The sequence below is a fragment of the Chenopodium quinoa genome, unplaced genomic scaffold (assembly GCF_001683475.1).
Source record: "Chenopodium quinoa cultivar QQ74 unplaced genomic scaffold, ASM168347v1, whole genome shotgun sequence".
Classification (NCBI taxonomy): Eukaryota; Viridiplantae; Streptophyta; class Magnoliopsida; order Caryophyllales; family Amaranthaceae; genus Chenopodium; species Chenopodium quinoa.
Window position 1 is genome coordinate 7297588 of NW_018744502.1, and position 72089 is coordinate 7369676.

At 34.2% G+C, this 72089-nt stretch overlaps 1 protein-coding gene and 1 pseudogene across 4 annotated transcripts; both read right to left on the bottom strand.

Annotated features, from left to right (window-relative positions):
- Positions 1-372: 372 nt before the first annotated feature.
- Positions 373-24146, bottom strand: LOC110698119 (annotated as a pseudogene).
- Positions 24147-65289: 41143 nt separating this feature from the next.
- LOC110698120 (myb family transcription factor APL-like) lies at positions 65290-68642 on the bottom strand. Of its 4 annotated transcripts, none has more exons than XM_021875529.1 (6): positions 67929-68642; positions 67652-67728; positions 67202-67274; positions 66955-67021; positions 66567-66636; positions 65290-66254 (listed from the first exon to the last, which is right to left on the bottom strand). In XM_021875529.1, exons 1-6 carry the CDS (start codon positions 68104-68106, stop codon positions 65538-65540), a joined length of 1182 nt encoding a protein of 393 aa, XP_021731221.1. In that variant the 5' UTR covers positions 68107-68642; the 3' UTR covers positions 65290-65537. The 4 variants fall into 4 exon arrangements, with proteins under 4 accessions (XP_021731221.1, XP_021731220.1, XP_021731223.1 ...); XM_021875528.1 differs by having other exon boundaries at positions 66567-66639; XM_021875531.1 differs by having other exon boundaries at positions 67211-67274; positions 67929-68639.
- Between the last annotated feature and the right edge of the window lie 3447 nt (positions 68643-72089).

Below are 72089 nucleotides of genomic sequence, written 5' to 3' on the forward strand. Positions count from 1 at the left end.
TTAGGAACAAACAAACGAACCAACCCTTGAAATTAAGGGAGTTTCCTTATTTAATTTTTGAAAAAAAATTTAGGAATTTGAAGAAGAGTAGAAATAGGAAGGTAGAACCATTCCTATTTTGGTTCTTGTACATCCCACAATGGGAGTTTGTATAGGATAATAGGAGATAATTCGAGAACGGAAAGGGCCCGGATAAAGGGTAGAAATAGAAGTATTTAGGTAGATAGAATTCCGAGGTGGACAGGGATAGTATAATGTAAACAATTCATGATGTTAATGCAGAAACCAGGATAAAAAAAAAAAAAAAAAAAAAAAAAAAAAAAAAAAAAAAAAGAGAGAGAGAGAGAGAAGATCATAGTTGTGAAGCATGAATCATGTTGGCATAATGCCATTACTTTTCGTTTATATACCTTAATCAGAAGTCCAGGGACGTAGACAATATTGTGAATATTAGTCCCAGAAAACTCAGTTTCTCACTATACCGGTTTTGAGAACATCAATACAGTATAACAGCAGCAAATCAATATGAAATTTACGCCTTATGATGGCTAATTTTACATGCATGAAGCAAAATTCTGTTCACAACTGAGCACAATAATGTAAATAGATCAAGTACACAATGTTAAAAGGTAGATGTAGAACTATTACATGGATCTCTGCGATGCAAAATTCAGTAGCCTCCGGAAAAATTGGTGAGGATACAAGGGAGGCTGCTCTGCTAGCGCCTGCAACACATTACACTTATTTTAATTTATTAAACAAGTAATTGAGAATTACAGATGTATCCAAAAGACAACCAGCATTATCAAGAGGTTTTATTTTTTTTCAAGTGATAGATAGTCGCAGGACAGCCAGATCAATATTACCAGGTCTGTTTGCATCTAACATGCCCATGAAGTAGATTCTCATCAGTGATGAGTTATATGGGTTTAAATGATTTCAATTTGATTTTACGTTTTCCTCACCCCCAAGCCCATACCAATATAGATACGGAGCAGCAACAAAAGGATTTTAACAATAACACCTTCAATTTGCTTGTTATATCTTGCAAATTTTTTTATGGAAAAACAAGTTTAACAGTGGAAAGAACTTAAATAGGTTTACATTTAGAACTCTACAGCCTAAATTGTTTCATGTTTATACACAATATAAAACCAATGATAATTAGGCACTTAATTTGTCATTTCTCTACCTGATGGATCAAAACAGTGGAAGGTGTCATTCCAGGAACTGTATTAACTTCTATGACAAGCACCTGTAGAATCAATTAATATGGTTAGCATAAAAATTAACAGAAAAAAATAATAAATACAAAGTATAAAAAAGAGGCAGCTTAGCAAACAGCAAAAACAAGCAGCATAATCATAATAATCAGTCGTTTATCCTCGCAAATTCGTAATTGCATAAAGGTTTGGTTCGTGTTCAAACTAGCAAAAAGAACTGTTTTGACTTCAACCTAGTCTTTAATAGGTAGTATATGTAATAAACAAATAGGTATAATCTTGTCTGCTGGTCACACTGATACAAGGAATTGCTCAGTAGCGATCTAGTCAATAATATAAGTAGTTGATCATATAAAAAAAGCATACCTCTCCAGTGTCAACATTAACAAAGGCGTCGATTCGTGAAAATCCTTCCAGTTGAAGAGCATTTGCTACGAGTTCAACACGTTGTTTGCATTTCTCCAAAGCGTTTTCACTGATTCAAGACCAGATCAAAAACAAGCAATGAGGTTACAATGTTGTTGAGATGAAAAAAGATGTTATAACTAATAAGAAATAATGGTGATAGAATAAATAAATAAATAAATCTGAAGCTTTTATTTATAAAACCCAAAAAACTGTACAGTGTCATGGTGGCAAATTCTGTCTTTGTTGATGTGTGCTTCGACCCTAAAGCCTCCCTACCCCCACCCACATTCCCAGCTAGGGCAATCCTTACCAGTTAAGAAAAATTGGTAAGAAATTACAACTGAAGACAAGAAAAGTAAAAACAAACAAAACCAAAACTGGAGCTCGGATATTCTGTGTAGTTTATTGCTTCCATGCCAATGTTGTGATGGACTCAAGGATTTAAATTTGACCTTTTTAGGTTTTCTTGAAAAGTTTTACTCAACCATCAATAGTCTTACTTTTGTTTGTTCCTTCAGTTAATGGTCATACTTAGCTTTATTAGGCATTATATATACAGTTACATACTATACAAAATTGGGTGATTTAAAGAAAAAAAAAAAATGGTTGTGGTTAGACCCTAGACCTCACTTGTACCATATTAGATCCTATGGGTGCAGGTAGGGTATGACTCAATATAGATAACTCAAGAAATCATTTTAACCCAGAAAAAAGGACCAAAAAAAAAGAAAAAGAAAAACCTTCAAAATACTCTTGACAGTTAATTCCATAGAATACACACTTTTTACTTATTCAATTAAAGCATGGATAACCAAGAAAGCAAGTCATCAATCCATCATGTTCATCAACTACATAGATTCTTATTTAAATAAGTTCCAACAAGGAACTAAAAGGATTCACAAATGAAAGTCACTCCTAAGTTGGTACCAATGACATAGTGTCACTCACAGGTATGTATGTTAATGGGAGATGGACTACAAATATGTTAAATTATCAGCTTAACCTATGTGTATAACCTTGAATGGGTATGGGTAGCCTAAACTTGGAAATTATATGATATCAAGCAATTAAAACCACATTTCAAGACAAACAGGCAATGGTGTGTTCATACTTTTCCATATCCATTCCAAAATCTTTCCAATATCTCCCAGCTATTGTCTCTACAAAAAATTTGGAATTTATGTTCACTTCTACTTCTTCAAAGAGTGACTGGGAACATGGGAAACAAGCAGAGAATTTCTTCTCAAGTCTTGACCTTTGTGCGTCTGTTTGTGCACACATATGTGCATGTCTGTGTGTGACTGTAAGTGCCCACACCTGTGTCAATACATACATATGTATGCATGTATTGAAGTATACACATTATGTATGCATGTATTGAAGTATACACATTATGTATGCATGTGTCGGAGAGGGGAGGAGGGAGATATTATGTATGCATATATCTAAATGTAGATTTGTGTGTAGTTACATAAGAACATGATGAATGTTTATCATGTGTTTGTTTACTTGGTTGGTCAATAATACAGTGCAACAGATCAGAATCCCAATGGGTTCACTAAGCACAGCTCTAAAAAGATTGATGATTGATGTGGGGGGAGGAGTAATATTGATGCCAGTCCCACCTAACAAAATAACTAGAGGTGTCAAATCGGGTACCCAGATGAAGTTTGGGTTGACCCACGACGGGTCAGGATGTTTGGATCGGGTAATGATGGGTCATTTTAACTTAACAAACCAAATCAAATCAGGTTGAGCTTAATCAGATTCGGGTTAAAGTTGAGTTCAAGCATGGTAGGATACAAATCAAACTTGGCCCAAATCAAATTCGGGTCGAGTCATATCGAGTTCAGAAGAACTCGGGTCTGGATTTTATCGGGTTTATTTGGGTTAAAATGGATTTATTTAACTTTGGGTCGGGTCATTTCGTATTCGATTAGATCTCGGTTCAAATCAATTCAGTTCCGGCAAAAAATTGAATCTCGTTACTTCGATAGTTAGCTCATTCTTTTGGGTCGAATAATTTGAATTCGGGTCAATCTCGGTTCAACTCGGCTTTTAGCTATATTAGAATAGTCATGTCTTTTTTGTTGTTGGAGATTTTATTCATATATAGTTCAGATCATTTTTTGGGTTTCGTTTAAGTTTTTGTATTGGCTTATCAGAATTGATATAAGATTGACAACTCAAGTTATTAAAGAAATTAAAATGATTATTTATCTCCTTGATCAGGTTATTATCACATATTATAAAATGTTTCCTTACGTTTTGGTTTATCATCGTCTTTGTGGCTATTTATCATTGCCAATTCATTGGCTACTCGATTATTAGAAGTATCAAGATTGTCTATTGTATATTAGCAACTAACTCGTGATTAAGAATACAAGATTTTTCATATTTTAGTAACGTTTGATTTTGTTATTGTTAATGAAGTTATACCCCTCCATTTTGTAATAATCGCAACACATATTTACTTTACGTTGGTTTCATAATAATTGTAACATCTTATTTAGTAAGGACACGTTACTACGAATATTTTATTACTCTCCTCATTAATCCTACCAACAAAAATATTTTATTATTTCTTACTCATAATTATATTTCCACTAACTACACTTTATATTATAAAATTCTCAATTTGGACCATACCTTGTAATTTTCTTACAACTTTATGCAATGCAAACCCTAAACTAGGCCAATACGGCAATAAGATAAGATTAGTGACAATGAGGTGAAATAAACACACTGTCTAATATCCAAATTCAAATAAATTATAACTAAAATAAGCTAAATAAGCCTTAATATGTTATAGTCCGTTCAGATAAGGGTTTGTTCAACTCGCCTTATTATTTTCTCTTATTACAAGACTATAAGTTCAGCAGCCCGTCTTGTGTGTGGCCAGCCACACCAAGTAACCACTTATTTAATAAAAAGTAACCCATATAAAACGAACTGACCAAGTAACCCCTGTAATACAAACTTAGTAACCCCTATAACACTGAGTAACCCTATAGCACTGATCAAGTAACCCCTTTAACACTGATCAAGTAACCCCTTTAACGCTGATCAAGTAACCGCGATTACACTAATAAAGTAACCCCAGCCACACGATGTGATCAGCCACATATAAGACTGTGTAATAAGTTCAAATAATATCATATAAGTTTAGATAAGTTTTGATATATTAAGATTAGTTAAGATAAATTCAAATAATTAAATTCAGATTATTTCAGATACATTCAGATAAATCCATATATGTAACATATGTTGAAATAAATTCAGATAAGTTCAATTAAGTTGAAATAAATTCAGATAAATTCAGATTCATCAAAATCATGAATATAATACACCTAATCACATTAATATAACATATATACATATTTAATGTCATAAACTTCAAATTTTATACATTTTAGGAAGTATATTTCATGGTATAATGATAATATTGGATTGTTTGACTTTAGAGTGCAAAATCATAGACTAATTGTCTAAATATATCAATCAATGATCATTGTACCGTCCCTAATCCATGCACTAATATCATTCAATGACAATTTGTACATTTGTATTGTCCCTAATATGTTGACTCCATTCAACATTGCCATTTCTTTGCGGCACGGTTTTCCTTATATTAACAATATATCAATTTATTTCCACTCTATATTTCTTTAGTATCTATGTATTTCACTATTTCCTATAAATTAAAGTTTTCCTTATACCATTTTATTACCAATTTTTAATCCCTTCTCTGCCTAATTTCTTTGTTCATTGTTCATCTTGATATTGAAAGGGAGACCAACCCTAATGATATCGATTATGAATCTATTCCCTAATAAGGTAGGTCTATGCACTTGTTTTTTTGGTTCAAAAATCATTCTTTTAATTTCTTTTAATCTGATTTTTTTTTTCTTAATGTACAGGGTTGCTGCCATGCTGAAGTGTTGATGCAGCTGCGTGATGAATTAGATTACATTCCCAGATTTTTAGTTTTTGTTATTGTGTGCGATGGTTTTTATAACTCTAAATAAATGTAATTTGATTTCGGTAGCGGTTAGTGGACATCAGAAATAAAATTACATAATAATTTTTACTCCATGTTTTTCAATGCATTATTAATTTTATTTTTGTTTATCAAATTTTAAATTCTAGCTTTTCAATACAATAATTTATTGATCATTTAGATGAAAGCAGATGATAAGTATTAGATTTATTTAGATGAATGCACAGGATAAGTATAGTATTAGTATTAGATGAATGCAGAGGATATATTCTAACTTTTTTTTTTTGGATTAGTATTAGATTTATTTAACTTATACTTCCTCCGTTTTCTTTTACTTGCAACACTTCCCTAAAAAGGAAATGTCACAATACTTGCAACATACTATAAAAGGAAAGTTACTTTAGGGAAAAACTATATTATTTCTCTTATTTAAAGCACATGGCCTACTAAATTACACTCCTAATAACCACTCATCCTATTTTAAAGTTTATTATATCATGTAAACCCCGCATTTCTTAATTACCGCGCTAAAGGGTGTGTTGCATCTAAAAGAAAACGGAGGAAGTATAAAATATGTTAACACAAGGTCCATATCTCACTCTAACAAATGATTGGATTGATTTTGGCATTGGTGTTGACAAGAATAATGAATTAATAATGTACATGCGTTGAATTTTTGGTCATCCATGAGCTTTTAGTTTGCAATGTTGTAGAAATGTAGAATATTTAGATGTGTGAAATCATGGACTCTTGGATGTAATTATAGTTCCTTAGCTTAGTTAGACGAATGCAAAGGATATTTAAGTAAATGTGATAGTGTATGTCTCACTTTTCCTAATTATAACTAAGCTTGAACCCCACAACTTAAAATGGTTGGAGAGGATAGTCATGAAAATTTTTGGATTAAGTTAATTAAAAGGGTCGGGTAAAAATTAATCATGAGTAGTTTTGGGTCGGGTTAAGTTGGGTCAAAGGATGTTTCAAGTCGGGTAAATAGAGGTCGGGTAATACATTGATCAGGTAAAAAGAGATACTTTTAGTGTCAAAATGGTTTCGGGTAGATTTTGTTTCGGATTAGATCGAATTCGGATCTTGAATTATCGGGTCTTAATAGTTTCGGATTAACTATGAGTCGATTCCAAGTTGGGTTTGGACCATATATTACCAGGTGAAGTCGGTTATGAGTTAACTTCGGTTTGACTCCACATCGAATTCGGATAAAAAATTCGCGGGTTAAACCAGTTCGAAAACAGTTCGGTTTTAGATGAACCTTTCGGGTCGGGTGAGTTTTTGACACCCCTAAAAATAACAAGGTTCAAGAAATAAGTACATTCCTCGCACACTAAAAATTACTTCAATTAGCCAAATGTTATCCTCCAGCACACCCACCCCCAAAAAAATACCCCTTTTATTTTTCTCTCCGTGTGTGTTGGTTTTTTATTTTTATTTTATTTTATTTTATTTTTATTTTTAGGGTGAGGGGGGAGAGAGAGAACACAGACCTTGAAATTTCTCTTCTAAAGATGATATATCGCCAGTTTCCTTCACAGTCACGCTTGGACTTAGAGAATGCATTGATCCTTTTGTTCCAATCACACCAACAGTTACCTCAACCCATCTACTTCATCCTTCCCAAGTAAAGCAATGTGATACGGATGAAACTTTAATCCCATCAGTCTCAATGAAAGGCTCAAATATTAACAGCTCTGGAGGAGGGTTTGGCATCTCAATCATCCCATGTGCCTGCAAGCAGTAAAATTAGAAGCATCCACTATAATTTGGAGAGATAAAATCCTAATTAAGTATCCATAATTTGCTTGTTCCATGCATAACTTTGTATCATTTTACTAAATGACCTTTGTAAATCTGCACTATATATTTCAATTTTTTTTTAAAAACTGGGTTATCCTGAAGAATCAAACCTGGCCTAATAATATTTCCTGAAATTTGATGGCCAATTCCAAAGAACCCAATAGCGTAAGAGCCTAAGAGGTTCATCAGTCTCTCCAAATGACTCATATTACACACTTTTCCCTGGGTGAATTTCAAGGTAGCCAATAGGATAGTCCATGCTTCATTAGAAACTTGAAGTGGTTACTCTACTTCCTAAGTTAAGATGTTAACGATGTCTCGAGTTGTAAACAACAAACTTGAAGTTATCATTGTCCTACCTTTGAGAAACTGTTAGGAGGTATACGTTGAAGACAGTTATCCAGAGCTTTTATGTAAATGGCCAAGTCTTCTACGCAGCTTCAAGATTTGTAATACAAGAAGTTAGATGGAAAAAAAAAGTATATTGTTAAACAAACAACTGTAAGAGTAGTCAAAGACTCAACATTTCCAATTTCCATCAGCATAAGAGCTAAACAACAGATATCAAATGACATTCGCAGACCTACCGCAGCCTTGCAACACCTGTAGAGCATCCATCTCTAGCAGGTTTGACACAAAGACTTTCACACTTAAGTTTCATGGTCAGCTCTTGCCAAATATCATCAACAGGCAACTGTAGAAGATCCTGGTTTCTCCTCACCTCCTTGTCTATGGTTAGAAGTCTTAGAACGCCATATTCTGCAAGCTGATAGAAAAAATCTTACATTAATCAACTTTTTCTAAAAAACCTAAAACCATAGAGAATCTACTGAAGAAACTGCATGTATATTTTCTTTCTACATATTAATATAATAGTGAGATATTAAAAATACACGATCCAATATCATACTATCTACAAACTAAAAGAACATTCTCTTGTCTATCTCATTCTATTAGCTGGATTATCTTGATAAGATCTTTAGAAACATTTGTTTAGGGAAAATTCTTTTTAATTAATATCCCAAAGAGCAGGACACAGCAGCTATATGTGCTCTAGAGTCCCACACCCCCCCCCCCCACCCCCAAAAAAAAGGTGGTGTTTGGAGCCTCAAAGAGCACACACAAGCAATAGCACAAAAGAGATGTCAGCATCTATGATGACTTTCAGCAAAACTTCACAAAACCAGAATGCTCCATCTTATATTTACCATACATGCTTAAGAGCAAGCGAAGTAGCAACTTTATCCATGCATATTTTGGAGGCCATCACACCAGGACCTTGCATATCATCAGCAATTAAAAGCAAAATGATAAGCCCAATGAAATTGAGTTCAACATTTAAATCCCAAATACCAATGTTCATCATACCCGTGTATGGAATTGTCTCAACCTCCAGCAAAGATTGAAGAGTACCATCTTCGCCAATCCCTCCATGCACTATATTCAAAAAGTGAGATAAATAAATTAATTTGAAAGCAAAACAAAATTCATTTCATACTTTCTAAGTTTGTACCAACCAATGCATATGAAAGTTCTATTTTTTTTTCGCAAAACCCACTTGAATTATTACGAAGTTAGCATCCCACCCTTTGTGGGACTGAATGCCAAAATAAAATAATTATTACAATAGCAAGGGTGTGCATGTTCTTACCACTATAAGCATAACACTCTCATTGTTACTTAGAGTAACAAGAGGCTTGATTTTCTTTTTGTAAATAAAATTTTTAACTAGTGCAGACAATACAGTTTAAGTCAGGGTACCAGGATACTATGCCCAATTCTACATATGCGCCTACAGTCACACTAAATAAATAAGATAATGAAAGAGACCATAGCAAGACTGATGTAAGTCTAAATACACCTACCCCAATATAAGTTGATGGATTCAAACTTTTTAGAACGGGTTACTCATAAATCATACTAGAAAACTCACGAAACGAGATAGATAACCAAAACTCAAGAACACACTCAAAGTTCTGGGATCTTAGGCAAGAACTCAAGACACACTCAAAGTTCACCCTAATCTTATAACTCAAGAACAAACTTAAAGCTATAAGGAAACACTTTAGCTCGAGACAAACTCAAAGCAAAATGCTAAAACTCTCGTGTTTTTTTTTTTTTTTTTTTTTTTTTTTTTTTTTTTTTTTTTTTTTTTTAAATATCAATAATCAAAAGTTGTCATTCTCTTGTTATTAGCTCCCTATTTATAGGAAATATGGGCAGCAAGGAAATTTAAAGGTTATAACTTAACATCTCCCTAAAACCGTCACATTAATTCAACGGTTACAAAAACTAAATAAAACTCTCTTAATTCACTCCTTTGTAAAACTATTTAAATGGGTAGTTACAAATCAGCAATTAAGAGTTACAATTACTCCTAATAACACATTAACTTACGACTAAATAAGAGAGAAAGCTAGTAACTCCTCTAAGCCTTATGACAACCTAATAAAAGATAAAGCAAACTTAATTATATAGCCCAGAAATAGCAAATGGGCTATGCACACGTAAGTAACACTCCTCTGTGGGCTTCAAGTGATCTTCCAAATGAGCAAAGTGACAAATTTGGGTTTGAGAGCAAATGGACTAAATCCAAGAGTTTCTAATACAAGGGCAACCGGTTCTTGATCCATGGAGCTCCTAAGTGGGCTGCTTGATTTTGGATCAAGACCTCCCAAAAAATCGATCCCTTAAGAAATGAGCAACCAAAGAGTCTATAGGAAGCCAGTAATTTATCTAATCCTACAAGGTAATACAATTATTTAATCAGACTTAAAAAAAAAAAAAAAAAAAAAAAAAAAAAAAAAAAAAAAAAGAGAGAGATCACTATTTGTCTCTTTTCAAGCCAAAACTGCTAAAGGAGCAATCCTATCTCAAGATTTTTTATAAAAAGCAGGACAAAAAATACGCCAGTAGTAAGAGGATAAAGACAGGTTCCACCTTTCTCTCATAACATGGATATTTGGCAAAATGACTCTCCTTGGTCACTAAGTAGCAGGGGCAAAATAACTTTCCTTGGTCACTAAGTAGCAGGGACCGTCTCATGCCACATGTGACATGCCCTATGTGTGACAACTAGAACAATAAATATATGAACGCAAACATATACCACTTAGTTTTTCAATTAGACATCATTATTAGTTTAATCTGTATGGATACCCAGTGTCCTTGCAACCTAGGTTGGTAATGGTGTACCAGTCTGCAATTAGACAATGCTAGCTTGTCGATTCAGAGCCATAATCAGAACAGAAGCTTTCACCAACTACGAGAACCTGCCAATGCTCGTCGCAAAACCTTACCTTCTCTCCAATACTAATTCCCGTGACAGATGTAGGAGGTGTTTGTCTTTGTGCCCCTAATAAAGAACACAAGTAACTCTCTTAAAGCCACAATCACAACTAATAATTCTACACTAAGGTAGTTTGACTACAAAGAGAAACCCTAACGCATCATCCCACCAAGGGAATGTTCTTTCACGCAACATTGCCGAAACCCAAGCCTTCTTCTTATGTTCTTAGGTGTGTAGAGACACCCCCATTAGATGACCATTGATCTTCATTTCATATCCCATTGAAAGCACATTGTTACTTTCTCTTTGCTGCCACACCAGTAGGGATAATTCGGGATATATAAATATAGATAGGTAGAAAGAAAGAAAATAATTAAGAATGAAGAAGGGTGATGTACCCCTCACCCTCAGGGCATTAAATTAAGAAAAATAGAAGAATTTCTACTACCTATCTTCTCGATTTGTCCTATTGCAAAGATAACACTTACCAAAAAAAAAGGATATCCCAGCTAGAACTTAGCATTCTACTTTTTTCTCTCCACTTTATCTGAAAAGTTGAAATCTACTCTATCTACTTACTCTCCCAAAATCGCATGCCCCAGCTCAATGTTGAAGGCTGTACCTCTAAATAAACAGTTCACTGTCACAGGAACCTCAAGACAATAAAAGAACTGTACAACCTTCATAAAAATGATACAGCCCCAACACATAAGTGTATGACCAATCAACCATCAGAAGTTTGTAAACCCAACTCCCATAACATCCACTCTTAAAACTACCCTAAGACGCAGAATCGGTCACTCAGTGAAGGAAGGCGCTGATATTCCCATACATCTCTAAATTTAATTGATGAGAGTGGAAACCAAAAAAGAAAAGAAAACCTCTCCTCCACTATAAAATGCATCAAGATAATCATACCCCTCTCAAATAAAGATCAAGTGACATGACATATTTGCTTCAATATGTAATGGAAAGGGCAAACATAACTTGCCTGTTTTAATGAACACACTAAACCAGCTCCTAAACTCCTACGGACCGTTTACAAATACAAACTAAAGATATCGTATTTATAGTGTCCATCTAGTCAAAAGTATTCTGGTTCTAGATCAAACAGATCCAACTGAGTTTGACACATACACATCCTTCGTAAAATTTAACTTTGAAACAAATACTTACTACTACAATCTTCTCCCCTTCTGAAAATATATACAAACTCATTGACAACCAAACGTTAATTCCAAATCGTTCAGAACTACACAAAATCTGTTTACTCCGTAGTAGAAGTTTTGGAGGAAACACGTCTATTTGAAAAGTTAGAGCAAGGTTAACTGGCCAAAAATCTTTAACCCTTACAGGAACTTTTACTGACATACTAAGATGATAGAAGTAGAAATCTTTATCTTTCTTATTGGTCTCTTAAAAATCTGAAAAGACCTCAACAAGGTCATCCTTGACAGAATCAACAAGGCTGTTTTGAAATAGCTAGAACTTAGTAATTCATCTATCTGATGTCAGAAACATATTTCTAAACCTCATCTGTCAAAATGCCTAAGTACCTAAGAGCAACTCCCATGGTTATAGTTAGGGACTTGCTTGCAATTTTCAGAAGTCACTAGTGACTAGCTTGACCATTGGAGCTAAAAAATAAATTAGCTTGGGCAAGCTAATTTGCTTGAGAAAAAAAATCCAAAATATGGGATATCAACATATTATTAAAATTAAGTTTTATAAGGTAATTGAGGAGAAAGTAAGACTCATTCAAATAGCAAGCTAATTAAAAGTTTAAAACAAAAAACAGAAAGCTAATAACTAATCATAGGGGCACAAACTAGCTACAAAAGGGGTTAGCTTGAAATCCTATGTGGCATGGAAAGCTAATTTCGCAATTAGTTTACCATTGGAGATGCTCTAATAATCTATTCACTGTCCCCAAAAGACATGGTATGGTACTCAAGCCCAAACCTCCCAAAATAGGAAGCAATATTACTTAAAGAGAGAATAATCTCACGATTCTCATCAACAACAGCCTCTTGCTCCTAGAACACTTAACAGTTAGCACATTCAACCTTTTAGTCCTTGATGAAATAACTCCTATAATTTTTTCAAAGAACATCGTGAATAAGTCTCATAAATGTAGCTAATTAGTCAAACCACTATTGCATAAAATTTTTAAGCTCCCACTTCTTACAGCTTATCCTTCAAGAAGGCATCGCTTCCTCTGAAGATCATCATTAAGCACTTCCATACTCTGCTTTCTTTTTTTTTTTTTTTATTGGGCTTCGTGCATACTTTAATTTCTCCGTGAACCCTACACCCTTCCAGCCTCCATCTCATACCTTAAATTTGATCCAGCATGCTTAAAACAGGAGAGCTATTTTTTTGGACATGGCTTTCCTACTTCCAAGGTTATTAAAAGCAAGAACCAACTGGAAATAAAACCTCAATCTATAATTACACTGTACCAGCTTGAGGTCCGGTATCACCCTCCTAGTTGCTAGCTAGAGCCATCCATCACTTCTCTGGCAAACACCTGAAGGAAAAACCTTTATCAGGGGAATGAATCCACTGAGTTAGTGGTGTTACTCTTCAGTAGGATGACAAAAGCACTATTTCTAACCATAGTAAACTAGTAAACTTTACCATGCAGCATGACCCTCAGAATATACGGATCCCTTCATCTCTTCCACCATCAACTTTACTACTGTAATTCACAACAGTGTTTCGACATCAACTAAACTCTACAATCTGAGAGACAAAACCGTGAAAGGTGAGTATTAAGTACCTGGAATCAGTTAATGTTTGTCTAAATATCCTTCAACTTGCAGCTACTAGAATTGAATTTGTCCATCTCCCAGCTTTGTATGAATTGTATAACCTAACCTATCCTGTACAACTCATCTTGCAGTTCTAACCTAAGCTATTGAGTGGAAGAAACAAAATACTGAGGACTTGTTTGGCATCATTTTTGGTTTTCTGTTTCCTATTTTTTTGAAAACTAAACCAAAAACAGGAAACAAGAAAAAGATGTTTTCACTTTTTTGTTGTCATTTTTCATATTTGTTATGATTCTAATAAGTTTAAATAATTTTTTATTCATTATGTGACATATATCATATACTTTTATACAACAAAAAACCAAAAAACAGAAAACCACAGCAATGCCAAATGAACCCTGAGCTCCCAATTACAGTATAGTCGCATAGTTTAACCAAGTTTCTGTATTATTCAATCCTAATGCAAGAGAAGGATGAACTTTGCCGGAATTGGATTAATTTGAAAATTAGCTGTTTTTTCATAAGGATATATCTTGGCCTTCAAAATACAACTGATGCATCATACATCACAGTCTCTGAACTAAGAGCACTATATGTAAAGTAACTAGCATAGCCCTTCCAGTCCATTGACAAATTCAGCTTTGGTATTTTTTTGGGGCCATTTAGTACACAGTTCACACCTTCATGTCACCTACTCATCTTGCCAACCATGATCCAACCACCTCTTAAGTGGAAGACTTAAAGAGCGTGTGCTTCCCACAACACAGCAATGTTGAACAACTTACCAGCATTTCATTGTTAGTAGAACCAAGACGAGCTTTATCTTCAGAGATATGATAAATTTCAAGAGTAACAATTATTTTCAAAATGTAAACATCTTGTAACTCAAGTATATAGCTGGTGTGGTGTCACAAAATCTCCAAGGTTTGAGTTCCATATGCAGAAAAATCATCCAGCAATAAGTAATATATCTAGACAGTTGATATAGGGTTGGATTTTACAATACCTCATAGATATTTTCAATAGAGCTACGCAAACACACCTGTGTTACAATCAATGAAACATGATAAAAACCATGTAAAAGTGCACCTCAAACATTTCAGTACTTAAGTTTGAGAAATAAAAGTAATAGAAAAGGGCGTTGTGGAATGATTTTGTTAGAATATGCCTTAAATCACTATGGCCCCTAATAACCAACCCAGCACGTAGCTAAAACATTGTTAGTAAACAACATAAAGTTGCATGTTCTTACTTCTTAGTATTTGTTCTTTGATAATTTTTCTTACGTCTATTATACCAGACATTATTTTGATGTTCTACGGTTATGCAGCAGGGGGTTATATAAAAAGTAAAACAGATAGTAGACAACAAGGTACAACCTGCAATAAAAACAGTCGCCAGAAGATCCTTGGCCAGCCTGACCCAATCCAACAAAGAATACATAACAGGCACTTCATCAGATATATCAAACCCTGTAAACCAGCTGTGCTTCTTCAAACCTATCATAAGATCATCCATCACCTTTTTACGTAAACGAGATGTCAAGGCAGCTCGATCCCGGTTCATTGCCTCAATGCAAGCAGCTAAAACTTCCTCCGTAGTGTGTCTGAGGAGAAGAGAATAACTGTGACAAAGAGACAATTAATGCAAAATCCTCGAAATGGAAGAAGTATATCAAAATGCAATAAAGAGAGAACATATCCAAATATTCCATGTCGTTTCTACAACATTGCATCTACATGTTCCTGGGCCTTTCCTAGCTTCTACATTTCGGCAAATTACTCTAGCAAGCGTGATGTCATTTATGGCACCTCTCAAAATCCCCAATCATATAAGACATAACAGAAAGCATAAATTCCTCACAAAGTCACAAAACGGTGACTTAGCTTACATGACCACTTAACTTAAATGAGGTTGATTTTCCTTGAAGTCTCAAATGGAACATAGACTATAAGCAATAACATTTAAAAAAAAAAAAAGGCATAACAGGCTGATTAAATGCTTAGATATTATAGGAAAACTTGGCATTTAATTGATTGATAAAAAACCATATAACGTCAAGGTTCACTAGAATTATTTAGTCCTAACAAATTCATAACCATGCACTATTAAACAATGAGCAGGAAAAATCATTCAGAACGAAATACTAGAATTTCTAAGTAAGATGCTGCAAAGGCTGGAAATTGGCTTAGATTAAACAAGAATATATACAAGTATATTACAGAAGCTGCACCATTATCAAAATATCGCTAACAAGGCTGCTACCTATGGAAGAAGTGAGGATATAGATGCAAGCAGTATTACCCAAAAACTTGAAGAGTTACTCTTTCAGCTTTATCCCCAATTGCAAAGAGGTCCTTAAGCTTCTTGAGTTAAAGGGCAACTTACTAGCATATTACTTCAAATTTAACAACAATAAGAAGCAAAAGACAGATTGAGGAGATGTTAGATTCAGCTCATCACAATATATAGTTAGAAATTGTTTATTAGATAGTTTTTTACAATTGCTGATGGAACAAAAATCCTAGACCAAGTAGTGCAACCGCAGACTTCTGTTTTGAAACGTAGTTCACAAACTCAGCCCATAGCTACAGTAAAACAATATAGGGGAGTTGGGGACAAATAACTTTTGCAAGGGATACTTTCAAAATCAACAATAAGAATCCTAGTCGGGGAGATGTAGCCTCTAATCACTCAAAGAGCTGTATGAAATAAGAAAAGAAAACAGAAAACAAAATTGCTGTATACACAATTCACAAAAAATTAACTAGCTATATTTACTTACGGCAAGAACCAGACAGATCTGGAGCGCAAATCGTCATCCTTCTCACTCTGTAGGTGAAATGAGCTTGTTGGCGCAAGAAAACATGGAGTAACCTCAAGCTGCATAATTCACATTTCATGCCTTTGGTTCTTAATCCTAAATTTATAAATTTTAATAACATGCTAAAAGTATTTATGCAGAAATATGCAGACAGCCAGACATGACAGAAGTTATTGAACGGCAATGTTACATTTTAGATTTTAAAATAACTTGAAATGACCAATAAACATTCAGGGATTCACCGTGATGAAAAATTAGAAATTGAGAACATATAAAGCAATTAATCTCTTGTTTTAGAAAAAGCAGACTGTGCTCATGCCTAGATTTAAATAGTTTGTGCAGTCGTGCTACAATTTTATGGTTTATTTTAAATAAGGGGTCATGCTTTGGTTTGCTGATTAGATAACTTACAAATTTATCTCCAAAATACAATAGGAGACATAAATAAGCAGCCTAAACAACATCAATAATACAAACTGAAATCCAGCCACATGAAACCTTCTTGTAATCATTTATAGGGGGTAACAGACAATGTCCATTGCTGAGCATCCTAACTCTAAACATATAAAATGAAGGCCACAAGAACAAAGAACCTAGCCTAAATCCATAAAAGAAACTAAAAATCCTAAGAAGGCAAAAGCTTCAGCCACACCTATGTTAGTCATTTCATATTCACTTGAGTGAGACTTACTTACATCATCAAATGCCTGCAAGTTGAGCCAGACGTTTGTTCCACTCATAAGAGACACTTGCCTCTCTGAAGTGTCACCTCCAAAAAGCACAGATACTCTTTTCCTTTCCGATTTTGACTCCTTTATTTGAGAGTGCTTCTGTCTTTCAAGTAATATTTGACCCGGTAGTGTACGATACTAAATTGGGGTACCGTGAACATGCGCGCTGCAGAATGCTCCGAAGGATTTTTGAATGGGAAAAGCCAACCTAGAGGCAGAAAGTCCACAATGGACATACAATAAATAATTAATGAGCCTCATGGAAAACAACTGTATCTATATTGACGCAAAATACATCACCCTACTGAAACAGGATTTTTCCAAAGATACTCCTCCATCTCACAATGTCATTAATTTTACACCTTGTAATTTGTGTCTATGTGACACGCAGCATTTTGAGTTGCAGAATACAAAGTGGGCAAACATTGTGGAAAAGAATCCATCTCACAAAATAGGAGGAGTACAAGAAAGATACCTTTGATGCTTGTTGGAAAAGGAAGCTTGTCTGTTCCATCCCACTGATCTAGATTTTATGAATTTTCATTAGCAATTTTAAACGTAGTACAACATGTATGATTAGAAGAAATATTTAGGAAAACCTCTAACCAGATTGATGTCCGTAAACAATACTAGGCCAGATTCACTTCTTCCAAACTTCGATCCCGGAGAAAGTTTCAGAGAAGAAGGAGGTAGATACCAACCATCAATCCGAGCAAAATCACATAACCCAAGACGTTGGAATAATAAAGAGGCTCCTTCCCGAATCATCTCAATTGCATCTAAGGGGAAATGAGGGGGAGTATGATAAGCAACCTATTGACACAAATAATTTAAATGAGGATGTGCAGAAAAAAAAAAAAAGAAAAGAAAAAAAAATGTTGATTATTTAAAACAATCCCCCTGATACGTGTGAATATGCACAGCAGAATAGCAGATACAACCTAGCGTGGCTGAAGTTCAAATTATGGAGGTTAACACAAATGGAAACTCTCGCCACCAATTATACCATTATTACTAACAGCTAAGAAACACATTAGAAAAAATTGTCGTCTAAAAGTAATTTACATCAGAAATCATGCCTACTACTGGAGGTATGGACAGGGTCAACAAATAAAAAAATAGAAAAAATTATTAACTTTTGCAGGCAAAAAAGCTGTTCTAGAAAAACATTGATGATTCTTATCAAACAATAATCATCTAAGAGTTCTTTTTCTGCATATTTAAAAATGTATCCATCTCCTTGTTATTAAGGTATAGTCATATACCTGCTGAGTAGGCAGATATTTCCTTCGATAATTGAATATTGCATCCTTTTCTCTCAGGTTTGCATCACCTTGGAATTGAAGCTCCACCTGATGATTATCACAGTAAATTAAACAACAAAAATATGAATACTATACACAGATTAACATAGTAAAATGATATACAGCGTCAAGTGAATGATAGAATACGAATAATTACTAAAGATTAAAGATGCTCAATGCTACCACTTTGCACTCTTAAGAGAGACAACATGGTATAAGACATCCTATTATGATCGCATCAGCATAATCAAGCACAACTAGTCAACTAGATCATTCAGGAAAATATAATAAAAGATATCCATCACCACAAATCAGCTATGTCCTGATTTAAATTATCTTTATAAAGGTGTGCATGCCATGCAACATAATCTTTCATAAAAATATAGACAGACAGAAACATGGTACTCTTACCATAATCAATTAGTATGAAATAGTTTATTATGTAGAACGAAGAACCCAATTAGCCATACACGGGATTTTAAATCAATTGATAGCTAGTTACTTTAAACGCGGTATCAAGTTCAGTACCTAAATCAATTAAAAAAAAAAAAGTTCAATACTTAAATCAGAAGAGCTGGTTCAGGAAAAGCAGCAAACAATATAGAGTTATGTAATACAACAATAGAGTAATATATACACTATACAGCACTAACTTCTGTAGGCAGTAACACAACAGGGCTTCTGTCAGAACCAATTCCCACATCAAGGACAATTGCAGTAAACTCCTTTCCTCCTTCGAGAAACGTTTCGACAAGAGCTTTATCATCAACTTTCTGTCATAAACAAACACAAAATAGAGTAAAAAAAAAGGTGCACTGCCAATTCTGGAAACACTTATTCTTCAGTTTCTTATCTTAGGTGTCACACAAGCATCCTGAAGTTCTGGAATCAAACAACACAAAAATATGAATTTGGAAAGGATGAATTGATAATGAAAACCTAATAATATTGGTGCAACAAAGCTGCTTAATTTGCTCAACATTCCATGCCATACTGAATTACTGAGCTTCATGCTGGAGCATAAATGTAGTACAAATACAGTTTAATAATTTAACACCACCTAAGAACCCCCCCCCCCTCTTTCTCCCTTTCTCCTTTATCTTTCTTTTACCCTTTATTTAGGGGGGATTACCTTCACAGTTTAATATCTATTGTCTAGTGAACATGTCACCAGCTGTACAATACATACATCTGTTATTATTTGGCAAGCCTTTGTAAAGGAATCAGCAACTCCATATGCAACAGTGACACCAATGCTTGATCCTCCTCTTGCTGGTTTTACCTGAAACAACAAATAAATAAGCACAAGAATAAAATGACATCAAACTTTCATGAAAAATGTTTCAAATGTGTAATTTATTTACCACAACTTTTCCTGTTTGAACGTCCAATTGATTTGTTTCAAACCACTTCTGTAGATCGGTTTCATCTGAATTGTTTCCCTTATAGCATGAAAAAACAAAAACATCAGTAGCAAAATAGCTAAGATTACATTCTTTGAAACAAAAGGAAAAAAACAAAGGAGCAAAAGTTGAGACACAGTATTTGATATTGTTTATAGTAAAGTAAGGACCCAACAAAGTTGAGGAACAAACTATAAGGATAAATATTTTACATTCAAATTTGTATAGTTCATTAGTTGAGCAAAAATTTGCCCAATTTTATAACCAGTATAGCTTATTGGTGAATACTTAGAGCCTTCTCCTTGAAATTGAAGAATTTTTTTGAATGAATCTTGTACACCAGCTGCTGACAATTTTCTAGATTTTCTATAGCTTTCAAAGCAACTGCTTCGCTTCAGAATCTCTTCAATATTCCCTTAGTCAATATATACAACCTTTCTAAGGAACAACAAAGATCCCCAACCATATATGATCTTAAAATAGTCTTGAAAAAATCATATAATCATATGGAAGAGCCATATCTGATAACATTGTTACCTTAATTTCTCTCACAGAGTTACCACCTATATACTATTACAGGATATAAGGGGATAATGAGTGTTGGAACAGAGGACTCCTAACTTTTTGCAACCATACCCCTAGAACTGCTAAGAGATTGTTTCTCAATTTCATATAAACTTGATCTAAAAGGAATAGAGCTGCCTATGACAGACGTAAATAGGTGTCATACAACATTTACTACCATCCAGAAATCACTAATTCAAACTGACAAAGAAATCCTGAAAGAAGAAAACGCTACAATAAACTGGCAAAAATTTTAACAGAAGCAACAAAAATGACTTATCTCAATACAAAATTACAAATACCTGAACCAGGAAACTAGGAACTGTCAAGAATCCTTGTCTGCTCAGCTCTAATGAGGCTTCATACTACACATGATTTGAAATACAGCAGTTAGCACCAAGGATAAGTAACCTTTTTTTTTTTGTTTGTTGTGTGTGTGTGGGGGGGGGGGGGGGTTGAGGTCATTTCACAAATGTTCTTACTCAAGAAGTCAAACCAGCAACAGGGGAAAATGTGTGATATGTAGAGGCAAATCCAACAAAGGCTAGTCATCAGAAGTAACAGAATAGAAGTATAGCAACAGATCGGTAATAAGCACTGTAATATAACCCAATTTAGAGTCAACCCAATTTCTAGGCACATAATATAACCCATATTCTCATTCCTTCATAGTTAACATATAACAGAGTTTATGTTAGGAAGCACTGTAAATAATATCTTTCATAGATAAGCTTATATACTCCCTCATTTATTATCATTTTGTTCCACCCACTAACTGTAGGTTCATAACCAAGGAAAGTTAGAAAATTATGGGTGGGGTCAAGAAAAGGTTGAATCTATTAGACAAAGGAGGATCAAGTAAGAGAGAGGGAGTAGAAAGTGGGTGTGTTTAAAGCCTAATTCTTTGAACTTTTTGTTTTTTTACATTAGACCAAGGAAAACAAAAACAAAGCATAAAACAATCAGCAATTACAATTTTTCTAAAGCATATTTCGTCTGTAGCACGAGTCTTTCCAATCGAAACTAGCTACTTGGTAATTTTCACATCTAATTAAAAAACAAAAAGAAAAGAAAAAAGAGGTACTATAGGGCCTGAAGTATTACTGATATGCTCTATAATTACTGGTCAAGCCTAGCCCCCCCCCCCCCCCCTTTTTTTTTTTGAATAAAATTGAGAAGTAGGACAGAATTAATCTTAGAAGTTCGATTGGCTTAGTAGACTTAATTCTCGTCCCTCTAGTGGGAAGATCCCAAATAACAAGTCTCAGATGCTATTTTCCCAGTTTAAACTCTATTGCTCCATCTTTATAGGGTACAATGTGCATTTGACATGCATACACAACATACAACAGAAGCAAGAAACTCCAGACAGAAGCCTCCCTATTAATCAGCATAAACCAAACAGTGCTATAATAGAATGATTTGACACACAATGCGCACTATCATATGAGTTAGTCATGGACTCAAAGCACAGCATTGATATACAGTAAGTTCTTACAAAAAAATGGTCCTGAAAGTAATAGAGGGCCCGTCAGTGCGATAAACTCACCTTGTCAAATGCCTTGCGAGATTCATTTGATTTTGAACAAAAGGAACATTTACTTGCTCCAACAACTCCTGGATGCCTAATTGCATGAGAGATTTCTGCGAAAAACTCTTCCTAGACAAAAGCATCGATTTTTTATACCTGAAGCGTACCATCTTCACCAAAAGGACCATGGATAACAGGAAACACAATATCAACTGAAGCAGCAAGGTGTTCCACAAATTCTGACAAGCAGCGAAAACCTTGAGCAAGGCTGACAATAACAGTCAAAACAAACAATTTATTTTATGGAATCACTGGTCATGATTCTCAGGAAAGATAATAAATAGAAAACAAAAGTTAGAAGTACACACCTTTCAAGCTTAAAATCAAAATCCGAAGGGGTGTTTGAATAGAGCTGCAAGTAGCAAGAGAGAAACAGATTAGCTCAATATGCTTGTTGGTGTTTGCAAGCTACAAAGACAATATCTTTCTGCCAAAATTATCAAAGACATTCCTTACACTATGTTTGGAAAGAGAGAAATGGAGTGAAAGGAAGAGAAGAGAAAAGGAGGGATGCATTATCCTTTGTTTGGATATTCAATGCACGGTGGGATTTGGAAGAATCCATTTTCCTTCCCCTTTTAACAAACCAAATTTCTCCATCCATTGTTGGAGAGATTTGGAAGAAAAATAGAAGCTCGCTTTCTCCGTCCCCTCACCTCCCTTTCCCTTCCTTCTTTTTCCTTCCCCTCCTTTTTGCTTCCCCTCCCTTTCCCTTCACTATTGTTATCTAAATACAGTGTTAATTCCAACCCCCAACTTCACAAGTGAGCATATTCTCCATAAAACAACATGATTTCCTTTCATTTCTTTGTAACTCAGATACGTAGTAAAAATCATATAAGCTCTTGACAGTAAACGCTCATTCTATAAAACAAATTAACATTAAAATAGTTCATCCAAACAGCTTAATATTGGTTTTTACCAAATGATTCATTTACACAGAGCAGTTACAACTTACAAGCACCGTAGCATGGTAGTAGTTTAAAGGTTTCTCAACTTTCCATGGAACCGAATCATCAAATGCACTCAACATAATTCCATACTTCCTTTGTTTATTCGTACAATAGTTGTATAAAAATAGACAAGTAAGCTAAGCAGTTATCCTGAGCAGAAGATATGGCATAAGCATTGAGCTCACTGTCAATGTAGTAGCAGCTAACACGCAAATCATCTCCCTGATAACATCATCAACAAAGCATATCACAACACTTACAGAATTGTACCACAATGTGCATTCCAAATCCAGTCATCATTTCGATTTATATCATGCTCTTTATGTCTCTCTAAACACCGAAAAATATTTAGATAAAAAATGAAAAACAATGTACAACAATGCAAACTAAAACATGTACTCCATTACTAATTCATCATGATTTCAACAAAGATTGTAGCATCTTTTAAACTATAGGTTATAATTCAGAAAATTAATATATACTACCCTAATTAATATTAGTGACACTAAGTGATTTTGACATAAATTTCTAAAATAATTCCATTTTAAGAAAAATATTTAAAATTCAATCCTAAGTAGAACTGCATATATCTGTATATCATAACGGTAAAGTTTATGACTCAATCATATACTCCGTATCAAATTAGTCAAATTCATTGAGAAAATTGCATAGGAAACAACATTAATCTTCTCATTAACAATCAAAATCACAAAAATCATACAAATTCCAAATGAAATAAATTAAATTGATTGAACAAAGGAAATTAAAATGTACTACTTGAATTTGAATATGATCAAGAACTGAACGAGCAGAATTGAGCGAAATTCCGCGCTCCATAGAAGGACCGCCGCAAATTAAACCAACACGAAGTATGCTTGCTTTCTCTCTCCTCTTTGAACTGCTGCTATCATCATCTTCATCAACAATAGCTTCTGTGCTTGATTTAATTCCAGAAAATTGAAAATTCGACATGAATGTTGGAAATCTTAGGTTTAATTTCGAAGAAGTGAGGATTGAATTTTGCGACGGTGGAATCGCCGGTGATGATGCGTCGGAGACGGTGAATTGTCGCCGGAAAATGATTGGAGTACGGTGGAGAGCGAGTGAGGAGAGAGAAAACATGAGAGTAATTACTAGAGTGGAAGTAAATTCAGGAAGGAGAACCTACAGTGTTCCCGTCCACTCCTTTGCGTTACTCATTCCGTTTCTTTTACTGCCAAAGTAAAGGTGTCAAAACTCAAAACCACGATCCGACCTGAATAGATTCGAAACTGATTAAAAATATATGCCATTAGGTTTTGACTTGTAAGAATAAAATAACTTATTATAAATCAACTCTAAAAATGTACATGAACATATCTGATCTCACCGTACTCAATTCGGACACCCGAATTGACACTCCTACTACCAAATGACAGTGCACTAGTTTCGGTGTCTAAATGCTTCCAAACAATTTGAGCTTCCAAGATTAAAGCCCAAAAAAGATTATCATGGGCATCTCAAAGTTGCATGTTTCATTTCACGAGGCCCAAAATAAATCATTTTGGTCTTTTAGGCTACTGGATCTAATGAAGATATATGTAATAGCTATCATGAGTGTAATATGGGTAGTATGGGTGTAATGCCTACTTTCTTGTTCTTTAGTGTCAGTTGTCCTGTAGTACAACTATAATAGCTGAGTCACTAGGTCAAATCTTTCTAGGGATATATATATGTACATAGGGTGTAATTGAAGGAACAACACAAAAAATAATATTCAGAGCCGCCATAAACTTTCTCCATTATTCTTGATGTTGCCTTCAATATCAAGACTATTTCTGTTTTCATGGTATTAGAGCCGAGGCTCGATTCAACAAGCAAAAAGTGAAAGTTCAAGCTCAAACCTCTTTCCTTTTATTTTCTCAGCATAAAGACTAAATCTTTCTGCCTATTTCACCTGTTTTTTTCTTTTTGCTCTCTTTTCTCAAAAGATTGAACCTTTACTCTCAAGATGTCAAAAATTTCTCTAGCTGATATGCTAAATCTCCTGTATCTTCACCATGGAGATGGGCAGCATTCTGTGACGATTGAGAAGCTGACTGGTGAAGGGAAATAACGAGAATGGAGAAGATCCATGGAGATAAACCTTGCCTCTAAGAGGAAGCTAGGATTTGAGACAGGTCTGATGAAGAAAGATGCATCTGATGATGCAAAAGCTGATCAATGGGATACATGTAACCACATGGTGATAGCATGGCTTACCAACAACATGACTGATTCTATCAAAAGATCTGTGATGTCAAAACCACTTTCGATTTGATCTGATTCGATTCGAAACCGATTTAAAAAATATGCGGTCAGATTTTAACTTATAAGAACACAATAACTTATTATGAATCAACTCTAAAAATTGACATGAACCGACCTGATCTCCCATACTCAATCTGGACACCCGAATTGACACTCCTACTACCAAATGACAATGCACTAGTTTGGGAGTCCAAATGACTTCCAAGCAATTTGAGCTTCCAAGATTAAAGCCTACAAAAGATTATCATGGGCATCTCATGTTCAGTTGCATGTTTAATTTCATGAGGTCCACAATAAACCATTTTGGTCTTAGGCAATTGGATCATATTTGTTGACCCCAAGTTTTGATGATGTCTCAAAGGAACCTAAGCAAATCCATGTTAGTTTAACCTTCGATTTTAGTTGTGATTGATCACAGGTTTATGCTACGAAATTCTAGAGTAAGAATGACGCATGGAGCAAGTTTAGATCTGCTAAGGAAGGAATAAAGAAGACTATCATAAGACAAGTTCCTTGAGTGAGGAATTGAAGCATCAGAGTTCCTTGAGTGGGGAACTGAAGCTCCAGAGTCGAAGCTTCAAGGAGTTATAAGAAGTCTATTTTATTTATTCTGTATTTTAGGCTTCTTATGTTCATACTAAGTACTTTGATTATTTATAGGATTAAATAGATTTTATTTTATATGATTAAGATTTTATTTTCCATATTTTAACTTGTTTATTTCGAAAAATATATTTTAGTTAAAATATCTTTTTGTTAAAAAGATTTTTTGTTTTTACTTAAGCCTATCTTTTGGAAAATGTGATTTTGGAAAATAATTATTTCAACGTGCGTTTTACTTTGTCAAAGAGGTTGAGAAATTTAGGGAACAGGGAAACCACTTCCTGTTAAATCGGTTTTGCTTGCTGCCCAAGCTCCAACTACTTGCACTTCCTAATTATAAGGAAGTTTTGGCTTAGTGGAGATTGAGGCAACGACATATTTAACTTCCTCTATTTTCTATAAATTGACTTGGTCTTCTGTTAAGCAAAATACACTTGAGCATTGCAATATTCTAACTTTCGGAAAGAGTCATAATCCACTTCAGTCTTTGAGTGTCTTTGTACTTAGCATTTAGAGTTAATCTTGAGTTGTATTGGGTTAGACTGTTAGAGTTTGGGTAAACTATAGAGTGTTTATTGCTTTGAATGAAGCAAGGAGAAAAATAGAGTGTTGAGAGTATTCAACTGGTTGAGGGATCAGTTGAAAGGGAACTTGAGTTCGTTGAGGAACTCGAGTTAGAGTCTTAATTTGTAATAGGTTGTTTTCCCTATTATTATTATTAAGAGTTGAGTTTAAAATCCCGTGTGGTCGTGGTTTTTCTTCTTGATTGGGGCCAAGAAGTTTTCCACGTAAAATCTCTCTTTGCACTTTTAGTTTTTATTTAAGTTTCTTTACTAATTCCACAAAAATTACCCTAGTTCCTCTATAATACAATTCACCCCCCTCTTGTATTGTTTATTCGAGTCAACAATGTTACATTGTACTCCCTCCGTTTTTATATACTTGCTCCATTTCTCCATGCGCGGAATTTTAAGAGAAATTGGAGAAAGTAATAAAATATGGACGTAGTGGGGTAGGTGGAAGAATAAAAAAATTGTAAAAAGCAAAAGTAGTGGAGAGAATTGGATGAGAGAAAATATGAAATTAATAGAATATGATTCATGATGGGTCCATTAGATGAGAGAATTTAATTAAATATTGTAAAAACTTTCCAAATAAGGAAATGGAGCAAGTATTTAAAAACGTCAGGAAAAAGAAATTAAAATGGAGCAAGTATTTAAAAACGGAGGGAGTAAGACTCATCCGGTCTTGTATTAGACTCTTAAGTTACATGTATGGTCACTATAAAAATAGCCGCCGCTATAAGGCCAGGCCAGGCATTCTAGATATATTCAATTTTTATACGCTTACAAAGTTATGAGTGTTACTGTAAGAGATTATATCACTCAATTAAATTGTACTTGTGTGCTGGTAATCGCTTAAGATCAAATTATTCATAACAAATTAAGGAACACACCCTTGATTGAACCATTGTTTTATACCTAAAAGCATCACTTATGGGTTATACGATTTTAAATACTCATACACACAACATATCAAAATCATACCCACATTCGCTCGCAAATGCGATAGTATAACCACATGCGTGCCATCATATCTACTCACGATCAAGAATTCATAAACAAGTTAAAATAATGGCCAGTTAGAGCCTTACACGTGGCAATCCAACTCGGCCCCCATGGCCAATTAGAGCCTTATACGTGGCAATTCAACTAGAAGTTCTTTCAAAATAATGGGGCTTGAAAGCTCATGAAATGAGTTTACCTTGGAAAACAACGACTTTCGTAACACGTATTACTCGAGTATTAGACATTCAATCAGAGTATTAATTCTTTTAGATTATAAAACCTAAGAGCACGATGTAGGGAATATTTCAAGCATTACCCCTAGCTTGAACCCCACTGTGATCATACACTAAAGTACGGTGGCTTCCAAAGGGAAAGAAGATAGAGCAAAAGAATCGCCAACAAGTTTTAGGAACTTGTAAACCGTTCACAGGGTGAAGGTTACACCCCTTAACGATCCAAAAGATCGTCAACTCCAATAGGTCTTGAACCATGACTGGTAGTTCGGGGATGAAGGTACAAATCCAACCTAAAAGAGATTGAACCTGCCCTAATAATAGGCCTCTACTTTATTCTGATCGTATTCATGTGCGCTTTCTGACTAACATGCAATCAATAGGATTAAACCTAAACCTGTTTATCTATGTTGGTTGAATATTAATGCACAAATAAATCTATTATTGGCGATCACTTGAATTATAATCAAATTAACCCAAAACAAGATTATTAATTATCTTATTAAGCGTGATTACAAGTACCAATTCCCTTTAAACATGCATAAAAGGCGTGATCAAGCAATAAATATAAATATATCAAGCAACATAATAATAATCATAATAATAATAATCATAATTAAAATAATCATCATAATTAAAATAATCATCATAATTAAAATAATAAAATTAATCATAATTAACATAATCATGTTCATAAATTATAACAATTAAAATCATAATTAAAATAATAAAATTAATCATAACTAACATAATCATGTTCATGTTAAAAATAAAGTATAATAATAGCAAAATCCTAGGCATGATACTAACAAGATTAATAACAAACCCTAGCATGTCACTAAACAATAAAGATCAAAATTTTAACCCTAACATGATACTAACATGAATAAATATTAGGAAGAACATAGAAATCATCATACTTTTAATCATACTTAATATTAAAGTTACCCTAAACATGATACTAGGAATTTATTGTTGTCACCCTAAACATCAAATTAAGGAAGACATCCTAACATGATACTAGGAATCATAATAACAATCTAAGCATGATTTCTATATAATAACATCAATAAAAACCATTAAAGTACTTATTTGGATGCCTCGTACCTCTTTCTAATAACAAAATACACGCGTTAGTAACTTCAAGGAAAATAATAATTAAAAACAATTAAATCAAATAATTGAAATAAAGATTTGGGACCAAACCCTCAGAAATTAAACCTTTCACATCTAGGGCGAAGGCAACTTCGAATATGGCTAGGTGTATCTAAGTCTTGCGAATGCAGAATTTTGTATTTGAGAGAAGGCTAGTTTAGAAAAGAGAGAGAGAGACTAATCAAGAAAATCTTGATGAGAGTTGGTGAATGAAACAGGGTTTTTAGAAGGCTATTTATAAAGAAAATCAGCCAAAAAGATAGAAAATCGAAAAAGAGTTCTGACACGCATAAAACTTGATTAGCGTCAACGCCGTAAATTAGTGTCAGACGCTAAAATTAGCGCCAGGCGCTGAAGGTTAGCGCCAGGCGCCAAGCCTTAGCGCCAGGCGCTAATAATCAGTTTCATACGTTTTGTTTTTATCATATCATTTAATCCGGAAGTCCAAATAAGGCATATAATATGTCGTTGGAAAGCTCTTGAAGTCTAATTTCAAACACATAGAATTAGATTAAAATATTTTGTAGATAAAAAGATATGACCGAAATAGTGGAAGGGTGTCAGTTTTGAATAAAGTTTCATGTCTCATTCATATCTTTTTCGTTATAGCTCGGATTTAATATTATAATATATCATTGGAAAGATAATTTCAAGATCTATCCAACCATATAAAATTTGGATAAATATTATGAGTCATGAAAATAAAATCTGAATATATTCCACTTCATACAAAACAAGGATTCTCAAAAGGAGTAGTTTTATTCAATTTCAAACTCTTTAAAACATAATTACACTAGTAGAAAATATCAAAAAGGCACCCCCTAATTGGCACCAGTTCAGTCCAAACCGGTGCCAAAAATGGCCTACAAAATTGGTGGGAAGCTGAACCAGAGTAAAAGGCACAGGTTCACTTCAAACCGGTGCCAAAATCATAAAGGCCACCGGTTTGAACCGGTGCCTTTGTGAACCGGGCCTTTAATTATTTTTAAAAAAACGGCCAATTATATAACGCCTAACCCTAAAAGGCTAAAATCAATCAACCTATTCTCTCTCCTCTCACTCCGCCTCTCCCTTCTCCTCTGCTCTCCCTTCTCTCTCCTCTAGCTCTCCTTCATTCCCACCAACAACAACAACACCAACAACAACAACATCTCCGCAACAACAACAACAATATCTCCGCAACAACAACAACAACACCACCGCAAAGCTGCCGCCACCATCTCTTCTCTTTAATTTTTTATGGATTTCATCAAAAAAAAATTGGTTTAATCCACCACAAACACATGCATGAGCAAGGTTAGGGTATAATTTCTTGATTTTAATTCGATTTTTTTGTTTTCGATTTCTGAGTTATTTTGTTTCCGAATTCAATTTTTATTTTTTTTTCTGATTTTTGTTTCTTGTTTATTCGATTTTAATACATTTTGTTTTCGATTTTGATTTTTTGTTTTTCGATTTTTTGGTTATTTTTTTCCGATTTCAATTTTGATTTTTTTTTTCGATTTTTGTTTTTTCGATTTTCATATATTTTGTTTTCGTTTTTGATTTTTTTATTTTTCGATATGGATTATATTTTTTCTTATTTTTTACTTTGAATTTTTTTTCGATTTTTGTTTTTGTTTATTCGGTTTTAATATATTTTGTTTTCGATTTTGATTTTTTGTTTTTCGATTTCTCGGTTTTTTTTTAATTTATATTTTTTATCTGGGTTTTTTCGATTTCAATTTTTTTTCGAGTTCAATTTTTTTTCGATTTCTGGGTTTTTTTAATTTATATTTTTTATCTGGGTTTTTTTCGATTTCAATTTACTTCGATTTTAGTTTATTTCGATTTCAATTTATTTCCGTTTCTGGGTATTTTTTATTTCTGGGTATTTTTCGGCTTAATTTTTTGGCGATTTCAAATTTTTTCTGTGTTTAATTTTTTTGGAAGCTTAATTATCTTAATCGTTTTTTTTTTGCTTTAATTGGTGCAGGTATCTTGAGTTAGATCTTAAATGGAAGAATCAAGATGCAAGAATATTGAGTTTATTTTTTTTATTTATATTGTAATATTTTTTTTATATGTTGTAATTGAACTACTACTGTATTGATCTATATTGTAAAATTATTTTGATTATATATTGTAAATTTTTTATTATGTTGATTGAAATTCGATCTATATTTTGATGTTCTAAATAATTTAAGTCTATTTTTAATTGTTTGATGTTCTTAAAAAAAAAAAACCAAAAAAAAAAAATTAAAATATTTGGCACTTTTGGCACCGGTTAACCGGTGCCAAAAACAATTCCACATTTTTTTTAAATCCATTTTTGGCACCGGTTAACCGGTGCCAATTTCAAGTTTTGGCACCGGTTTGAACCGGTACCTTTTTAAACCCCTTTTTGGCACCCCCCACATTGGCACCGGTTCAAACCGGTGCCTTAGGCCGGGTTTGAACCGGTGCCAAATTCATTTTTCACGTAGTGTTATCAATCGTAATTCCATTAGGATTTATGAGAACCTTCTAGAGTATTCTAGAAGACTCTAATCAATCCTAATAGCTTTAGGAATGATAGTTAATAATAGGCCCTCCTCTAGATCATTGGGCCGCATATAAAAACCATACCGGGCCCAGTTCAGTATTTTGACCGCCATAACTTCCTCATTATTCATCGGAATTGGGCTTATAATATATCGTTGGAAAGGTCTTTTCAAACCCCATCCAACTACACCATTATCATGGACCAAACTAAACTAGAATGCACGTTTTTCAAAAATAAGGTAAGAAAAGAAATATTTTCAAAAACAGAAAGAAGAGATATTTTAATAAAAACATCCTCATCACTAGACTTTTCACACTTTCGCTTTATTCGATAATCAAATGACATGAAAGGTATTCATCACTGGGTTTGGTTTTGGGAAGACACATTTGGGTGTCTACACACGTCATCCTGTACAGGAATAAATACATACCCCACCCAATTATTGATGAGACATGTTACGTTATTATATATAACGAGGCTTTGCTCGTATAATGTTTTAACATTTCTATACTCTCTGTCTCAAAATTTATCTTATTTCGGGGACTAACTTGTTCATTGGAGGAGGATATTCGAACCACGTGGATAGTCTTTGTTTTCCATGTGGACGCTCGAGAGCTTGTGACATTCCAATCGTGGTCTTTTAAGAGACATAAAAAAAACCACTAAATTTTGGGGACTGAAAAGAACAATATAGTTTGCCTTCTTTACAAAAGAATAAAAAAATCATTTTCTTTTTCATAAAAACAATTGTCACTTTAAGAAAATTGTTTTCCACCTATTAACAAAATAGCAAAGAAAAAAAAGAGGAGAAAATGACGAAGGAAAATCATTTTTCATGAAAAAACAGACGGAGCGGGCCTTTGGGTGGCTTTCTAAAAGAAGATGCTTACTCTAATTAACTTGAGTTTGTCTCTTTATTTAAAGAATGAGTTTCGAAGAATAGAGCTTCTGATTAGGCATTTTTTGCAAGTGGTATCTAAAGAGTGCAAATTAATTATAAACATTAATTTTCATCTTACTAATTGTTGGCAATTATCACTAAAAGGTACTAAAATCATATGTGATTTCATTTTTAAATTATTGAAATCCTAATCTTAATTTCCTTATTTTGATAGTGTGAGAATCACATATTTCCTTTCATGTCTGTGCGTTATGTTTTATATAGCGTGAATTGTGTGATCAATTCATAAAAACACAGGTAGAAGAATGTGAATAGAGCGTTTTCTTAAAAACTCTCTCTTTTTTTCTTCACAAAAGTTCTCCAAAAACACAAAGAGGCAATTGAAGTAAAAGCACCAAAATCTAAAACATTAGGTTTTCGATCGCCGGAGTAAAATTTACAAATTGATGATCATTAAAACCGATGAGCATTTTAAGGTAACTGTTTTTCTCTTAATCAATTTCATAAACCTAAAAGTAAAAGATTGATTGAATCTAGTTTTACCCTGAATCAAGAGCATCGGACTATTCAATTCATGGCGACGACTCAAATTGGAATTTGGGGGTTCATTGATTTTGTGGACTTTTTCTCTTTTGTGTGTGGTTTTTTTTTATTATTTAAAAAAAAAGAAGAGTTTTCCCTCCTTGTATCAGATTTAAGCATATTTTGGTTTTCCCTATTTTCTATAGAATGATTAGAGAAGTTTTCAATATAAAAAACAAAATAATCCTTACAAAATATAATTATATTTAAAATTTGATTGAATAAGACAGAATAGGAGATAAAAAGGAATGGGTAGAAGGAGAAGAAAAGTGATGACAAGGAAGGAGATCGAGAAAATGATCGTCATTTTAATGGGGTAGTAGGATATCTTATTTCAATTTACATCTACTTGTATTTAATTTATAAGATATATATGAAGCAAAATTATTCTGATTTCTTATGCATGAAAATAGCTAGAATAGATTACCCCCCCCCCTAATCTTGGCTATGTACATTAATATTGTTATGTTGATTGAAGCACTTTCACTATGTGAATTGGGTAAGAGGTGGACAATCCACTCATGCACAATATCACTACAGTCCAACCTACTTGCTTGTGTCCATTATGTGTAACTATTTTGGATTTTGTGGTTTATAAGTAATTGAGAATTAATTTTGTATAAGGTTCTTCGCTTTAATTACAAGTGTTGCGCATATTTATCATCTCTAATAATTTACTCCAAATTATTCTACGTTACTTTAGTTTTGTTGATAGTTTAGGTTGTGTAGTGTTTGTTAAGTCTAAATACTTTTTTTCCCTTTTAGTATTTCTTTTATTTTATTTACGACCATTTAATTTATTGAGCAATTTGACGGATGTTGAACTAAATTTTGAGGGTGTGGTTTAGATTGTGTCGTAGCATAGAAAGGAAAAGGTTAAATCCTCATAATATTTGCAAGGTATAACCCTCCTAATTTTACAATAATTGAAATAACTAATTTAGCCATAACTACAATTAGATAAGATCTATGACAATGAAATTTTAAGGGCGTGGTTTAGATTGTGTTGTAGCACAGAAAAGAAAATGTGAAAATTTCATAATATTTGCAAGGTATAACCCTCTTATTATAAAGTATTGTGCTATAAGTGATAACTAATCTTACCCTTAACTATTTTGCAGTTTATAAAAGGTGTATATATGATAAGATTACAAATGATGAAAACCTGAAGTTTTGTCATGTGTGCAACGTAGAATTGGGTACCGCAGCTCTTAGTAAAATCAGGTACCATATTCCGTATTTATTTATTGAAGTTAGCTTGCTTGTTTAACTCCATTATTATATATGTCCCCTAACAATGTTTGCTACAATTACTCATAAAGTAGCCTCCATTCTAACCTAATAATGGTATAAATAAATTTTAATTAAGTCATTTAATTTGTTATGTTGAATGGAGAAGAGACGATAACAATTACTCAAATTTTTAAAAAGAGTAATTATCTTTATTTTTTTTAATTTACAGATATTCAATTCAATATCCTTGATTTTGAATTAGTAAAGAAACAAAGTGACAAAAAAAAATTATGATGAAGGGAGTACATATATCAAATTATACTGTTATGCCCAATAACCTTAGGTCCTTAACCCATTTTTTCATTTTGGTGTGTTTGAAATTACTTGCCCAACTTATCATAAATGCTTAACTTTTTTGTTTTTTTGTCTTTTTTTTGTTTTATTTAAAGAATGTGATGTTAATTTGCGGGAAAATTCATTTAATATGGAGGTCGGGGGATAATATCATAAAATTACAAAATTAAATTATTATTGTATTTACTTTGCTTGTTTCTAAAGTAATACATGTTTATAAATTCAAACTATCATTGATTTTTTTTTTTTATAAAAAAAATACTACTCCGCAGTAAATCTATATAATAAAATGGAATTGTGAAAGGGTATTTGATGTGATAAGTCTATTTTGTCAAAATGACTATCATTTTTATAATATTTGTAATAATTACATTCAAGATAAAAATAAAATAAAAAAACCCCTTCATATATAGTTGTAACATCCTATTTTGAATTACAATTATACACACACACACACACACACACACTCACTTTAAATTACATGAATGAACAATGTCTTTAAATTACAGGATTGACAATAGTTTACAAGTTTTGTGTGACAAATTATTAGCATAAGCTAGGCAGAAATACAAGGAGATGCATTCAATGTTACCAGCTCGTCGAAATGTGCAAAAGAAAAGAAAAGAAACACCACTTTCTTCCTTGGTAACTGATAGTTTACCAAATCACAATAACACCACAAGAAAACGTTCAAAGCTTAATAGGACTGCATGGAAGTGTACTCCAACACTTAACAACAATGTGCCAAGTAAAAATGGTGAACAATCCTGTCACAAGAATGAAGCATCTTTATCAAACCCTCCAATAGAGAATGTTATACTCCAACAAAATCAGGTATAATAATGTATTATATGATTTTTATTACAAGTTTTATTTGCTTGGTTTTTTTTCCATGTCATAAAATGTCTCTACTTTCTTTTTTTGCCTATATGAGTTGATTCTCATCTTTTCCAATGGATCGTATACAAAGTATGTTATCTTTGGTTTATATTATCAATCAAAAGTAATATCTACGAATTACGTTTGTTTTTGTTTTTGCACAACTAATTTTTATTAATCATAATTTTTTTTAATTATTAGATTTACTTTGTATGAGTTACATCATATTTTAGCTTTAATTATACATAGCAATTTTTAAAAGCGAAAATAAGTACCCTGTATCTAGTTAGTGTTGTCATCTTATTCTTACTTTCCTAACAAAATATTATATATTTTTGTCTTCTTCTGGGGCTTGATTTTATATGATGCAAATCAACATTCTTAGTATAAGTAAATAGTTGTATGTTACCCAATACACCAATACTAGTCTATTAACCAATTTCTATTAAAAATAAATAAATAAAATAATACAAGTCTATTTACCAAATTTACTTGGAATTAGAGTTATGGTAGGATGATACATACAAGAGTTTAAGAGTTTCAACTTTCAATGTTCTCCAAAGTGTTGTTGCTTTTGTCCCAAGCATCTTGTAATAAATATTTGTGTTATTGACTTGATTACCAAAATTGATGCAAATCAAGGTTGAAATCTTGGTTGATTAAAATAATTTTTTACTGATCAACTTTGATTTTATAATTTTAAAGAAACATAGACTAATCAACAAAAGTTATAGTCCTAACTTTATCCACATGTTTCAATAGAAGTTTTAAATGGATATACACATGTCCTGTGAAAATCGTGTATACAAGATAATTGTTCATTCCATATGTATGGTTTGATTTACACTAGTCTTTCATCATTTCCCTTCAATATATATATATATATATTTCATTTTCTTGAGTAATCATATGCATTTAAAAAAAATAACTTTCTCTCTAACTAAAGATTTTTGTTACTGAGTTATCTAATAAGCAGGTTAACGATGAAGATATAACAATTGTTAATAGAAGACCACAAAGAAATCCGTTGTTTAACTTAAACAAACCTCCAAATGTCATTATGCTTGATGAAGATGAAAGCAATCTAGAGTCTATCACGAAGAATGTGAGTAATGTTCTAAAAACTTCCCACATTATGTAGCATGTTTGCTTAAAGTTCATTTAACTTTCACTTAATTTTATTTTGGCAAACCCCATATCTCGCATTACCTCACATTATTACACTTTTTTTTGCACTATTTCTCTTATGTTTTTACACATTATTCTTTCGCCCACTCAGATTTTTACACTCTCTTTTACTTAGTCTACTATTATACCCACACACTATACTCTTTCTCTACACCAATTACATAAATTTCCATGAAAAAACATGTTAAGAATAAATAGGAAAATAGTTACCATTATATTATGAACCATAAATATAATTACTGAGAAAATGTGACAATTAATTCTGCACATATATAAAATACTTCATTCATATTTGCATTGATATTTTTTTTAGCTTATTTTTATTTCCTCTTCAACAAGAACTTCAATTTATATGTAATTTTCAAACGATAGTTAAGAAAATCTTGACTTGTAATCATGTAACCAAGACACCAATCAAATCAATGCTGAGGAAGAAATTACAAATGCTGAAGATGTAATTACAAATGCTGAAGATGAAATTACATATGCAACAAAAATAAAAGAAACTAATTTGAACAAGCCCCTAAATAATCTGCTTAAAGATGAAGAGCTTGCACAAATTATACTTGATCTTAATAAGAGTTAATGCTATTCGTGACTTGAAGGGCAAAGGTAAAGAAATTGTAGCACCAACATCCTATGATCTTAACAAGAAAGATGTTAGTACTATTTGTGAATCGAAGGGAAAAGGTAAAGAAATTGTAGCACCAACATCTTATCATCATAACAAGAATGATGTTAGTACTTGTAGACACCCATTTGCGTCTCCCCAAAACCAAACCCAGTGATGAGTACCTTTCATGTTGAATCATAATCGAATGAAGCGAAAGTGTAGAAAGTTTAGTGTTGCGGAAAGTTTTAATTTCTTTTCTCTTGTCTTTGTTTTTTGAAAACTTATTTTAAGAAAATAGCCAATCCAATTTGGTTGGTCCATGATATGGGTCTAATAATAGTGTAGTTGGATGGGGCTTGACAAGACCTTTCTAACGATATATTATAAGCCCAATTCCGATAAATATTAAGGAAATAATTATGGCTAATTTACTGAACTAGGCCCGGTTTGAGCTTTATATGCGGCCCAATGATCTAGGGGAGGGCCTAATATGATTTATCATTCCTAATGCAATTAGGAATGGTTTTAGTTTTCTAGATTCTTCTAGAAGGTTCTTTTCATTCCTAATTCAATTAGCATTGATAAATTGACTTTTGTTGACTTTTTAGAGTTTTAATTAAAATCAAAAAGCATTTTCGAGGAAAAGATACGATTTTATCCTCAAGTACGGCAAACTTATCTGATTTTCGAAAACGCGTCAAAAACTGCATGCCCCAATCTCGTTTTGCGTGCGCCAAGTACTCTATTTTGATATTTTATCTTTTTGGCTGATTTTCTCTATAAATAGCGTATTAAAAACTCCGTTTTCATTCACTAATTATCATCAAAAATCAGTTTTAATTAATATTCACCTACAATCAGTTTTTCATTCGCAATCATTAATTCTCTAACTCTCTCTTAATCATTCACCAATTCTCATCAAGTTTTCTTTATTATTTCATATCTCTCTCTCTCTTTTTCTAAACCTTGTTTTTACATACAAAATTCTGCATTCACAAGATCTAGAAACACCTAGCCATATTCGAAGTTGCCTTCGCCCTAGACGTGAAAGGTTTAATTTCTGAGGGTTTGGTCCCAAATCTCTCTTTCAATTATTTAATTTAATTGATTTGATTATTATTTTCCTTGAAGTTACTAACGTGTGTATTTTGTTATTAGAAAGAGGTACGAGGCATCAAAGTAAGTGCTTTAATGGTTTTTATTGATACTATGATGTAGAAATCATGTTTATATTGTTATTATGATATTCCTAGTATCATGTCTAGGGTAATTTTAATATTTAATATGATTGTTGCGATGCTTCCTATGTTCTTCCTAATATTTATGATTGTTAGTATCATGTTAGGGTTAAAGATTTGATCTTTATTGCTTAGTGACATGCTAGGGTTTGTTATTAATCTTGTTAGTATCATGCCTAGGATCTTGCTATTATTATGCTTTAATATTATTATGAACATGATTATGTTTATAATTGTTATAATTTATGATGATTATGAATATTATTATTATTATTATTATTATTATTATTATTATTATTATTATTTCGATCATAATTATTATTCATGATTATTATTATGATTATTATTATGTTGCTTGATATTTATTTTATTGCTTGAACACACCTTGTATGCATGTTTAAAGGGAATTCATACTTGTAATCATGCTTAATAAGATAATTAATAATCTTGTTTAGGGTTAACTTGATTATAATTCAAGTGATCGCCAATAATAGATTTATTTGCGCATTAATATTCAACCAACATAGATAAACAGGTTTAGGTTAATCCTATTGATTGCATGTTAGTCAGAAAGCGCACATGAATACGATCAGAATAAAGTAGAGACCTATTATTAGGGCAGGTTCAATCTCTTTTAGGTTGGATTTGTACCTTCATCCCCGAACCCTGATTTGGTTCTAGCCCTTATGGAGTTGACGATCTCTTGGATCGTTAAGGGGTGTAACCTTCACCCTGTGAACGGTTTACAAGTTCCTAAAACTTGTTGGCGACTCTTTTGCTCTATCTTCTTCCCTTTTGGACGCCACCGTACTTTAATGTATGATCACAGTGGGGTTCAAGTATGGGGTTAACGCTTGAAATATTCCCCACAGTTTTTGGCGACTCCACTGGGGAGGATTTCTATTTTAATTCCTGAATTTGTTTCGGCAATGATTTAGAATGAGTGGATGAGACTCGAAACGTTCTAAGTATTTCATGTACGTAATTTTGATTAACATTATTGTCATATGCATAAAAAAGATCTCATTGGAAAGACCATCCATAATGAGTTAAAAACATAGGATTTTACATGCAGGAAATTTGAGAAATATCTTTCACAACTAGAACCGAAATAACACCGCGTGAAACTGGAAAATTTTATCGAGCACAGAAAGCTGCTGAGGCATGTGGGAAGTAGCGCCAATGACCAGATCATTGGCGCCAACATTTTAACCGTAGCGCCAGACGCCAGTATTGGCGCCAGGCGCTACAGTTAAAAGCTGGCGCCAGTCTCTGATTGCTGGCGCCAATTTCCCCCAATACCGAGCCAGAAATATGCGTTCTAATTTCGACCGGTTTTTCGTATTGTTTGCTCGATCCTACTTCATGATTGAATTTTTTCTCACTTTTCTGAAACCCATATGTGTTCTACATATGGACGTAACCCTCTGGGAATTCATGCTCCATCTACCTGATTGAACGCTCTGTGCAACAAAGGGTACATCCGAGATGTTGAATTCACCAAACCATGGAAGCGAGTTTTTTCTAAAACTCGCGGTGTCCCATCCACTCGCGCCAACCCTTCACGGTAAGGCTTCCGCGCGGTGCATCTGGACAATTAACCATGGACCCTCTATTGACTAAACCATATCCCGAACTTTAGAGAACTAGAGCCATGGTTAGGTTTCAAACTCATTGCATCATATTGTGCCTATTTGACTAATTGTGCATTATTTGTTGTGCATACTCTATGTGATTTTTCCTAACCGTTTGTTTGACTTGTGTTAAGACTAAATAAACTGATTAATGACTAAAGGAATTTGTTTAATTAATTAATTAATTAATTTGAGCTAATAAATATGTCTAAAATGGAGTCATAGTTCCTTTAAGTCAACCCGGATTTTTATTCCCGTATACTACACAAGCGTCAACTTGTTTTGGTCATAACTGGAGTTCTAGAAAGAAATACGAGTCGTAAAACCTATGGATCTGTAGCCCCGAGTTTTATCTTTAATTTGGCGTTGGTTTCATCCAAATCAGAATCACAGATAAAAAGTTATGACTAAAATACCACAGTCTGTCCAGTTTAATGCATATACGTGAAGTCTTAACTTAGCCTTTGCTTGAGTCTAGTCACATAATCTAGCCACATGGTCATAACACGAGTCTTAACGTGTCACCTACACTCACTAGTCTTAGCATACTTTGAGTATGCATCGCCATGACCATGTCTTAGGTTCATGCATGAGTCGGTTTTTTCCGTCATTTGAGTTGGGGTACATTCTATTCCTAATTCTTCATATCCCTCCATCTACATCATTTTTCTTCACATTCCATTCCATCTTTCTTCACTTCCTCCATCCATTACATGTTTAATAAAGTTTGAGTCAAATAATTAACAATGAATATCCCCAAATTCCTTTTCCACAGTACTTGGTCGAGGAGAGAAGGGCGATTAATCAAGGACAACCTCTTTATTCAGGTCTCGCTTTTTGATAAACCGATTCGTCAAAAGAGGAAGGCTAAAAAGATAATGGCAAGTCAAGAAGAAGTCAATGACCTTAGGAACCAACTGGTTACCGTGACTGAGACACTGAAGCTACTCACACTCAAGATCGATGATCCCGTGAAGCAACAACAAATGAACCTTATGCAAGAAAGTTTGAGCAAGCTATCTAGTGACTATAAATTTCAGGGCATGAGTTCACAAGGGGTCTCGCTGGACAAGGAACTTCTTCCACATAAGTTCAACGCCACTGACATCCCAAAATTCAAGGCAATAGATAACCCTTACTTTCATCTAAGAGCTTTTGAAACTATAATGAGCATTAAGGGTATCGATAACAAGGTTTTCCCCTCTCTGTTTCCACTATCTCTCGAAACCGTTTGTCAACAATGGTTCTTTTCCCTTGAGAAAGAGAAAACCTCTTCTTGGGAGTCAATAACAAACACTTTCATAGATAGATATAAGTGCAACATCCAAGACGAAACAGACCACAGACAACTTGAGATGTTAAAACAAAAAGAAAACGAAGGGTTCACTTCTTTCTTCAACAAATGGAGGGAAACTTCTGCTAATATGGTCAAGGCTCCTACTGAAAAAGAATCCGTGAGGATGTTTATCAAGAATCTCCAAGGGAAGTATTCAAAGAACTTAAAGTACCAACACAACTTGAATACTTTCAAGGCTGTGTATAACATAGGCATTGACATTGAAGATGACCTTCTGAAAGATAATAATGCGAGAGGAAAGAAGAGCGACCATCCTTCTTCTTCCTCTCCCATTAATGAAGTACATGCCATGAACGCCTCTAAACCACGAATCCAAAGATCAAAAAGAGTGTTCACTCCACTTGGTATGAGTTATGAAACGACTTTCGAGGAGTTACACCACAAAGGACTAGTCATGCCCATAGGGCCCATCAAAGATCCGGTTCCAGGCCACCTAAGTGGGACCCGATACCATAGAGGTCGCGGTCACACTATTGAAAAGTGTCTCTCCCTCAAGGACCATGTTCAAGACTTCATTGATTCAAGTCTCCTTCATGTTCCTCCGCGCGACGAGAAGGCCAAGATTAGTAACAATGGTAACAGTGGCTGTAAAGAGAAGAAGAACGACTATCCTTCTTCTTCCGAAAACACCTACTCTAGTAATAGTGTTGGTACTTTCAACCTTAGTGAGATCCTAGCCATGGGTAATCGACTAAGAAAGAATTTCACCCCTATTGGAATTAGCTACGATAATGCTTTCGATCGACTCCGTGCCAAAGGAGTCATTACTCCCATTGGACCTATTCAAGATCCCCCACTTAAGAAAAGATTGCCTAGTTGGAATCCAAACGAACACTGCAAGTACCATCAAGGTAGGGGTCATGCTACTGAGAGCTGTTGGAAGCTAAAGGAGGCTATCCAACATTTGATTGATAACAACAAGCTTCCCATGCCTCCAGTTAACAAGAAGAGCGAGTGATGATAAAGGAAACAACACAAGACAAGAGGCGAGCTTCAACGAAAAGATTTCGTGACCTCTTTTTTCTATTTCTTTTTCATTTTTTCCCTCTCCCCAATAAGTCTAACATAGACACCTTTTTATTCTCCTTAGATTTATTTTGTAGGATCATTATATATTTTCTTTTAATAAAATGAGCATTTATTTCCTTATATATGATCATTTCATTATATTGCATCAAAAAAAAAAATAAAAAAATGTCAAACTAAGCACAAGGTATACCAATGATTTGAGGCACCCCTTGTAGCCACATCATATCTCCTTTCACCTTTCGAATATGCAATCCTTTCTTCATAAACCACTTTGAGCCTCGTCTAACGATAGACCTTTCTTTTTTCAACCTACATCTACCTAACCTTGGGATGGGATGGTGTGCAACTTATGCAGTTCTAAAAAGGCTTGAGTGATTTCAAAAGATCAAAATAAAAATAAAAGCAAAAATAAATAAATGAAAGTGTACAAAAGGGCAAGTGTTCCAATGTCTTTGATATGAAAATGTCTTTGATAAGAACACGTCTCAGATTGCGTCTCTTATCGAGTTCTCGGTACCGTGCCTGAGAAACATGAATTCCAAGTGAGTGATAGACCGCATGATCGGGATTGCCCACGCTTATAAAAATAAAATAAATGCTAAAGCAAAAGAGAAAAGAGAGCTAAAAAAGAGCGAGAAACCTCAAGTATAAAAATACAAAGATTTAAAAGCAAGGTTGCACACCTTGGGGGCTTATCTAGGGTCTTGAGCCTTTATCCCATTCTTCTATAAACTTTAGCCTAACCACTTTACAACCCTTAAAAGACCTTTTTGAGGTATACACACTTGTGCGAGGTTCGGCTAGAGCTACGTTCGGCCTGATTCCTAACGGATACGTAGGCAACCTCACATCGAGGTGCGGCCGTAATAAACATGCATTCATATTTAAATTCACACACTTACACCATGATCATATCAAGGGATTTCCTATGCTCATCCCTATTTACTTAGAGCTAGACTTGGGGGCTTGATCCCTACATCATTAGCTTACCTAGCCTAAGAGTCACCATTATTTGACTCTTTTAACAAATAATATCTTTCCACACACTTAGCTCTTGCGGCCTAACTTTAGTGTCACTTTCACACACTGCACAGATACATGACCTAATATACTTCCTTTAGGAACCCTTTGTCATGAAATCTTAACACAACATTGAAGCATGCCTTGTCATATCAACATCACTCATCATTGCATCACAAAGTACGAAGTGCTTAGTCTCCGTGCCTAAGTTACCCAAATACTTTCATCATTGAGTCAACTAAGATAGCCTAGGATGGGTTAATCCTTGCACCTTGAGAGATAGTATCAAACAACATTTGACTAAGCTCATTCAACATGCACCTTCAAAAAGTTCGATTCTTTTTCGCGTCTTTCTTTTTCAGGAGAAAGTCGGTACCCTCCACAAAACACAAAAATGACGAAAATTTTTTGCTTTTTTGCATTTTTGAGTCTAACACATGTGTCAAACAGTTTGAGTCGAGTCAACCTCGAGTCAGTTAATCACGGCGAGTCAAGTATATAGCTTGAGTCGTGTCAAGTCAATGAGTTGAGTCAATGCTAAACCTTAGGTCAACCCTAAGATAATTAAAGAGATTGGCAAAGTTCTATAGTCAAAATAAATACAGGTGCAACAGAATAGGGAGGACTCTATTCCAATTCTTGGCGCTAGAGATATTTCAGCAGCGACAGAGCTCGAAGCCTCTCAGAATGGTGATTTCGATCTCATACGACAATTTCGGGTTCCTTGGTACGCCAGTTAGCCCCTATAAGCAATTTGACATGATTAAGTAGTCAGTTTGATTACAATTATAATAAGTGGTCGACTTGATGAAAGATCGTCTCATTTAGCTTAAAGCACCTAAGAATTGGCTCATCACGGAAACACCGACATACTGGTTTTAACGGAAGCAAATTTCAGGCGAGCTTTAGAGATCGACAAACGTTGGTCTTCGGAAATTTTTCTTCAGAATATTATCGCAACAAACGTTCAAGTACCGAAGCTCTATTTTTCAGAGACGCGTGAACATCTCCATCAAGCTCTTTGTTCAGAGACGCGTGGACATTTCTATCAAAGCTCTATTGTTAAGAGACGCGTGGGCATATCATTCAAAAGCTCTTTTGCTCCAGAGACGCGTGGGCATGTCAATCAAGCTATTTTGTTCAGAGATGCGTGGACAATCCTTTTCAAGTTCTTTTGTTCAGAGACGCGTGGACATTTCCATCAAAGCTCTTTGCTCCAGAGACGCGTGGGCATATCATCAAAGCTCTTTTGTTCAGAGACGCGTGAACATTTCCATCAAGCTCTTTTGCTCCAGAGACGTGTGGGCATATCATTCAAAAGCTCTTTTGTTCAGAGACGCGTTGACATATCATCAAAGATCTCCTATTTACAAGCTCTTTTGCTCAAAGACGCGTGGGCATCCTATTATCAAGCTCTTTGTCCAGAGACGTGTGGACACATCATTCATCAGAAGATCATATCAAAAAGAAGCTCTTTGTTCAGAGGCGCGTGAACATATCAAAAAGAAGCTCTTTGTTCAGAGACGAGTGAACATCGAAACAGCAAGGTGGCGTTCCCTAGATTGTGGAGAGTTGTCACAAACAACTGAGGATTGTTTCAAGAGAAGCAATCTTCGATAGTATTCCCTTGGACGTGGAATATTATCAAAGCGGAGGAGGATCGTTTCAGGCGAAGCAATCTTCTATATTGGAAGCAGTTACAAGCGTAGCAGTTTTCAAGCGGGATGACATTCTCTAGCTTGCAGGAGGTCATCAAAACCAATCGGTTACTTTCAGAGACGTGTGCTCGACGGTGCAAGATACGTGTTTCTTAACTCTTTTATCTGTTTAACTAACTCTAGTTTGCAGGTATCAGCGTTACAAGAGTGGTTTAGGGTCGCAGAACGTTCTGAATCATTCTCTGTCCCTATCGATACTTTGACTTTTGTTTTCGAAACTTGCGTTTCTCCAAACTCAGTCAAAGTGGGGGCTTCTGTAGACACCCATTTGTGTCTCCCCAAAACCAAACCCAGTGATGAGTACCTTTCATGTCGAATCATAATCGAATGAAGCGAAAGTGTAGAAAGTTTAGTGTTGCGGAAAGTTTTAATTTCTTTTCTCTTCTCTTTGTTGTTAAAAACTTATTTTAAGAAAACAGACAATCCAGTTTGGTTGGTCCATGATATGGGTCCAATAATAGTGTAGTTGTATGGGGCTTGACAAGACCTTTCCAACGATATATTATAAGCCCAATTCCGATGAATATTGAGGAAGTTATGGCCAATTTACTGAACTGGGCCCGGTTTGAGCTTTATATGCGGCCCAATGATCTAGGGGAGGGCCTAATATGATTTATCATTCCTAATGCAATTAGGAATGGTTTTAGTTTTCTAGATTCTTCTAGAAGGTTCTTTCATTCCTAATTCAATTAGCATTGATAAATTGACTTTTGTTGACTTTTCAGAGTTTTAATTAAAATCAAAAAGCATTTTTGAGGAAAATATACGATTTTATCCTCCAGTACGGCAAACTTATCTGATTTTCGAAAACGCGTCAAAAACAGGCCTGGCGTCTGGAACCAGGCCTGGCGCCATCCATTGGCGCCTGGCGCCAATTAGCTGGTGCTGGCGCCAGCTCTGTTTTGCGTGCCCCAATCTCGTTTGCGTGCGCCAAGTGCTCTGTTTAGATATTTTATCTTTTTGGCTGATTTTCTCTATAAATAGCGTATTAAAAACTCCGTTTTCATTCACCAATTATCATCAAAAATCAGTTTTAATTAATATTCACCTACAATCAGTTTTTCATTCGCAATCATTAATTCTCTAATTCTCTGTTAATCATTCACCAATTCTCATCAAGTTTTCTTGATTATTTCATATTTCTCTCTCTCTTTTTCTAAACCTTGTTTTTACATACAAAATTCCGCATTCACAAGATCTAGAAACACCTAGCCATATTCGAAGTTGCCTTCGCCCTAGACGTGAAATGTTTAATTTCTGAGGGTTTGGTCCCAAATCTCTCTTTCAATTATTTAATTTAATTGATTTGATTATTATTTTCCTTGAAGTTACTAACGTGTGTGTTTTGTTATTAGAAAGAGGTACGAGGCATCAAAGTAAGTGCTCTAATGTTTTTATTGATACTATGATGTAGAAATCATGTTTATATTGTTATTATGATATTCCTAGTATCATGTCTAGGGTAATTTTAATATTTAATATGATTGTTGCGATGCTTCCTATGTTCTTCCTAATATTTATGATTGTTAGCATCATGTTAGGGTTAAAGATTTGATCTTTATTGCTTAGTGACATGCTAGGGTTTGTTATTAATCTTGTTAGTATCATGCCTAGGATCTTGCTATTTTTATGCTTTAATATTAACATGAACATGATTATGTTTATAATTGTTATAATTTATGATGATTATGAATATTATTATTATTATTATTATTTCGATTATAATTATTATTCATGATTATTATTATGATTATTATTATGTTGCTTGATATTTATTTTATTGCTTGAACACACCTTTTATGCATGTTTAAAGGGAATTCATACTTGTAATCATGCTTAATAAGATAATTAATAATCTTGTTTAGGTTTAACTTGATTATAATTCAAGTGATCGCCAATAATAGATTTATTTGTGCATTAATATTCAACCAACATAGATAAACAGGTTTAGGTTAATCCTATTGATTGCATGTTAGTCAGAAAGCGCACATGAATACGATCAGAATAAAGTAGAGACCTATTATTAGGGCAGGTTCAATCTCTTTTAGGTTGGATTTGTACCTTCATCCCCGAACCCTGATTTGGTTTTAGACCTTATGGAGTTGACGATCTCTTGGATCGTTAAGGGGTGTAACCTTCACCCTGTGAACGGTTTACAAGTTCCTAAAACTTGTTGACGACTCTTTTGCTCTATCTTCTTCCCTTTTGGACGCCACCGTACTTTAGTGTATGATCACAGTGGGGTTCAAGCATGGGGTTAACGCTTGAAATATTCCCCACAGTACTATTCGTGATTCAAAGGGCAAAGGTATAAAAATTGTACCACCAACATCCTATGATCTTAACAAGAAGAATGTTAGAGCTACTCGTGATTCGAAGGGCAAAGGTAAAGAAATTGTAGCTTTTAATCCAAAAGATAATAAGGGGAAGACAAAGAAAATAGTTGTCAATGAAGAGAAACCTGTAAACCTTAGACCTGCTAGGAAGATTGAAAAGCGATGTCAGCCAAAGATGGCAAAGCCTCAGATTGCAATCTCATTATGTCCGATTCCGGAATTACCACCATTGATTCAAGTACCAGAACCGAAGCTACCAGATGAAGACGAAGTAGTGAATATTACATCAGAGCGACCAAAGGCGAACGATAAAGTTCGTTTCAAGTTATCTCCTTCTGAAGGCGGGTAAGATCATACTCTGTTTAGCAAAACTTTAAAAATTTATTCATTAGATTTGGGTTGATTTATAATTTATTTTATTAATGATAGGAATGGAGGCATACTACCACCATTGACAAGCCACCATATTCTTGTGTGGTAAGTATTTGACTTATATCATGCATTACTTTTTGATAAAAATGTTTCTTTTCTTGATAATGTAGTTCTTCATCATTTCCTCATCATGTCATGAAAATATTCATTCATTTGTATAACACATTCATTCACGAGAAAAAAATATCAGATGAGTAAAAATCCACGCATCCATAGGTGCACCTACCTCTATATGCACCCGGGTGTACGCAAAAAGGTGTTGTCAAGAAAGAGCTATTCATGCATGTATATAATAGATTATTAACTAATAGTATAAAATACCCTTTACTTAGCTTCCCAATTTATTATGCTCATTAATGTTGATATATTACAAAATTTTAGAAGATAAGTTGATATTTGATTATCATTGTTATCATACGATAAAAGTATGATGAGTAGATTTGATGGGGCTAGGGTGTAATGAATTTCACTACAAGAAAATAACCTTTTCGTAGCGATTATTTTATGATTTAGTATTGATTGTAATTGCAACAAAATGCTTTCCCAACGAATAGTCATTCGATACAATATCCCCCGTTGCCTTAGCCTTTAGTAGTGGTTTTCAATATCGCTGGGGTTGGCCTCAATAATCGATATAAAAAACTACATCCAATCATGGTGATTATTGTAGCGATTATAATCGCTATAAATGTTGAACAATTTTCTTCGAAAAAAAAACATACATATCATCTTTACAAGATTTAAACATGCAACATCAAACTCTAATATTAAATGTTTCAGCAATAAACTATGACATATTTTATGTATTCTTTGTCAAAAAATATTTAAATATCTAGTGTAGAATAGGCTTTTTGTATCGATTTTAGGGATTTAGTGTCGATTGTAAATGATACGATTTCTCATAATTTTATAAATGTGCAAAAATAGTGTGGATATGTATTACTACCTCCGTTAAATGTTATGTGAAACTTTGGAATATTTTATATCTCACAAATAATACCCCAAAGTTGCACATAACAATTAACGGAGGTAGTATTATGTTTTCCATATCAATTTTATATGGGAAAACCATGGCGATTGTAAAATGATATGGTTTCTTTAATTATTTCACAAACGTACTTGCATATTGTAGCGAATGTACAATTGCTATAAAATAATCACTATAAAAAGACAATTTTTTTGTAGTGTTTGTTTTTAATTGATTTCTTAAGAGAACTTTCAATAGTGAATCTATCATAAATAGTGTTTGGATATTTGATGCTAAAGTGTGAGGTAAAATAGGGAATCTATCATTGACAATTATCAAAATGAGTCACGAAATCAACTTATAAATAGTGATGTAAAAATAGTGAGTCTATCATTGGCAATTAGTATTAGAAAAGGTAGTGATTTCATTTATTATTTATATCTTATGGTTAATATAATCTAGAGACATGATATGTTGTGTTATTGTTTTTTGTAAGGGATCAAGCAATAACAATTGATAAAGTCCAACTGTTTATTGCAACCAAACTCAATCTGGAGAAGGAAGAGGTATGCCATGTTTATTACCTTCTTTTAAACTCATTGATCAAGTAGATTTTCATAGATAGCCAGACATCATAGTTATTGTTTTAGGAGGGAGACTGCTGGGTGTAATAGTAGAAGAGGTCGCCTCACATCCTCAAGGTGCGAGGTTTGATCCTCATAATATAAGAAACAAAACCCACCCCATAACCCCTTTAGGACATTAATAGCTAGCTAGGTTTATAGGAGTTTTCAACTAGGATCTGATTGACCTTACTATGTAAATTAAATCATAGTTATTGTTGTACATACCTTTGAGATATACCTGTACTATACATGATATAATTACATTTGAGTAATAAGTAGGATATATGAACTAATTAAAAATAAATAATTGTAAACAAAAAAAAAAGAATATTGCATAATATGTATATTTGCATTGCAATCATCCTAGAATTAGTTATGCATAACTATAATAGTATAAATATGCTAATTATATAAACTCTTATATTAGGTACATATACTGACACTCAAATGTTCCTAAAGCAAAAGAATGAATAGCTTAGAAAATTTATTGGTAAATGAGTACATGACAATACAACATGTTATTAACACACCTCAATTTAGATATATATGCTAAATTTATAAAAAGTGAAAACTAACTATCAATTTCATCAGGACAAAGTAAGTTCATTCATGTTGACATAAAGTAAGCAGGGTAGTCACTAGTCGGTAAAAACTTGCATTCAAGTTTCACCCCATATTGTGAAATATGTAAAATCTTGCTTATGATCTTGGTATAATGGCAGATTATAAAGCATATATACATCATTATATATTTATAATTTGAACATATATACTATATATGAATATCATATGAAATGATTGAACATTAGTAAATTATTAATGTGATGTAGATAGAAGTTATATTAAAAGGGTATCCACTGATGTCTCCAACAACAATGGCACTTCATAGTCTTCAAAAAGTTTGGAAGAATCTCAAGCAATCAAATACATGGAAGGAAGGACAACCACCTGAACAAGAGTGTGTGATTAGTTTTACCTATGCTCGATCGAGTTTTGTGGGCTAATTTATTTCAAATGCTGTTAGATTTTATGCCCAAACTATTTTATGCTTTGGAACTTGAATCTATAATCCAAGGTTATTTGGAAAATGCCCTTGGTGTGTGTGTGTTTTTTTTCATGGATATGCTCTTGGAATTATGTTTAATAATTCTCTTGAATGATGAGACTAAACTTTATTTGATTTGTGTGGAATAAGTTTTGAAATTATTTTATATTGTTTGAAGTTATGTAGAAAGATTTGCACATCACAAGTTCACCATGAAGTAGTGAGATTAGCCAGCCTTCATTAGAGATACACTGGGTTGAAATTTCTTAACTGTTTCTCCCCACTTCTTACAGATATAGTACGCTAACCTAACAGGGTTAATATATGAAAGGTTTCAAATCGATAGGTGGGCCCTCTCCATACCAAAAAAACAAAGCTAAACACTCATAGTACTTGCACGAGTAATTATTGTTTCGGGTGTTTTTTTGTAATTCCTTGGGATACTGGTCGAGCTCTCCAGACAATGAGACTTGGACACCTGCAAAATGAACGAATATTCCTTTATTGGAATATTCGCCTCCGACGATCAAGTTAGAGATCTGAAACGGAAAAGGCTAGAGAGAGAAAGTAGAGAGAAGTTGAGCTATTTAATGCTCTTTTCTTGTAATGTCGTAATTCACCCCTCCCATCATAAATGATTGGGGTATTTATAGGGGTGAGAATTTGTGCCCCTTTAGGGTTTGTACCCTAAAATTCCGTGACGTGATTGGCTGTGCAATCACGCGATGCCACGTGTAATATGGTGGCGCCGTTTTGCAGCTTTCATGAAGATCTCTCGAAATTTGGGCCATGATTTAATAAGGCCTTTTTAATGCTGATATCAAGGGCTCTTTATGCCTTGGACTCGCGACATCTTCCCATAGTGACACGTGTCACCCTTTGATTGGGCCACGTGTCGCTACGGGATTGGTCCACGTAGATGGGGTACTTTTACCCTAAACAATTATGGAAATTAAAGTTCTTGAAAAAATGTTTGGACGATGACAGGGTAAAGTCGTATCCCCTAATAAAAAATAATTACCTAAATCACTAACTAAGGTAGATAGGGAAGTAGGGTCGATCTCCACAGGGAAACAAGTCTTTTTACTCCTAATTAAATATTATAATCTAAATTATTTAGGTAACCAATATTTATAATTAAGTAGGAAACTAAACTACTAAGGTTGGGAGAATAGGAAGGAAACAATATGTGAAAGGATCTAGGTCATAGGTTCACCAATAAATAATACTCCATGGTAAAACATAGTAATCAATCATTGACATTGCATAAATAACATGATTAACAGGCTCTCGCAATTTATTAATTAACATAGATCTAACAGACTCTCGCAATTTACTAGATCTAAGTTCTTATTGAAAATAGCCTTTAATATCAAATTAACATCTGCTCGATTCATCAGTTTAATATTGCTATACTTTTACAAGCCGCAATTGTAAAACATTAAAACAACCCAATAGGAAATTATCACGCAAATACCAATAATCAATAATAGTCAATCATCAATGCATCAATTAACCAGATTCTAAAGGGCTCTCGCTACGTATTACAATCACACAATTAATTTATCGGTATTAAATCTCATCTCTCGAATCTTGACTTAACCATTTATAAATTAACTTGCCTATTGAAACTAGACCTAAACATTAATTCTCATCTCTCGATTCTTGAATCAATATTGTCAAACTCATGCATAAAAGATAGGCCTAATCTAGTCACAGAGCATTAAATCAATCAATAGGAAATTAATCTAGCATTGATAATCAAAAACAATAATTTACCGCTTCATATTATTTATTAGATCCCCATAAACCCTAGAAATTAAACTACTTACACATAATAAAAACTAAACTAATCAAGGTAATAAAATAAATCATGATGAAAGGAATAAAATAAATAACTAAGATTAAGGGAAGAGAAATCATTACCGAAATAATCTGGAATTAATGAAAGAATTAAGAACAAGAGTTTAGAGAGAGATTAAGAGAGAGAAAACTAAGTAGAGAGAGAAAGTCCAAGAAGAAGGTAAGTCAAATTAATCGTCTTAAAAACGTACTTAAAACAAAACTAAAACAACTCCTAATTAGAAACTAATTGCTCGTCAAAAGAGCCTTTGTAGAAACACGCGCCCGATCGGGCTAGAGGCCGCCCGATCGGGCGCGCCTTTTTTTTCTCGCACAGCTCTTCTCACAGCCGCGCCCGATCGAGCTAGCAGCTCACCCGATCGGGCGCGCCTTTGGCCACGCACCAGCACACTTGCGTGCCTTGCCCGATCGAGCTAAGCTGCCTAATCGGGCCCTTGCTTCACCTCGAGGCTCGGAGCTTCGATTGGGCTTATTTCTTCGGCCCAATCCGGATATCCACTTGGGGTCTTGATCACTCGGTCCATATACCTCGGTATCCCGATTACCGAGCCCTTAATCACCTGCTCTCACCGGTCTTGGGCTCCAAAGGTGGTCGTGTCCTTCTAACTTCCGTAGTCGATCTAATAAGGCCCGGGAAAATGCTCCAAGAGTGCAATTTCCTGTAAAATACAACTAAAACTACGAAAACACTAGAACACATAAATTAGTAATAAAAGTGGCCCGAAAGAGCCAAAAACACTACTAATTATGACCAAGGGACGGGAGTAAAATAATATATAAAATGGACACATCAAACTCCCCTAAGCCAAGCCTTTGCTTGTCCCTAAGCAAAGATCTCATCAATGAATCAATAAATATGCTTCACCCCAAAAGTACAAATCAAGCACAAACGATCCAGGGTAAATCAAATAAACATGCTTCAGAGTCAACCAATCAAATCCATCCAATTACCTTTCTTCCCTAACAATTGTCAAAAAGAGCAAACCACAAGAGCATATAGAATTAAAGACTAGTGCTCACACACTCAACTCTCAATTTACGTGGTGAGTAAAAGATGTACTCGATCGCTCTCCATCCAACCCCTTTATGTGAAAAATGCCCTCCCAACTCACACTCTCGTGTGTATAAAACAATGAATGCTCAATCCTACTAGTCGACTCGAAATATGCCAAATCATAACTTGCATTGATAAACAACACTTTCACATTCATACAATTATATGCACAAAGGTCAGAAGGTCTTTAAAGCTTGTAATGTAAGGCTAGGGTAAAGGGTTGGATAAATTTGGGAATAAGTGAGAGAAAAGCTATGCTTAAAGGAGCCATATCCTAATAAACCCATGATCAAAATAAATAATGATCATACATCTCCTACATAACCAACTCTAACATCAACCAAATAAACTCCAATCATAATAAATAATCCCAACTCTTACAATTTCACTCATAAGATATAATAACGAAGAAGTAGAGTGAATAAACAAACTTTATTTTCCAAACTTGAATTTTTTTTCCATTGAGGCTCAATTTTTTTCCCTTTGATCAACCTCCAAATAGAACATTTGAACATTTTTTCTATTGAAGTTCACTTATTTTTTTTCGCACATTTTTTCTTTGAACTTCTCTTTTTTTTTATAACATCATGCTTTATTTTTTTCAAGAAAATATAACTCTCAAACTCATCAAAAATAAACATGATCAACAACAAAACAACTTCTCAAAAACCCACCCAAGTTGTGCAAATAATAAGCAAACTACAAACTCCTTCACCTCACTCACTAATAGCTCCCCCAAGCCAAGCTTGGGACTAGTAACCAATGGGGCAAAATAGGCTTGTAATGTGGCTAATAAACAACAAAAAGGTCAAGGCAACAACATGGGTAGCAAGAAGGGAACAAATGTATCTACAATGTCTGGAGGCTACCTAAAAGAATAAATGCCTTCGCCCTCCACAATGTGCGTAATAATGAATTATATAAATATTACTAATAGTTGCAAACCAATACTCAAATTCATTGACATACCATGAACTATGGAACTATCACACATTCCTAACCAAGTCAACTAGTCAAGCACTATATTCACAAGTAGTTGGACAAAATTGACGCATGTTAAAGGTTTCAAGACAATCAAACATCAAATCATGATAAACTAATCCACAATGCCTATCATCAAAAACCAAGAATCAAAACAATTTTTCTCAAGTAAGGGGCACAGGGAAGCATGATTTACAATTCATTGGAACGTATTTTTGGATTTTTTTATTTTTCAAATTTTTTTTGTATTTTTTATATATAAAGAAAGCAATAAAACTACACTAGGAAAGCAAGAAATCTAACCTAGAAAGCAAGAAAATCTATACTATGAAAGCAAATAAAGAGAGAAAAGGAAGAGAATTTTCAAGTGAAAGAACACCCCCCCAAGCCAAATCAAGCAATGCCCTCATTGACTTGGGAGAGTAGCCTACTCCTCATCCTCATCCATCCTCGAATAGCCGCCGCCATGGCTAGAACCGGCTCTTCCATGGCTAGAGCCACCACCACCATACCCCGAACCACCAGCATAGTAGTTAGGGTCCACATTCCCCCCAAGCCCGCCAAAAGGTACATCGGTCCCATAACCATGGACCGATGAGTAGTCGACGTAGGTACCAAAGGCACTTGGATTCGTATATCCACCCTGCGGATATTGGAACCAATCGGGGACAAGCGATTCGGGGGGAATAGCCCCCCGACGGGCATAATCATCATACATGGGGTATAAACCCCTCCCTAGGTTCCTCTCCACATGTCCTACCCTTCTATCTAGAGACCCTACTCTAGCATCCAAATCCCGAACCAAACCCTCAACTCTCCCTTGCCCCATCTCAATCTTATCCAATTGGCTCCTAAAAGCCGAGAAGTCATAAGGGGCGTTAGGGTCTATGTTGTAGTTGGTAGAGGAAGTGGGGATATCGTATGTAAAGGGTGGAGGTGGTGGATAGTGTGGTGAATGGTGAGGAGGTGAGTGGTCAATTGGTGATTGATGGGGTTGGGGTGAAGGGTGAGGTGGTTGCACCTCACCTTGTCCGTTAACTACAAAAGTGTAAGAAGGCCTCCCCTTCTCAAATTTGGTCAAGGTGGGGTGGGGTAAAGTGAAAGCATTATCCCTCCTACCCGATTCCCGTTGAATCACCCACAAAGTATCCCCTCCTATGACATTAACCCTGTTAAGGCTACCTAGATAGGGTAGGTCCATAAGAGTTGGGCCGACAACCTTACCATCATCGTTAGGGACAAAGATAAGGTGTTTGACCGCTATATGCGTAACTAGGCCACCAAAGTAAATGGGTACCCTAGACCTACCCACCTCGGCCGCATTGGCCACCCGTTGGAAGTGGGTGGCCATTTTGTGGACTATATTGAGCTTTTCACTCCTAGGGACCATGTATGACCCTAGTAATTCAAGCTCATCCCGCCTAACATTGGCGGGTTCATGCCTACCAAAAATGGTAAGGCCAACAAACCGTTGCCAAATCTTTGGCACGGGATGTTGTATCTAAGTGCCTTTAGCGTGTTGGAGGTTCAAGTTAGGATCCCCCGTAAGGGATTGATAGACAACGACAATGTTGTCTTGGGGTGGTTCAAGAGGCCTATCAGATTTCAACTCAAAAATTTTTCCAAACTCTTTCAAAGTTAATCTAATATCATTATTAAACAATCGAAATTGAACATGAGAGATTAAAGCATTTGATTTTATGACATTAAAACTAGAAATGAATTCTAAAGTCAAATAATCATAAGTATCATAGTGTAATGTGAACAAACCACTCATGCCAATTCCTTTGAACAATTTTTCAACATGTTTATCAATTCCTAGTCTAGAAAGCGTAGGATGATGAATAAAACGGGTAGGAATTACCTGCCGTGAGATGAGGTTGAGCATCCTTTGCCTTTGCTCTTGGGTGGTGATGACCATCCTCTCCCACCCCGAAATTTGCAACTCCGGGTCAATGCTAGGTGCTTGTTGCCTCGATCCTTCACCCCTTACAGTTCTAGACCTCTTGAAAGCCATTTTATGTGAAAGTAGTAGGAATTGAAGCTTTCTCTCTCTTAGGGTTTGGGAAGAAATTGAGAGAAAGTGTTGAAAATTTAGTGTAGATTGTAGAGGAAGATGAGAGGAGTTGGAAAATGTAAGAATTTTTAAGTTTGGATGGAAGAATTGGAGGAGATCTTGGATTGAAGTGTGAGTTGAAGGTTTAAAAATGGAGGTTTTAGAGAGAGAAAGTGAGATGAAGAAGATGAAATAAGGAGAAAGTGAGGAAAGAAAGAAGAGGAAAGAAAATAAAGGGGGGGACGGCCTGATGGCGTGCCCGATCGGGCGAGCCTCGCCCGATCAGGCGAGCCTCGCCCGATCGGGCGAATGTGGGGATTTCCAGAATACAAGTTGCGCGCCCGATCGGGCGAGCTCGCCCGATCGGGCGCGAACGCGAAGAGAATTTTCGCCACTTTCTTGCCCGATCGGGCGAGCTTCGCCCGATAAATCTTTCCTTCTCACTCGATTTGCGCCCGATCGGGCGAAAAGAGAACTCGTTTCCAAGTCTCCTCTCGCGCTCGATCGGGCAGTCGCGCCCGATCAGGCGAAATTAGCCAAGAAATCAGCTCTGCTTGCGCGCCCGATCGGGCGAGCCTCGCCCGATCGGGCCCAGACCAAGCCCTGGAGTTTCTCCGATTTCTTTTCTTCTTTAAATTTTTCTAAGTCTTTTTACCTGTCAAATTCATACCTGTACAACAACACTTAAAAATGGTAAAATATCACTCTCCTCACCTCTCTAAAATAACAATAAAAAATAAGAGAAAAGGAAAACAGAAAGCATGAAATACGGGTTGCCTCCCGTAAAGCGCTGGTTTATCTAGGTCCCGCACGACCTTCTTACCAAGTACAATTTCTAGGACCCTTGGCCTAATGCTTGATCGGGTGGTTTCTCACCCGGTCTAGCGATGTTTAGGCTGCGATGCAGCTTCCTGACATAACCTGTGGGACGCCAAGTCGCCTTATCTGGTGGGTCCTCCTTGACTTGGATTGGGGGATCTTCAATGCTACGCACTAAAAACCCTCCTTTGATCGAATGTTGCTTCAAATTGTCATTGCGTTCAACACTTGCAACTCGATCTGGCGGAACACTTACCGTAGGCTCGATTCGCACAACTTGCTCGATCGGTTCCACTTATTCATCCTCGAAACCAAGACTAACATTGTAGAGTGCTCTTTCTATTGCATCGACTTCCTTTTGCCATTTGTCTATCTCATCTGAAAAGGATGCAACACAAGATACCGCCTCCAAGGGATCTTTTTCAAGAGCTTGGGGCTTGTTAGAATAATTTACAACCACATTAACACTGAAACATTTCTCCTCAGTCATGGAGCTTTTGGGGGCATTATTCAGATTAAAAACCACTTTAACGTCCCCTACTGATAGTGTTAGCTTACCACTTCTTACATCAATGACTGCTCCTGTAGTGTTAAGGAATGGTCTACCCAAAATAATTGGGGTTTGCATATCCTCAGCCATATCAAGAACAAAAAAATCCACAGGTATATAAAATTTACCTACTCTAACGGGGACATCCTCTAAAACACCTAAGGGGTATTTGAAAGAACGGTCGGCCATTTGTAGAGTTATATTGGTAGCTTTTAACTTACCCATATTCAACTTAGAACACACAGATAATGGCATGACGCTAACATTAGCACCCAAATCACATAATGCATTATCAATCAAGAGATTTCCAATATGACAAGGGATAGAAAAACTACCCGAATCTTTTAATTTCGGTGGAGACTTATTTTGAAGTACGACACTACACTCTGCAGTGAAGGCTACTGTCTCTACTTCACTAATAGACCTTTTTCTCGTCAATATTTCTTTCATGAATTTTGCATACGAGGGGATTTGTGTGATCAATTCAGTAAAGGGAACTGTTATCTTCAAATCTTTAACCACCTCCAGGAACTTACCAAACTGCTTATCCAAGTTTGTCTTCAATTGACGATTGGGGAAAGGAAGTTTGATGATTGGCTTTTGAGCATTCTTATTCTTGTCCGGAGTAGCCATCTTCTTTGGAGTTTTACCCTGCAATGTAAAATTAGATATGTTAGTATTATCCTTTAGCCCTGCAGGGCTATCAACTACATTGTTTGGTTTAATGGAATCAAGATTAGCATTAGTTAATAAAATAGGTTCATCAACTCTGGGAATAGAGGGCCCTTCATAGTTTGAACCACTCCTTAGAGTAATTGCAAATGCTTGATCCGTAGGCCTAGTCGGCTGTGCCGGCAGGGATCCCTGTTGGCGTGCTTGTAGAGTAGCGGAGAGTTGCGCAATTTGATTATCTACAATTTTATTATGCGCTAGAATTTGATCAATTGTCGCATCCCTGCTCTCCATGTGCTTTTGCATATTGACCAACATTGCTCTAATTTCCCCCAAAGAAGGGTCGGAAGATGAGGGGGGTTGTTGTGGTTGATTCTTCTGGCTAGCATTGGGATGATAGTATTTCTGCTGCTGTTGCTGTGGCACCTGTGGTTCTTGTGGTGGTGGATTTTGAACATTAGTACTCCGGTAGGAAAGGTATGGATGATTTCAATACCCAGGATTGTAAGTGTTGGAGTATGGGTTATTCTGCCTATAAGCTTGGAAGGCATTAACTTGCTCCACGGAACTCCTGCAATCCTGCTCCCAATGACCTACAATACCACAATTTTCACAGAAAGCCTCATTAGAATTATTATTAATTGCAGAAACATTAGCTACATTAGCAGTGCTCAGATTATCTAATTTTTGGCAAATAGAGGTCAGTTGAGCTTGCAAAAAGGATACAGAGTCCACACTATGTTTTCCCTTATCAGCAAATCCTCTGGGATTCCCATATTGGGAATTATGTATCGCCATGTCTTCAATAACCTGACCTGCATCATCAACATTAAGATTCATAAATCTCCCACTAGCTGTAGAGTCTAAAATTATTCTAGAAGAATTTCCAATGCCGTTATAAAAGGCTTGGATTAACTGCCATTGTGCTAAATTATGGTGAGGGCATTCTCTTTGTAAGTCCTTGAACCTCTCCCAAGCCTCATATAAAGACTCATCGGCTTCTTGGGCAAAGTTCTGAATCGCACTCCGTAGTACTGCTGTTCTCTCTGCAGGATAATACTTGTTATAGAAATTCAAAACAATAGTTTCCCAGTCAGTTATACCAAGTGTAGTTCTATTTAAGCCATTAAACCACAATTTAGCTTTTCCAGTTAAAGAGAAGGGAAAGAGAATCTCTCTGATTTGGTCTTGAGTGACCCCAGATTGCCTGATGGTGTTACAATATTGACAATAGTCGGCAATGTGAAGATTCGGGTCTTCACCCTTTGCTCCACTGAATTGCTTCCTCTCTACCATTGTTATAAATTGAGGTTTAATTTCGAATTGAACCCCATCAAGAGCCGGAGTAGGGGTGAGATGTGGAAAATCTGTAAGCTTTGGTTGTGAGTAATCACTAAGCTTCTTTGGTACCGCCATCTCTGATTCTGCGTCTGATGATGCCTCTGAATCGCTAGAACCAGTTGGAGGGTCTCGATGATTATTATTATCACCAGAATCCGCCAGAATTTGCTTGTAGAAATTTTTCTGTCTATGGTAGGAGCGTTCGATCTTAGGATCGAATAGGATGTAACCTGATCTGGAACACCTGGGCATAAACAAAAACTAGAAGCAAATATGAGATTTGTCTCAGAGAACTAACGCTCTCTGAGATAAAAGAGAAATAACCTAGACTACAAAAACAATCAGAAATAAAAGTAAAACCGTTTCCCCGGCAACGACGCCAAATTTTGACAGGGTAAAGTCGTATCCCCTAATAAAAAATAATTACCTAAATCACTAACTAAGGTAGATAGGGAAGTAGGGTCGATCTCCACAAGGAAACAAGTCTTTTTACTCCTAATTAAATATTATAATCTAAATTATTTAGGTAACCAATATTTATAATTAAGTAGGAAACTAAACTACTAAGGTTGAGAATAGGAAGGAAATAATATGTGAAAGGATCTAGGGCATAGGTTCACCAATAAATAATACTCCAGGGTAAAACATAGTAATTAATCATTGACATTGCATAAATAACATGATTAACAGGCTCTCGCAATTTATTAATCAACATAGATCTAACAGGCTCTCGCAATTTACTAGATCTAAGTTCTTATTGAAAATAGCCTTTAATATCAAATTAACATCTGCTCGATTCATCAATTTAATATTGTATACTTTTACAAGCCGCAATTGTAAAACATTAAAACAATCCAATAAGAAATTATCACGCAATACTAATAATCAATAATAGTCAATCATCAATGCATCAATTAACCAGATTGTAAAGGGCTCTCGCTACGTATTACAATCACACAATTAATTTATCGGTATTAAATCTCATCTCTCGAATCTTGACTTAACCATTTATAAATTAACTTGCCTATTGAAACTAGACCTAAACATTAATTCTCATCTCTCGATTCTTGAATCAATATTGTCAAACTCATGCATAAAAGATAGGCCTAATCTAGTCACAGAGCATTAAATCAATCAATAGGAAATTAATCTAGCATTGATAATCAACAACAATAATTTACCCCTTCATATTATTTATTAGATCCTCATAAACCCTAGAAATTAAACTACTCACACATAATAAAAACTAAACTAATCAAGGTAATAAAGTAAATCATGATGAAAGGAATAAAATAAATAACTAAGATTAAGGGAAGAGAAATCGTTACCGAAATAATCTGGAATTAATGAAAGAATTAAGAACAAGAGTTTAGAGAGAGATTAAGAGAGAGAAAACTAAGTAGAGAGAGAAAGTCCAAGAAGAAGGTAAGTCAAATTAATCGTCCTAAAAACGTACTTAAAACAAAACTAAAACAACTCCTAATTAGAAACTAATTGCTCGTCAAAAGAGCCTTTCCAGAAACACGCGCCCGATCGGGCGCGCCTTTTTTTTCTCGCACAGCTCTTCTCTCAGCCGCGCCCGATCGAGCTAGCAGCTCACCCGATCGGGCGCGCCTTTGGCCACGCACCAGCACACTTGCGTGCCTTGCCCGATCGAGCTAAGCTGCCCGATCGGGCCCTTGCTTCACCTCGAGGCTCGGAGCTTCGATTGGGCTTATTTCTTTGGCCCAATCCGGATATCCACTTGGGGTCTTGATCACTCGGTCCATATACCTCGGTATCCCGATTACCGAGCCCTTAATCACTGGATCTCACCGGTCTTGGGCTCCAAAGGTGGTCGTGTCCTTCTAGCTTCCGTAGTCGATCCAATAAGGCCCGGGAAAATGCTCCAAGAGTGCAATTTCCTGTAAAATACAACTAAAACTACGAAAAACACTAGAACACACAAATTAGTAATAAAAGTGGCCCGAAAGAGCCAAAAACACTACTAATTATGACCAAGGGACGGGGTTAAAATAATATATAAAATGTACACATCAGACGATACCTTAATAAGCAGGGACGATGGTGAATTATGAGAGTTTACATAACCTAATACCAATGAATTCATGTACAACGATAATGATTCTTAGTATAAAAAGGGATTGTATAATACCATATTTTAATTTCATTTGCTAAACAATAGCCTAATTATCATTAGGAACTAAGCTAAGTTTGATCTAGTGGAAAGGAGAGCACTTTCCAACCATGAGATTAGAGGTTCAATCCCCACTAGTGACAATTTGTGGAGTGGGATTCCCTTACCCTCCCCCCCCCCCACCCCCACTCTCCTAAATTGTCTAGCCTGCTAGTGAGGGGTTTTGGCTTGTTAGATCCATTCATCTTATCTACCAAAAAAATTATATATATATACTTCCTTCATTTCTTTTTAGTTGACACGTTTCTTTAGTCACGTTTTCCAATGTACTTATTCAATCATTAATATCTTTAATTATCGATAAGAAAAAATTATGAAAAGTTGATATTTTGAAAGTATATAACGTGACGAATCTAATAAGATCACACATGACTATATTTTTCATTACGTATAAAGCACAAAACACGGTTATAGGGAGGTGTGTGAGTTGCACTAAAGTCAAAATGTGTCAACTAAAAAAACGGAGGTAGTACAACATTGGGAGTCAACAATGTGTATTTCACATATATATAATTTTTTAATTAGTAAGATATGAGGGGTATGTGTCCCCTACCGTATCACAGGAATGGGGAAATGAGGATCGAAGTCTTAAGTTACATGTATGGTCACTATAAAAATAGTCGCCGCTATAAGGCCAGACATTCTAGATATATTCAATTTCTTTATACGCTTACAAAGTCATTAGTGTTATTGTAAAAGATTACATCACTCAATTAAATTGTACTTGTGTGCTGGTAATTATCGCTTAAGATCAAAGTATTCAAAGTATTAAATTGTACTTGTGTACTACTATAATGCTAAGGACACAAATTCCGATGTTTGATTGAGAACCAAAGAAGAAAGAAAAGGGAGAAAAGTATGAAAAAACGAAGGTGCAGTCATGTTATCTAACAAAAAAGAAACTCTTGGGTCAGGCTTCTTTTCTAGCGAAGGCAACATTCACTTTGCTTTAACAAAGAGGATCTTCCTAAGTTGTTAGTACTTAGTACCAGTATGTACTGAAATTTGGCACTAATTTCAAGAGGATCATCTTCTGTTCCACAAAGCTAAATATTGGCCCTGCCCTCATATATATCTTGAATACATCTTTTGTAGTGACATTATTTTGGAAAAGACTACTCTCTCTGTTTCATTTTATTTGCTCTATTATTAGAGCATGTTTTCATACGTTTATTTTCATTTCAATTCAATTCAACTCCTAATTTCCTTCTCTTATACGGAGTAAAATATTTATTTTAGTTCAGTTCAGTTCAGCTCAGTCAATGAGAACAGACCCTTAGTCCGTACTGTGTAAATTTTAATGGGGGTAAAGTTGCGAAAGAAAGTTTGTGCAAATAAGACAAGACAGAGGAGGTACTTGTTGATATGGCATAAATACAATGAAGTATTGTTATAATTTGAATAACTCGATACTAACCTAAAAAAGATTGACCTAATTCAAGATTTATACGGTTTATGACTAAAGTTTTTTTTTTTCTTATATAAAAAAAATTGTGTACTTCAAAGGAATTAACAATAATTTCAATATGAATTAATCTAATGACCTACACTTGATCCATTATTTATTATGAATGGCTCATACATTATAATGACCAATTCATTCGACTTGAACTAAATTGAATTTGAATGATATGTCTGACCTATTAACTCTCTAAAAAAAAACTCTCTAAGTCTCTTTTATATAACATGTTGAATTATTCAAAAGTAGATAAACCCTACATGTACTTAATTTTAGAGTATACTTAATCTTGGTTTCCTAATCATGTTCCCTTGACTAATAGCTAGCAAACATTTCATACTTTAGCAATAATTAAGCAGTCGTTTCTTTTAATGTATGTACACAAATACTAGCAAACATTTTATGCTTTAGCAGTAATTATGAGTGACTATTATCCTAGCAATGATTGGAAGCAAACTAACTAACCAAGTACACATTTTATATATTGCCATGATATAGTAACTAACGAGAAAAAGGTGTTGGTCAGAAAAGACTACTACATTGTGAAACATAATCCAAAGTTGTATAAATGGACCACCAAAGTGAAGAATCCTAGTAAAGTTTAACACAATCTATGCCCAAATTATTGTAGCACAGTTACATTCCTTTTAGAGGAAGATCTATTTTGAAAAATAAAACGGTGAACAAAAATGTTTTTATTTTAAGTTGTGATAAAATTCCATCTCCAATCCTTGCATTTAATTGAATCTCAGAATAATTTCAAAGACGGTTGAAAAAAGTGCTATGTTGCAAGTAAATATAAATACTCTGGTAGATTCCTAACAATAATTCTACGATAAGAAAATCACTCTAAGCACTTTATCATAAGCATACCAATTATCCCTTTGAATACATATAACATTTCATCTTCTACTACAAGTCATTCTTATTCCGAATTATTCACTTCAATTCTAATAAACTTGTCCATTACCATTATACATGACTTTTAGACGATATCCATAATTGTTGTAAATGCAATTAGTAAGAATATCATAAAGTTATTCTCAAATATTTTAATTACACATACAAACATTATTTAATTGAAATGACACTAGATGTAACAATGTTCAATCTTAATAGAGAACAAATATCTAATATCACGATTGAATTTAGAACAGAGGAAGTATACGAAGTATATATGCATGCCGTCAATAAGATCAACGTAGACAAGAGGGCAAGAGGCCCGGCCACCTCGCCTACTGGCTAAGCACCATCATTTAAAATTAAAAGTTAAAATCTATCTCTCTATTCTTTTGATTGGCAGCAGAAAAACCACATGCACCTATAACATTTTTAGGTTACTCTATTTTAAAATAACACCTCAATTCAAGTAGCCTTTATTATACATCAAAAGGATGTGTGTTCTACACCCTTAAAAAATTAAAATTGTTGCGGGTTTTTAATCTAAGAAGTTACAAAATGAGTACATTATGTCTATTTTGAAATTACTTTTTACACTTTTTTATCGAAACAACTTCATTAAAATTCAAACCACAAATCACCTTGACCTCAAAGTTATTATAATTGTGGTAATGAAGAGGACATAGGATCCTACACTTACTTAGAGGTGTACAAATTCCACCTTTTGAACTTCAAATTGTTTACTAGTTGTCTACTTCTACAGATTCTTGTGTAATAATTATACGTAGTATTATATATTTTATTTACATATTGAAAATTATCCCGTTAATATTGAAATAACTAAATAAGGGCTCGCCAATTTCCTATACAATGGTTGTATATCAATTACATATGAGCCCTAAATCTTGTTTTTCCATCAAGATTGATTAGGCGGATCGGATTACATTATTGGATCATCCAAGTCCTCTATGCCTTTCAACAAAATTTAAAAAGATCGATCTATGAACGGCCGAGCATACCATTATTATTAACATCAATGAAAGCATACCTTAGCATGAAGTATAAAAGGTAAATAGTTAGAGAGGTAAACTCTTCAAAGTCGTTATATTCTACTTAGATGACTAATAACGGACCAAAAAAATTGAGAACTCCAAAGGATGGAATAATTGTTTGTAGTAAAAAAAAAAAAAAGTTTTGGATCTAAAGAAAATAAATTATGCTTAAACCTACCAAAATTATCAAAGCTCAACCATAGGGAGAATTCCTCCCAAGAGGGGTGCCTTGACTAGCCGGTGACAACCTCTCTAGCTTAGGCGACGACTCAAATTTCTTGTCACCCCCAACAACAATATCACTAGTTAGGAGTGGCTTAGACTCATAAATCTCCGAGATCGAATCGATTTGATGCTCAGCACCACTCCTATGATGATCCAAAGATGGTGGTGCAATTTGTATATCGGTACCCTTAAAAGGGTCTTCATGATCTTGAGGATTTCCTAAGCAATTAGCCGCGGTTGGAGGTCCAAGTTCTTGAAGACGAAGATGATCATCGGACCAAATTAAAGGACTCTTACCATTATTATTGTTATTCCCATTGTTATAAGGGTTTGGTCTCTTCTTATTTCCTAAGCAAAGGCTATCACTTGGAACTTGCATGAAGTTCTCAAGTGATGAAGAACGGTCCAAACTCGAGTGAAGATCTAATGCTTGCTCACCACCATAGATGTTAAGGTCTTGGAGAGATGGGAAATTCATCGGGCCGAATTCTTTCATAGGTCCTTCTAAGTGGTCTCCGGCCATTGTTGGGCTATTATTGCCTAGGATGTTGTTGTTGCCTTTGTTGTTATAGCTTGCTGAAGCTGCCATATTGGTTTCTCCTGCTAGTGTTTGACAAGCTTTTTCTAGTATGTTTTGCATGTATTTTCCTTGTGCCTCAATTCTTAGTTGCAAATGTCTTTGGACCTGCCATTAACAATAATAATCAATATAATAATTAGCACATCATAATTTTTTTCTACAACTTTCATTAAAAATAATGGAGTACATGTAGAGTAGTATGTCAAATTGTATACATTAACTATCATGCATACAATATTACCATGTAATCATATGCAATGTAAGATAACGTGACAATTGATTCTGAATAAGAGTAAATTTCTTTTCTAAAAACGTTTTTCATCGATGTTTGATATGCTTAATTTATTGGAAAAAAGAATTAGATTTTTAGAGGATCGGAGCTATATATTTATTTGAATTAATATATATTAGTCTCACCTCTAATTGTTCTTGGAGCCTCCTTTGCACCTCCAATTGCATCCTAATTGCATCACTAATGTGCACATTGCTGCTGCCATAGTTGCAAAAGGAACAAAAATTATATTTATTAATTTAAAAGAACAATTTATAAATAACAATGAAAATCAAATTAAAAATCCAAGATATAAATTAAAAGAAAGAGAAAGATAAAAGTGTAAAAGAAGATGCCAGATAAAAAGATATTCTAGGAGGGAGTGGTTCTTAAACAATTGTAAGGTTACTTCAATGAGAAGTTGCCTTACAAAAGTTTTTGTTCAAATGACAAAAAAAAAATAAACTGCTAACTTACTAATTGTTGCGGTGAATGAAATAAATAAAACATGATATAAATGGTAAAAACACATACTCATTCATAGTACGACCCATTAATCCGGAGGATGATGCAGTGTTCCTCTGAAGCTCCAACGACGTAGCTGCAACAACCGCGAATATGAAACAAACAAAGATCACAAATGAGTTAGTTTTTCTTTCATTTACATACAACTATATGACATGCATGTAGAAAATTTAATTCAACATGTAATAGATAAAATTATGAATTGAAGATGATAAACCCTAGCTAATTTAATTAACATTAATTAATGATTAGTCACCTCTCTTACCATCTTGCTTAACCGAGTGATGATCATTGAAATCTTTATGAGGCTGCTTTCCCAGCCGAAATTTCTGTATTATAAGAACACAAGATGCAAAGTTTAGTTGGGAATCAAAACATGAAAATTTGAATAATATTAAGTGCAATTATAAACATAAGAATCTCAACATAAAAGTAATATTCAATAATATATATGAAGTACTAGTTTAAGAAATTTTTTAATATACAATAGTTGCACCATCATGTTAATATAAAGTTCAATGACCTTCTCACAATATTTGAAAATTAGTGAATTTTGTAGAACAAGTTCATAATTTTGGTTTTAAAAAAGATATAGATTGAAATTTAATTAATTAATTAATTAATAGTGTTGTTAGATATTATTAGGGCTTAATATTATAGAAATTGCTACAAGAAAGTTATAAAAATTATGAGTAAATAATCAAACCTGAAGATGGCTCTTGAGGTGGTACAAAGTGAGACCCTTAACACCCATAACTCTCATGATCGTCTTTGGTGTAGCCTCTGCATAAATTTAATCCGCACCAACAAATTAGTATGAAAATTAAACAACAACAAAAAAAAAAACGTTACTAAAATTATAAGACATACAAATACTTATAAACAATATTAATTACATCGATATTTAAAACTGACAAGTAATAACGCACTGCACCAAAATCTTAAAATTTCCATAAGTATAAAAGAGGGTAAGAGGAAAGTACTATCAGGGCCGCCGAGCTGAGTAACAGCATCAACAAAGCGTTCATGGAGCTCGACAGTCCAACGAAGGCGGGGCTTAGGGTCAGTAGTAAGAACGAGGCCGGAGTCGTTTTGAACACACATAGAAGAAGTCCTTTCATTTGAATTCATAGAAGAAGGCTTCTTAGGGTGGTGGAACATTCTTTCCTTCTTTCTTTCTTTTTTTTTTTTTTTTTTTTGTTTTCTTTCTCTCTCTTCTTTCTCTCAAGAATACGAACAAATGCGATATGCAAATAAGGAAGAGAATAGGATGCGGTTTTTTTAAGGGTGAGCAATGGAGCTGGTCCTTAACTTTATGTTATTTTTAACTACAATTCTTCCTTCTACTCTATCTTTAATTTATCTCTTTTAGTGGGGACTATACTATAATTTTTACATCTCTTTTGTGGAATTGAAGACTGTCCCTCCCATGCAAATTAGCGTTTTTTTATATTTAATTCCCAGTCCTTAGGAGGGTACACTACAAGATTCCGCTTTTTTACTGAACGTTTTTGTACTACGTAATTAAAATGTGTCAATGTATATTTCCTTTCTTTTTTTTTAACTATTTGGAGATTTATGTTTAATTTGCATGTACTCATATAGATTATGTTATTTCCCTCGATCTCTTAAACTGTCTAGCTTGCTAATTCTGATCAGATTGTCTCATAAAGGGTTTCAATATGATACAACCCTTCATCTTATGGTCTTACCTACAAATATATATATATATATATATATATATATATATATATATATATATATATATATATATATATATATATATATATATATATATATATAGTTTATTTTATTAATGAATGTATACAATATTTGAATATATTTATTTATCTTATGTACATAAAATAAATACTTAATAGTTTAAAAGTAGTTATACATATTGAAATGAATATAATACGATTTTGCATACCTTTATTTTACTAACTTAATTGCAGCTCACACAGTGGCGGAGCCAGGATTTTCAACTTGGGGGGACAAAATCGTACACTGAATCTTCCTCTAATGGTACATTACTATTACTTTAGCCACCCATTTCGATACCATTTTCTTGACTTTGAGGGGAGCTAAATGAAGGTGAGTTATTGGACTCATTTTCATTGAGTTTCGTTCTTTTAAACAAGAATTGTCGAAGATCGGGTTGTTTAGTTGCCTTGGATTTGTTTGAATTTGGAGAATCTTTTGAGATTTTCTAATTAAATTGAAAATTATACATCAATTTCCACAATCCACATCATTACTTAATAACAAAACCTAAGATTCTAATTTCTAAATTTCTAATTCAACTATACATTTCAATAATTAGAATCACAAAAACAGGGGAAAAAAATTATAAACTATAAAACAAATTTTCAATACCAATAATTCAGAGATTAAACATTTCAATTTTCAATAAATTCAATACTTCAAAGTTCAAAACTTCAATACGCCCACAAATCAACAAATGACAAATCCACAATAATATCAATTAAACAAGTAATAAGTTGAAATTCGTCGTCTTCAATACCCACAAATGACAAATCGTCAAATCCACAATAATTCTCAATCGAAATTAAACAAGACTAGCAAGTAATAAGTTGATATATACAACAAATTCATCAATTAAACAAGTAATAAGTTGAAATTCAGATTTACATACATCCATTGATTTGGGTGAATTAGGTCTAGCGAAGACCGGAAGACCGAAGACAGCAAGACAACCAACACGGGCGACACCGCACACCGGCGACACGAACTGTCGTCTGTCGAACTCCAAGTCACGAACTGGTGATTTGGTTGAACGGAACCGGCGACGGGAGCAGGGGCGGAGACAATTAAGGGCGGAAGACCGAAGACAGCAAGACACCCGGCCACACCGCCACTGGATGGGAGAAGGCGCGAACGAACCAACGAACGGACGAAGTGCCGCCGACAAGCCTGACTGCCTGAGAACTCCATGTCTCCAATTTTCGAACTTTGAAGAGAGAGAAATTAAGAATTGAGAAAGTTAGGGTTTAGTTTTTGCAATTTCTTTTCTTCTTCTTTCGGTCTCAGCGTGTTTCTTTCATTTTTTTTTGTTTTATTTTTTTTTTTTAATTTTTTTTTTTTTTTGAAAATGGGGGGACAAGTGTCCCCACATGTCCCTTAATTGGCTCCGCCCCTGAGCTCACATGAGATTATTATTATTATTATTATTATTATTATTATTATTATTATTATTACTATTATTATTATTATTATTTCATATTTTAATAGTGTAAAAATCCAAATAATGTCTTTAATAAAAGTGGAGAAATTATAATATTTATTTTTTAGAAAAAAAAAGTTCAAAACCATTAAGGTAGTGATATTATTGCTTTGTGTGTAACAGTACTACTACATATATTATATAAATTCCTATGTTCTCGATCTTATAGTATAGGTTTTCTACTTTTCTATGTGATGTGTAGATTTGCTTTTTAGATTGATTGAAAGAGAGTAACACTCTGGACAATGCAATGGTGCCTGTTATGGTAAAAAAATACTTGTAATAATTTTATTGATAAAAAATACGAGTACTTATGTTTTATTTGATAATAACAAATTCTTGAATAAGTCGGGATTACATAAGCTTATTGTAAGACAGGTTAAAATTACGTTAAAAGTTTTTAAAATTATCCTTATATACTTCGTACTACTTTTTATAAAAGTTACCATTTTTGTAACATACAAATTTTACCTTTAAAAATTACTCATAATACGTACTCAAACTGACCGTCTATCAATAACATTAACAAAAGTTTGTTTTAGTTTATACAAGGCTTATTGTTTATTTTATTTATTTATTTATTTTTTTTGAAATAAGGCTTATTGTTTATTTATTTCCTCTTATACAGGGTTTTTTTTTTTTTTTTTTTAATTACGCCCTAGAAGATGTGGACCCTAATGCCAAAAAATAAATGTGCATGCACTTAAAAAAACTTACCTCGGTTTCTTATTGTTTGTTACAACCCTTGATCAAGGTATAATTTTTTTTTTTTTTTTTTTGGTTGAAACCTCAAGGTATAAATATTAAATAACAAGGTTGATTTAATTATTCTATATTAGAATGAAGACAATTTCTTGAAGTTTATATATTCTTATTTGAAAAAAATCCAAAATTCAATTCATAAATTTCAAAATAATGATTTTTATATCTCTAGCTAATAATTGTATGACAAAAATTTAGAACTACAATTCTTTTTTTTTTCTTTCATTAAAAAAGTATAGAGTATATATGGAGTATTTGAAAGAATGATTACTATCATATAGAAACATAAAAGAAATAAAATAATTTTTTTAAAAAAAAACGCAAACTGAAGAGAGATTCTATCTAAAGAAGCAATTGAAGTGGTTCATCCACATATCCCCAAGAAGAATATATGCTTCCTTCTTTGACAATTCAGTATTGATTCGCCTTCCTATATCTTAAATATTAAGGACTTGTAAAGACAGCCTCTTCAACAATGTTACCAATAAAATTTTATTCTTAGGCCCTGTTTGATTCACCTTAATTTTGCTGAATTGAAATTATTTTTACTGAACTGAACTTATTTTTACTGAACTGAACTTAATTTTACTGAACTGAAATAATTTTTACTGAACTTAAATTATTTTTACTGATTTTCTATTATAATTCTTCTTTAAGAAAACTGAATTTTACTGAACTGAACTTATTTTTACTGAACTGAAATTATTTTTACTGAATTGAAATTAATTTTACTGAACTGAACTTATTTTTACTGAACTGAACTTATTTACTGAACTGAAATTATTTTTACTTAATATTATTTTTTTAAGGTGAAAAGAACAGGGCCTTATTTATTAATTTTTCACAACTAAGAAATTCAGCTTATATCTTTTTACTGATTTTTTATTTAATACAAACTAAGGGTGCATTATTTTAATAACCTGTTTATTTAGCTGTTAATTGAACTTGGGTGGTTCTTAATTATGAGCCCTTATCAACATTTAAAAGAAGTTATATTTTCTGAACTTGTCTTATTATCTAAACTGTGGATCGAATATGGGAAAAAAAAATTGAGAAGGTTTGGTAGGTATTAGAAAAAAATGAATAGTAAAAAAAGAATGGGTTCGATAATAGCTTTTGCCTATCTTTTAATTTAGGT

What these genes read in the sequence shown, in the direction of transcription:
- LOC110698120 (XM_021875528.1), bottom strand. Translation starts at nt 68,106, where the DNA reads ATGTTCCACCACCCTAAGAAGCCTTCTTCTATGAATTCAAATGAAAGG. An exon ending in ATGGGTCGTACTATGAATGA is followed by an intron (nt 66,640 to 66,954) that starts GTATGTGTTTTT and finishes CAACTATGGCAG; the next exon opens with CAGCAATGTGCACATTAGTG. An exon ending in GGCTCCAAGAACAATTAGAG is followed by an intron (nt 66,255 to 66,566) that starts GTGAGACTAATA and finishes TGTTAATGGCAG; the next exon opens with GTCCAAAGACATTTGCAACT.